Source organism: Arachis ipaensis, chromosome B8, assembly GCF_059453495.1.
Source record: "Arachis ipaensis isolate K30076 ecotype BB chromosome B8, ASM5945349v1, whole genome shotgun sequence".
Classification (NCBI taxonomy): domain Eukaryota; kingdom Viridiplantae; phylum Streptophyta; class Magnoliopsida; order Fabales; family Fabaceae; genus Arachis; species Arachis ipaensis.
The window spans coordinates 104942054-105014142 of NC_142443.1; the positions used below are offsets into that span (position 1 = coordinate 104942054).

The 72089-nt window shown below is 39.1% G+C and overlaps 3 non-coding genes and 1 pseudogene across 3 annotated transcripts; 2 read left to right on the forward strand and 2 right to left on the reverse strand.

Annotated features, from left to right (window-relative positions):
• The first annotated feature begins 5916 nt into the window (after positions 1-5916).
• LOC148549103 (uncharacterized) lies at positions 5917-38749 on the forward strand (annotated as a pseudogene).
• Positions 25607-25710, reverse strand: LOC148549104 (small nucleolar RNA R71). The gene has a single exon (XR_015897626.1). It is a non-coding gene; the product is annotated as a small nucleolar RNA R71 (small nucleolar RNA).
• Positions 38750-52507: 13758 nt separating the features above from the next.
• On the reverse strand, positions 52508-52615 carry LOC148549105 (small nucleolar RNA R71). Its single transcript, XR_015897167.1, has one exon. It is a non-coding gene; the product is annotated as a small nucleolar RNA R71 (small nucleolar RNA).
• A 9471-nt stretch (positions 52616-62086) lies between these two features.
• Positions 62087-62193, forward strand: LOC148549106 (small nucleolar RNA R71). The gene has a single exon (XR_015898113.1). It is a non-coding gene; the product is annotated as a small nucleolar RNA R71 (small nucleolar RNA).
• The last annotated feature ends 9896 nt before the right edge of the window (positions 62194-72089 follow it).

Here is a 72089-nt window from a genome sequence, read left to right on the forward strand (position 1 = left end):
TTGTTTAATTTGGAAAGACTTCTATATGATTCACGGTTGTCCCTTTCTATATGAATAGTGGATGTTTTTTTGTTTTAATTTGTACTATTTCTCAATTTTTTAATTTAGAAACTCCAAAGGTTAAAAAGACTCGTGGAAAAACAAGATGCCTAAAGATTTATGCAAGAAGTTGGAAAGAAAGGGAGGAAGTGAATTTTGATCGTGGAGTAGCCGTGGGGCCAACTCCTCAGAGAGTGAAGGAATTAACCAATTTTATTGGAACAATGGGAAAGAATAGTGATTTTATTACCTTGATGTACACTAATTGGAAAGTTGTGCCTAGGCAAATCAAAAAACGCATATGGAAGTATATTAATGTAAGCTCCATTTATTTTTATGTTTATGCCATATGTTTATGATCTTTTTATTCATATGATATAATGAAATCGATGTTTTTGTAGTCAAAGTTCATTCTTCTAAAATCCTCAAAGCTATGGGTGATGACGGGTGTTCAAGGAGCATGGAAGCGATATAAGACAAGAATAAAGAAGAAACACTTTGAACCATAATTTATTGTAAGTTAGTCTATAATTTTCTTGTTTTAGTTGCTATTTTATGGTTGTTTTGGTTGTTGTTTTATGGCTGTTTTATGGCTGTCATGGTTGCTAGTTTATTTGCTACTTTATGGTTGTATTGTGGCTGTCATAGTTGCTATTTTATGTCTGTTTAATGGCTGCCATGGTGGCTGTCATGGTTGATGTTTTAGTTGCTACTATTGTTGTAACACTTGAATACACATGTTATCTTCCTTGCTTTCTTTGATGTGGGACTAACTTCAACACTCCTCACACTTGAAACACTAACAATTTCCTTTTGGAGCTGAGTTAGTCAGTGTCACAACCAGAACGTGAATTTTTCACTTCCTATACTGCTGGAAATTTTGGCAAGATCAAATTAGGAGATAAAGGAGTGTGTGATATCATTGGTATGGGTGATATGTGGCTTGAAACTAATATGGGATGCAAGTTGTAGTTGAAGAATGTTAGGCATGCGCCAGATATGCGGTTCAATCTCATTTCAGTGAAAGCATTGGATCAAGAAGGGTATTGCACTTCCTTTGGTAGTGGAAAATGCAAGATTACCAAAGGAGTTCTCATTGTTGCTAGAGAAGACAATAGTCTCACTACTCTCTACCGGTTGCAAGCAAAGTTGTGCAAAGAAGATGTGAATGTAGCTGATGATTCCTCTTCTGATTTGTGGCACATACGTCTTGGTCACTTGAGCGAGAAAGGACTAAGCGTCTTGGCCAAGAAGCACTCACTTCCAGTGAAAGGTATAACTTTAAATACTTGCACTCATTGTTTTGTTGGAAAGCATGCTAGAGTATCATTTCATAATTCTGGACCTCATAGGAGATCACATATTCTAGATTTAGTTCACACTGATGTTTGCACTATGGATGCTAAGACACTAGGTGGTGCATCATATTTTGTTACTTTTATTGATGATTATTCTCGAAAAGTGTGGGCTTTTGTTTTGAAATCTAAAAACCAGGTGCTCGGAATCTTCAAACACTTTCATGCAAGTGTTGAAAGAGAAACAGGAAGGAAATTGAAATGTGTTCGAGCAGATAATGGTGGTGAATACAGGGGTCCGTTTGAAGAGTATTGTAAAGGACATGGAATCAAGCTTGAGAAGACGGTTCCTAAGACTCCTCAACATAATGGAGTTGCTGAGAGAATGAATCACACTATCAATGATAGAGTCAGGTGTATGATCTCTCATGCAAAGTTGCCTAAATCCTTTTGGGGTGAAGCGATGAGGACTGCAGTAGACTTGATCAACCTTTCTCCTTCTGTTCCACTTAATGGTGATGTTCCAGAGAAAATTTGGAGAGGGAAAGATGTCTCCTATAGTCACTTGCGAGTGTTTGGCTGCAGGGCTTTTGTTCACATTCCAAGAGATGAAAGGTCTAAACTTGATGGAAAGTCAAAGCAGTGTATCTTCATGGGTTATGGTCACGAAGACTTTGGTTACAGATTATGGGATCCGGTGAGCAAGAAGATAATTAGAAGCCGAGATGTGATTTTTCTTGAAGACCAAACTATTGAAGATCTTGAAAAGACAGATAAGCCAACAGTAACTGTTAGACGCTCTGTTGATGATGAACCTGGTCCTTCCACTAGACCTCCTGTTGATGGGGGAGATGTACAAGTTGATAATGATGGTGATGATTTGCATGATGAACCTACACCTCAACCTGAGGTGCCAGATGTTGAAGTTCCACCTGAACCACCAGTTGAGCCTGAATTGAGAAGATCTACTAGAGAGCGTCATCCTTCTCAAAAATACTCTCCTCATGAGTATGTGATGAACACTGAGACTGGGGAGCCAGAGAGCTACCGGGAAGCTATGTCTGATGAGCATAAGAAAGACTGGTTGAAGGCCATGCAAGAAGAAATGAAATCCTTGCATGAGAATCATACTTTTGAATTGGTGAAGTTGCCGAAGGGTAAGAGAGCATTCAAGAATAAATGGGTGTTCAAGTTAAAAGCAGATGAAAATGTCTCACGGCCAAGGTACAAAGCTCGATTGGTTGTGAAAGGCTTTGAGCAAAAGAAAGGTATTGATTTTGAGGAGATTTTCTCTCCAGTTGTGAAGATGTCCTCTATTCGAGTTGTGCTTGGATTGGCGGCTAGCTTGAATTTAGAGGTTGAGCAGCTTGATGTGAAAACTGTATTCCTTCACGGTGACATAGATAAAGAAATCTATATGAAGCAACTAGAGGGTTTCGAGGTTAAAGGAAAGGAGCATCTTGTATGCAAGTTGAAGAAGAGCTTATATGGGTTGAAGCAAGCGCCAAGGCAGTGGTACACGAAGTTTGATTCCTTCATGGAAGGTCATGGGTATAGTAAGACTTCTTCTGATCATTGTGTCTATGTTAAGAAATTCTCTGATGGTGATTTTATAATTCTCTTGCTTTATGTTGATGACATGTTGATTGTTGGTCATGACACTAAGAAGATTGAAAGTCTTAAGAAAGACTTGAACAGATCCTTTGCTATGAAGGATTTGGGTCCTGCAAAGAAAATCCTTGGCATGAGTATCACTCGTGACAGGAAGAATGGAAAACTGTGGTTGTCGCAGCAGAAGTATATTGAGAAGGTTTTAGAGAGGTTTAGCATGAGTAATTCCAAACCTGTTAGTACTCCACTTGCTAGTCATTTCAAGTTGAGTTCGCAGCAATGTCCTACAAGTGAGAAAGAGAAAGCAGAAATGAAGAAGATTCCATATGCATCTACAGTTGGCAGTTTGATGTATGCTATGGTTTGCACCAGGCCGGATATTACTCATGCCGTTGGAGTTGTTAGTCGGTTTCTCTCTAATCCTGGCAAGGAACACTGGCAAGCAGTGAAGTAGATTCTCAGATACCTTAATGGTACCTCCAGAGTTTGTTTATGCTTTGGAAGTGGCCAACCTGTGTTGGATGGTTACACAGATGTGGATATGGCTGGGGATCTTGATTCGAGGAAGTCTACTTCTGGTTATATGATGACTTTTGTAGGGGGAGCTGTGTCGTGGCAATCTCGACTTCAGAAATGTGTTGCTTTGTCTACTACAGAGGCAGAATACATTGCTGTTGTTGAAGCTTCTAAGGAACTCTTGTGGATGAAGAAATTTCTACAAGAGTTAGGCATCAATCAAGAGAAGTTTGTGTTATTCTGTGACAGTCAGAGTGCTATCTATCTCAGCAAGAATCCGACATTTCATTCCAGATCGAAGCACATAGAGGTGAGGTATCATTGGATACGTCAAGCGCTTGAGATGAAGTCATATGCACTTGAGAAGATCCATACTGATGATAATGGTTCAGATATGATGACTAAGAGTTTACCTGCAGTGAAGTTTGATTCCTGCAAAGAGAAGGCGGGCTTGGTGGAGCAGCCTATTCCCACTTGAGTTGGTGAGGGGGAGATTTGTTGGTGGTTCCCCAACCAAGTGGGGCCCACAGTTTTTAAAAACAAAAAAAAGGAAATAAAAGAAAGAAAGGCTTTAAGCCACGAGGAAGAGAAAGACAAGAAGCACGAAGGCTTCATTCATTTTTGAATGAAAAGAAAAGAAACAGCAAGGGTTTCGGCGTTGGAGAAGAAAAATTTGGGGGAAAATGGCAAGCCAACTTTGATCACATTGACTTGGTAAACTTGCTCCATTTCTTATGAAATTTTAGTATGTTATTCCTGGTGTAGAGATGAACATTAGGATATAACTTGCTAGTTGTGTTGCCTTCTCTTTTGCCTGATTTGAGATACCCACTTAGTGGAGGTTTATGTTGATTCCACCAGTTTTGGTGATGTATTTTGTTGATTGTTGAGATGCCCTAGTGTCACTAGGAAGACTGTTTGTGTACCCATTATTCTGATAGTGGAAGATTTTTCTGGACTAGGTCCCGTGGGTTTTTTGTCCCTCTTTTGGGGGTTTTTCCACGTTAAAATTCTGGTGTCTGATTATTTTATTTCTGCCATTATATTTGCTGCTTGGAGTATCTTTGGTGTTGCCTATTTAATTGCACAGGTTGTGGGAAAATTATTTCTGGTGCTTCCGCTGTTAGACAGGTTCTTGTTTAAATCTGTGTTGAGTTTTTTCCCAACAACTTGTTGGGCCAACCGTGGGGAGCTCTCAACAATCGGAGAGACTTCGGGAAGGAATCAAGCGAGAGAACATAAGATGAGAAGACACCACATCCAACTCAAAAAATGCTCCACGCACCAGAAACTGCAGAAAATGCTCCACGCGCCACGCACCAGAAACTGCAGAAAATGCTCCCAGCAATTTCTGAAACCTTTTTGGCCCAGATCCAAGTACAGAAAGCACAGATGAGAGGTTATAAAGTGGGAGAATGCATCCATTCAAAGGAGGTCTTCAATTATTCACTTTTCATAGTTTAGATGTAGTTTTTAGAGGGAGAGGTTCTCTCCTCTCTCTTAGGTTTTAGGATTAGGATTCCTCTTAAAGGATTTAGGACTTTTATTATTTCAACTTACAATTTCTGCTCGATTACCAGGTTCAATGTTCCTTTTATTTATTTTTCCAATTTAATTTAGGAACTTTTCCATGTTACATTTGATATCTTTATTAGTGAAACTTGAGGTATTTCAGAATTATGATTGCTTTCCTTTATTTATATAAATAATTTAGATTTTTCCCTTTTGGCTTTAATTGATCAATTGGAGACTCTTGAGTTATCAAACTCATCGTGATTGATAATTGTTATTTTTGCTAATTGAATCGAATTCCAATAACTCTAGTCCTTTGTTAGGAATTGGCTAGGACCTGAGGATCAAACTAATTAGTCCACTTGACCTTCCTTTGCTTTAGTAAAGGTTAACTAAGTGGGATTAAAACCCAATTATCATCACCATTGATAAGGATAACTGGGATAGGAATTCCAGTTTTTATACCTTGCCAAGAGTTTATTTTACAGTTATTTATTTATTTTACTTGTCATTTAACTTGTTCCTCACTTTCAAAACCCCCAATTTACAAAACTCATAACCAATAATAAGAACACCTCCCTACAGTTCCTTGAGAAGACGACCCGAGGTTTAAATACTTCGGTTATCAATCTTAAAGGGGTTTGTTACTTGTGACAACCAAAACGTTTGTAAGAAAGGATGGTTGTTTGGTTTAGAAACTATACTTACAACGAGAATTTATTCTGAATTCTAAACCGTCAATCTTCCGTTCTTCAAAATGGTGCTGTTGCCGGGGAACTGCAAACGTGTGCCTTATTATTAGTTATTGTAAATATTTTCCTTTTAATTGTTTATTTATTTTTTGTTTTTCCTTTTATTTCTATTAGCTACTATGAATTCTCATCCCTCTCGCTTTGAGTTTGGTTCTAAATCTGTTGAAAGGAGTGGAAGCTATAATAGGAATATGCATCAAGGTCTAAGCAGTCAAAGATGGATGGAGCCAAGAAGATCTGATCAACCCTTTAGGCAACAACACCCTCCAAAATATCATGGGCAAGGACCATTCTATAATGCATACCAAGCTGATAGATATGGTGGACCTCCTGGTAGATACCAACAAGCCCCACCCTGTGCTTATAGACCATCCTCTCAACATAACTTCGAACCACCACACTCACAAGCTCCTTTTCGCCATTCACCACTATATGATCCTTATTTACCCCAATTCCAATCCAATTACTCCCAAACACCACCACTTCCCTATGTACCATGTCCATACCCATCACCTCAAGAATCACAGGCTCGCCTCACGGAAACAGTAGATCAACTTCATACAATCCTTCATCAGCTGGAGCAGGCAATAAATCAATTATCTTCCAGACGTTTAGACACTCAAGGAACTCCAATAGCTTCATGTGGAGATTCTAATGACAAACGTAGCATGAAGGAGACACTAGAAACCCCAGTAGGCAGTAAAGAGCATGACTTTGTTCTGGAAGAATTGGAGGAAGCTCAAATTATCCAAGAAGAAGAAGTACTGATTGAAGATTTAGGAGATGCTGAACCTCCATGGGAATCCAGAGTTGTGGAAAATTTCGTCAAGGACGTTACAATTGATGCTAAGGAGGATAGTACACGACCCCCAAAGCAGGTATTTTATGAATAACTAGACGGAATAACACAAGATGCAAGTTTCTTTAATGATGATAATCACAAGTCAAGTTCTCTTAGTAGTGAACTTGCATCTGCAAGTGAATTCTTTGAGCTAGAAGAATCTTCCCCAAATGAATACGAAGATGATGTTGAGCTAGATTTCTCTCAACCTCCAACATATGACTTAAGTGACGAGGAAGACATAGAAGACTTTGATCAGGACGCAGTTGCAGTTGAAGAATTTTGTAAGGAAGTGGAGGAATTCACAGAAAAATACAAGGGAGTAGAGCTTACAGAACCACTGGAAACACCTATCCCAAGGCCATTACCGCCCAATACAAGCTTCAAGTGGGTACAATCCTTAACCTTTATCCTTACTTTTCCACTTGAATATGGTTTGCTTGAAACAGATGGCCAGGTTAGAGCTCTCTGCAGCTTTAAGAGTAAGAGGGAAATGGCTCGTACTCAGAGCTGGGGTGCAAGATTCAATAAAGTTTCACGCTTCAATTCGAAGTGCAAGGATTGGTATCAAGTTCAATTGAATGGGTCTTGGAAGATGTTTGGTCATCTTGGTGAGAATACAATTTCTAAACCGCCTGGATCGAAGAATATAGATCAAGACAAAGGCGGATTTAAAAGCAAAGTTTGGGATCCTGGAATCTATTCTGACTTTCGTCACCCCGGGAGCCTGAGAACCTGTTTGAAGCTGCTCAACAGCTTTACATGCCTAGTTTGGGACCCCGGAGGCTGTTGGCATTCCAAACATTGGTGGAGATTTCTGGATGAATTTAAGGATAAGCCACCATAACAGGAAGCTCATCCAATGTCCAACTTAAGGACTTTAACTAAAAGTGCTAGGTGAGAGACAACCCACCATGGTATGGTCATTTCTTTCTCAATTTTATTTCATATTGTTTGTTTTTATATTATATTATTTTCATTGAAGCTGAATATTATTCATTAGCATTGCATACTGCATAACTGCATAATTTCATAATTGCATAAAAAAAAGAGAGGAAGGCGTGCGACGCGACCGCGTTGCTAACGCGTTCGCGTCAGTTGCGAAAAACACCTCCCACGCGTCTGCGTCAATCACGCGAACGCGTGATCTGGAAATCGGCATAAAAATCTAACGCCCAGAAATCTGGGCTGGAATCGTACGGCTGGTGTGCGTTAAGCACAAAACGGCTCATGCGTTCGCGTCCATCACGCGAACGCGTCACTTGCAAAATACCCATTCCACACGAAACCGTGAGCGACGCGTCCGCGTTGCGTGGATTGCATAACACCCTAAATGGAGACAGAGAGTTGCGCTGAAACGACTGATAAACCCATATTTTATGATATATTTTGTGCCTAATTTAAGGGATTTATTCAATCCTTCACTCACTTATTCATGTTAATTACATGGTTTTACTTTTTCTTCCTTATTATGTGATATATGTGAAATACATGTTTCCTATGCTTTAAAAATAATTATTTTAATTACTCTTTATTACCATTCGATGCCGTGATTTATGTGTTAAGTAGTTTCAGATATTCTAAAGGCAGGAATGACTTAAAGGATGGAAAGGAAACATACAAAAATGGAAGGAAAGCACAAAATGGAGTTTTTGAAGAAACTGGCAGCGACGCGAACGCGTGGGCGATGCGGCCGCATGCCTGGCGCGAAGAGAGCGCGACTGGTGCACGAAATTGTGATTCACACTTTTCACAACTCCACACAACTAACCAGCAAGTGCACTGGGTCGACTAAGTAATACCTTACGTGAGTAAGGGTCGATCCCACGGAGATTGTTGGCTTGAAGCAATCTATGGTTACCTTGTAAATCTTAGTCAGGAGATTAATTATGATTATCAGTTTGAATTGTGAAAAATAAAAGAGCATGAAATAAATACTTGTTATGCAGTAATGGAGAATATGTTGGAGTTTTGGAGATGCTTTGTCTTCTGAATCTTTGCTTTCCCCCTGTCTTCTTCTTCACGCACGCAAGGTTCCTCATATGGCAAGCTGTGTGTTGGTGGATCACCATTGTCAATGGGTACCATCCGTCCTCTCAGTGAAAATGGTCCAGGTGCGCTGTCACCGCACGGCTAATCATCTGTCGGTTCTCACTCATGCTGGAATAGGATCCATTGATCCTTTTGCGTCTGTCACTACGTCCAACCCTTGTGAGTTTGAAGCTCGTCACAGTCATTCAATCCCTGAATCCTACTCGGAATACCACAGGCAAGGTTTAGACTTTCCGGATTCTCAAGAATGCTGCCAATGGATTCTAGCTTATACCACGAAGATTCTGATTAAAGAATCCAAGAGATACTCATTCAATCGAAGGTAGAACGGGAGTGGTTGTCAGGCACGCATTCATAGATTGAGAATAGTGATGAGTGTCACAGATCATCACATTCATCATATTGAAGTGCGAATGAACATCTTAGATAGAAACAAGCGTGTTTGAATAGAAAACAGAAATAATTGCATTAATTCATCGAGACACAGCAGAGCTCCTCACCCCCAACAATGGAGTTTAGAGACTCATGCCGTCAAAGAGTACAAAGTTCAGATCTAAAGATGTCATGATGTCCAAAATAATCCTCTAAAAGTTGTTTAAATACTAAACTAGTAACCTAGGTTTACAGAAAAATGAATAAGCTATGATAGATAGTGCAGAAATTCACTTCTGGGGCCCACTTGGTGTGTGCTGGGGCTGAGACTTGAGCTTTACACATGCCTAGGCTGTTTCTGGTGTTAAACGCCAGGTTGTAACCTGTTTTGGGCGTTTAACTCCAACTTGTAACCTGTTTCTGGCGTTTAACGCCAGACTACAGCATGGAACTGGCGTTGAACGCCAGTTTACGTCATCTATCCTTGAGTAAAGTATGGACTATTATATATTGCTTGAAAGCCCTGGATGTCTACTTTCCAACGCAATTAGGAGCGCGCCAATTGGACTTCTGTAGCTCCAGAAAATCCATTCCGAGTGTAGAGAGGTTAGAATCCAACAGCATCATCAGTCCTTTTTCAGCCTGAATCAGATTTTTGCTCAGCTCCCTCAATTTCATCCAGAAAATACCTGAAATTACAGAAAAATACACAAACTCATAGTAAAGTCCAGAAATATGAATTTTTCCTAGAAAATAATGAAAATATACTAAAAACTAACTAAAACATATTAAAAACTACATGAAATTAACCCCCAAAAGCATATAAAATATCCGCTCATCACAACACCAAACTTAAACTGTTGCTTGTCCCCAAGCAACTAGACAAATAAAATAGAATACAATTAAGTCAAGAAGTAATAATATCTCAGAGTTTTTGAGTGAAGCTCAGATTCTAATCAGATGAGCGGGACTAGTAGCTTTTTTGCTTCCGAACAGTTTTGGCATCTCACTTTATCCGTTGAAGCTCAGAATGATTGGCATCTATAGGAACTTAGAATTCAGATAGTGTTATTGATTCTCCTAGTTCAGTATGTTGATTCTTGAACACAGCTACTTTATGAGTCTTGGCCGTGGCCCTAAGCACTCTGTTTTCCAGTATTACCACTGGATACATACATGCCACAGACTCATAACTGGGTGAACCTTTTCAGATTGTGACTCAGCTTTGCTAAAGTCCCCAATTAGAGGTGTCCATGGTTCTTAAGCACACTCTGTTTTTGCTTTGTACCTCGACTTTAACCGCTCAGTCTCAAGTTTTTACTTGACACCTTCACGCCACAAGCACATGGTTAGGGATAGCTTGGTTTAGCCGCTTAGGGCAGGATTTTATTCCTTTAGGCCCTCCTATCCACTGATGCTCAAAGCCTTGAATCCTTTTTATTACTCTTGCCTTTTGGTTTTAAGGGCTATTGGCTTTTTGCTCTTGCCTTTTGGTTTAAAGAGCTTTTGGCTTTTTCTGCTTGCTTTTTCTTTTTTTTTTTTCGCATTTTTTTTGCAAGCTTTGTTCTTCACTGCTTTTTCTTGCTTCAAGAATCATTTTTATGATTTTCAGATTATCAAATAACATTTCTCCTTTTTCATCATTCTTTCAAGAGCCAACATATTTAACATTCATAAACATCAAATTCAGAAGACATATGCATTGTTCAAGCATTCATTCAGAAGACAAAAAGCTTTGCCACCATATGTAAATAATTAGAATTTTTCTTATTAAAAACTCGAAAAGTATTGCCTCCTTATTCTAAAGAAAATCTGCTATTTTATTCATGTTTAATGATGATGAGAAAAATAAATTATAGCTTAATTGGAGATAAAATCAAAATATAGATACTAATTACTACTACTCATATATAACTTCTAAGGTAAAACTCAAATAAGAACAATTATCACAGAGTTAAGGCTAAGATTAGAACTCAACAACCTTGAATTTGGAAGGTGGATGCTTCTTTAGTCTGTGGAGTGCTTGGCCCTTCAAGAGATAGTTTCTGACGCTTTAATTCCTTCAGTTCACGCCCTTGCTCTTCTTGTTCTCTAAGCAATTTGCAGAGCATGCTGTTTTGATTTTGCTGTTCTTCCTTCAGTTGATCCACAGCTTCTTGCAACTTGGTGACAGATGCTTCTAGGCGCTCCCAGTATTCAATTTGAGGGATTTCCGGGAGGGACTCCTCTGCTTTTCTCTTGATGGGGTCGTCCTGCACTTGTTGTCCTTCCATAGAATTTTTGGTGATTGGTTTCTCAACTGAGATATACTTATCTACTCCCATCTTTATCCCAGCATCTTTACATAACAGAGAAACTAAGCTTGGATAGGCCAATTTGGCATCCTTGGAGTTCTTGTTTGCAATTTTGTAAAGCTCACAAGCAATTAGCTAATGAACTTCCACTTATTTTTCCAGCATAATGCAATGAATCATCACTGCTCTTCTGATGGTGACTTCAGAGCGGTTGCTAGTGGGCAGTATAGAGCGCCCAATGAAGTCCAGCCAGCCTCTGGCGACTGGTTTGAGATCTCCTCTCTTGAGTTGGTTCGGGGCATCCTTTGTGTTGGTTGTCCACTTGGCTCCAGAGAGACATATGTCCTCTAGGATTTTATCCAAGCCCAGGTTTGATCTCATCATTCTCCTATTAAAGGAGTCTGGGTCATCTTGCAGTTGAGGCAGCTTGAAGATCTCCCTTATTTTATCAGGGTGGGTGTGAGCAACCTTCCCTCTGACCAAAGTTCTATAGTCATAAAATGCGGTTTCAGCTATCCTCTGCCTGTCCGTCTGCCATAGATTAGCATAGAATTCCTGAACCATGTTTCTTCCCACCTTTGTTTCAGGATTAGCTAGGACTTCCCAGCTCCTGTTTCGAATTTGCTCTTAGATCTCCGGATATTCATCTTCTTTCAGATCGAATTTAACTTCCGGGATCACTGACTTTAGACTCATTATTTTGTAAAAATGGTCTGAATGTTCTTTGGTTATGAACTTCCCTTGATTCCAAAGTGGTTTTGGAATGTTCTCTTTCTTGCCTCCTGAGTCGGTTTGTTTTCCCTTAGGAGCCATGATCTTAGTGGATATTGGTTTAGTGATCATGGATAAACACACCAAACTTAGAGGTTTGCTTGTCCTCAAGTAAAAGAAAGAAAAAGAGAGGGAAAGAGGGAGAGCCAAGCGCAACTTGTGGAGGAGAGGGGGAGAGGCCGAACCAATATTTAAGGGGAAGGGGGTGGGTTTCGAAAATTATTTGAAAAAGATATGATAGAAAAAGTGATTTGGAAAAGATAAGTATGATAGGAAAAGATGTGATTTAAAATTGAAAAGATATGAAAGATATTTGAAAAAGATAAATCTGGATTTTGAAAAAGATAATTTGAAGATTTGAAAAAGATATTGATGAGTTGAAAAGATTTTAGAAGGAAAAGAGATAGATTTGTTTTGAAAAGGATTTGAAAATAATTTGAAGAGGATTAAGAAAAAGGGTTTATGAATTAAGATACATTTGATATCTTTTGAAAAAGGATTTGAAAAATTAGGATTTGTAACATATTTGTGCAAGAGATCATGAATTGAAACATAAAAAATGGAAAAAATTTGTATTGAAAACGAAATTGCCTACTCCCCACAATCCTGGCGTTAAACGCCCAACTGCTGCATGTTTTGGGCGTTTAACGCCCAGTTGCTGCTTGGTTTGGGCGTTTAACGCCCAGCTGTTGCTTCTAGCTGGCGTTAAACGCCAGAAATCCCTTTGTCACTGGGCATTTTTCTGAACGCCTAGGATGCTGTAAATCTGGTGTTAAATGCCCAGAAGTTGCTTCTTTCTAGGGTTTAACGCCCAGATGGCTATCTTTACTGGCGTTAAACGCCCAATAGATGCTCCTTTTGGGCGTTTAACTCCCAATTGTGCCTCTTACTGGCGTTTTCTTGCCAGTGAGCTCCTTTTTCCTGTTTTGTGCTTTGAATTCTTCTGTAACCCTGTGGACTTATGCAATTGATTCTTTACCTTGTTAATATTAAGCTCATATATTTTAAAAATGAATAAAATAAAGAATAAAATAAAATAAAATAATAGAAAAAGTTTTGCTAATGGCTGGGTTGCCTCTCAGCAAGCGCTTCTTTATTGTCTTTAGCTGGACCTTGCTGAGCTTTTAATCTAGCCTCAGCCTTGAGCACTCTTGCTCAACATTGTCTTCAAGATAGTGCTTGATTCTCTGTCCATTAACAATGAACTTTTTATCAGAATCAATGTCTTGAAGCTCCACATATCCATATGGTGATACACTTGTAGTCACATATGGTCCCCTCCACCGGGATTTCAGTTTCCCAGGGAATAGCCTGAGCCTAGAGTTAAACAACAGAACTTTTTGTCCTGGTTCAAAGACTCTAGATGACAGCTTTCTGTCATGCCACCTTTTTTATTTCTCTTTATAAAGCTTGGCATTTTCGAAAGCAGTGAATCTGAATTCCTCTAGCTCATTCAGCTAGAGCAATCTTTTTTCTCCAGCTAATTTGGCATTAATGTTTAGGAATATGGTTGCCCAGTAGGCCTTATGTTCCAGTTCCACGGGCAGATGACAGGCCTTACCATACACAAGTTGGTATGGAGAGGTCCCTATAGGAGTCTTGAATGCTGTTCTGTAAGCCCACAGAGCATCATCCAAGCTTCTTGCCCAATCTTTTCTACGGGTACTTACAGTCCGTTCCAGGATTCTTTTTAGTTCTCTGTTAGAAACTTCAGCTTGTCCATTTGTCTGTGGATGATATGGAGTCGCCACCTTGTGGCGAATCCCGTACCGGACCATGGCAGAGTAAAGCTGTTTGTTGCAGAAGTGAGTGCCCCCATTACTGATTAGTACTCTAGGGACACCAAACCTGCTGAAGATATGTTTTTGGAGGAACTTCAGCACTGTTTTAGTATCATTGGTGGGTGTGGCAACGGCCTCTACCCATTTTGATACATAGTCGACTGCCACCAGAATATAAGGTAGCGTTTGTTTTCGGGGACAGGACACGGAGACATGGACAACACTTGTTTAAAAGGTGTTTGGAAGCATAGACATGGACAGTGGACATATTGTCTCCGAGACAGTTTTTTATAATTTTGTGTCCACTCTTTCACGAAGGACAATGATGGACACGGAATTTGGAAGAGTGGACACAGACAATTTTATAAATTTTGTTTTCCTTTTTTTCCACTATTACCCCTTCTTATTTTTCTTATTGCGTTGTTCAGAGATACTTTTTTCTTCCTGTTCTTCCTCTATCTCTTTCTTTTCTAGGTACTCTCTCCTTTCTATAGAATTTTTTATTGGAGGTAGATAATTCTTTTCTTTTTATCGTTTTACTTCAATACCATTTTAACCTTATATTATATTATTTGATTTGTAATAAAAATAATAACAAAAATAATTAATCTTAAAACTTTTGAAAGATAAATATTAGCAAAAGTAAAATTGACCTTTTAAAATGCTAAAAAATAATTTATAAATTGTAATTGATTTTATATAATTTAAAGAAAAATCAGTTTTTTAAAAAGAAAAATCAGTTTTTAGATAAAAAAAATAGTTTTTTTTAAATAAAAATAGATTTTTATATGCAAAAACTAATTAGTTTTTCATGTAAAAATAGATTTTTTTAAAATTAATTTTTTATTTAAAATTAATTTGGCTTATTAACTTAAACAAAATTTTTTATTAATCAAACTCAAATTTATTTTTTTTGTTAATCTTAACCATATGTATTCCTACATATTAATAATAAATTTTAAAATAAAATAATTATATTTATAAATTTTATTTTAATATAAATACTAATATATTTTTTTATTAAAATTTTTTGCCTCTTCAAATATTTTTTTCAAGTTCCGTTCTGTACTCCTACGTACTCTTATTTTTTATTAAATTAATTTGTATTGATGTAGAAAATTTGGAATCACAGGGCTATTTTAGTCATTTCATATAATATTTTAGTCTTGTCCATGTGTATCCAAACATAATACTAGACATTACATTAGTGTCTTGTCCATCGTATCCAAACACAATACACAAAAAATAATTTTTAGTGTCTCCGTCCTATTGTCTCCGTTTCAGTGTCATGTTCTGTCCTGTCTCTAAAAACAAACGCATCCTAAGTGTTTGAGTATGATGGTGGGAAAGGTCCCATGAAGTCAATCCCCATACATCAAACAACTCAATCTCCAAGATTCCCTGTTGAGGCATGGCGTAACCATGAGGCAGATTACCAGCTCTTTGGTAACTGTCACAGTTACGTACAAACTCTCGAGAATCCCTATAGAGTGTAGGCCAGTAGAAGCCACATTGGAGGACCTTGGTGGCTGTTCGTTCACCTCCGAAATGGCCTCCATATTGTGATCCATGGCAATGCCATAAGATCCTCTGTGCTTCTTCTCTAGGCACACACCTATGGATTATTCCGTCTGCACATCTCTTAAAGAGATAGGGTTCATCCCACAAGTAGTACTTTGCATCAGTAATTAATTTTTTCTTTTGTTGCCTGCTGTACTCCTTGGGTATGAACCTTGCAGCTTTATAGTTTGCAATATCTGCAAACCATGGTGTTTCCTGAATGGCAAACAAATGCTCATCCGGAAAGGTCTCAGAGATCTCAATAGAGAGGGGAAACTCCCCTTCTACTGGTTCTATCCGGGACAGATGATCAGCCACTTGGTTCTTTGTCCCTTTTCTGTCTCTTATTTCTATATCAAACTCTTGCAGAAGCAACACCCATCTTATGAGCCTGGGTTTTGAATCCTGCTTTGTGAGTAGATATTTAAGAGCAGCATGGTCTGTGTACACAATCACTTTTGATCCTACTAAGTATTATCTAAACTTGTCAATGGCATAAACCACTGTAAGCAATTCTTTTTCTGTGGTTGTGTAATTTTTCTGGGCATCATTTAAAACACGGCTAGCATAATAAATGACATGCAGAAGCTTGTCATGCCTCTGCCCCCAGTACTGCACCAATGGCATGGTCACTGGCATCACACATTAGTTCAAATGGTAATGTCCATTCTGGTGCAGAAATAACTGATGCTGTGACCAACTTAGCTTTCAGAGTCTCAAACGCTTACAGACACTCTGTGTCAAACACAAATGGCATGTCAGCAGCTAGCAGATTGCTCAGGGGTTTTGCAATTTTTGAAAAATCCTTTATAAACCTCCTGTAGAATCCTGCATGCCCCAAAAAGCTTCTGATTGCCTTAACATTAGCAGGTGGTGGTAATTTTTCAATTACTTCCACTTTAGCTTAATCCACCTCTATCCCCATGTTTGAAATTTTATGCCCAAGGACAATTCATTCAGTCACCATAAAGTGACATTTTTCCCAGTTTAAAACTAGGTTGGTCTCTTGGCATCTTTTCAGAACAAGTGCTAAATGGTCAAGGCAGGAGCTGAATGAGTCTCCAAATACTGAAAAGTCATCCATGAAGACTTCCAGAAATTTCTCTACCATATCAGAGAAGATAGAGAGCATGCACCTCTGAAAGGTTGCAGGTGCATTACATAGATCAAAAGGCATTCTTCTGTAAGCAAATACTCTAGAAGGACATGTGAATGCTGTTTTCTCTTGGTCCTGAGGATCTACTACAATTTGGTTGTAACCTGAATAGCCATCCAAAAAGCAGTAATATTCATGACATGCTAGTCTCTCTAGCATCTGGTCTATGAATGGTAAAGGAAAATGATCCTTTGGTTGTAGGAACCAGTTCATTTTTTTTCATTATGAACCACTGTCATGCCTCCCTTCTTGGGAACAACTTGAACAGGGCTCACCTAGGGGCTATCAGAAATAGGATAAATAATCCCAGCCTCCAGTAATTTGGTGACCTCTTTCTGCACCACTTCCTTCATGGCTGGATTTAGCCGCCTCTGTGGTTGAACCACTGGCTTAGCATCATCCTCCAATAGGATTTTGTGCATGCATCTAGCTGGGCTTATGCCTTTAAGGTCACTTATGGACCACCCAAGAGTTGTCTTGTGTGTCCTTAGCACTTGAATTAGTGCTTCCTCTTCCAGTGGATTTAAAGCAGAGCTTATGATCACTGGAAAAGTGTCACCTTCTCCTAGAAATGCATATTTCAGGGATGGTGGTAATGGCTTGAGCTCGGGTTTAGGAGGTTTCTTCTCTTCCTGAGGAAGTCTCAGAGGCTCTTTCAATTCCTCTGAACCCTCCAAATCAGGCTGAACATCTTTAAAGATGTCTTCCAGCTCTGATTCGAGACTCTCAGCCATGTTGACCTCCTCTACCAAAGAGTCAATGAGATCAACTTTCATGCAGTCTTTTGGTGTGTCTGGATGCTGCATGTCTTTGACAGCATTCAACTTAAACTCATCCTCATTGACTCTCAGGGTTACTTCCTCCTTTTGGACATCAATGAGAGTTCGTCCAGTTGCTAGGAAAGGTCTTCCTAGAATGAGAGTAGCACTTTTGTGCTCCTCCATTTCCAGCACTACAAAGTCAGTGGGAAAGGCGAATGGCCCAACCTTGACAATCATGTCCTCAATCACGCCTGATGGGTATTTAATGGAGCCATCAGCAAGTTGGAGACATATTCGGGTTGGTTTAACTTCTTCAGTTAAACCAAGCTTTCTGATAGTGGATGCAGGTATTAGGTTGATGCTTGCCCCAAGATCACATAAAGCTGTCTTGGTGAAATTACCCTCTAATATACATGGTATTAGAAAGCTTCCGGGATCTTTAAGCTTTTTTGGAAAGCTTTTCAGAATGACTGCACTGCATTCTTCAATGAGGAGAACTCTTTTAGTTTCTCTCTAATCCTTCTTATGACTCAAGATCTCCTTCATGAACTTGGCATAAGAAGGTATTTGCTCAAGTGCCTCTGCAAACAGAATCTTTATTTCAAGAGTCCTAAGATAATCTGCAAAGCGATCAAATTGCTTATCCTGCTCCTCTTGGCGAAGTTTTTGAGGATAAGGTATCTTAGCTTTATATTCCTCAATCTTAGTTGCTGCAGGTTTATTTCCTACAGAGGTGGTTGGAGAAGCCTTTTTAGAGGGGTTGTTATCAGCACTTGTGTGTGTCTGATCCCTCACTGGCATTTGAATACCAGGGTTAGAAGTTGGAGTGGCGTTGGACGCCAACTCCTTACTTGTTCCTGGCGTTTGAACGCCAGAACTGAGCTTCTATTGGGCGTTTGTCGCCAAATCCTTTCCTGTTTCTGGCGTTTGAATGCCAGAGTTATTCCTCTCTAGGCTCTTACTGTCCTCAGAGGAATTTTGGATAGCAAGTTGTTCATTTCTTGGCTTCCTGCTGCCTTGAAGTGAGGTATTTAATATTTTCCCACTTCTTAATTGAATTGCTTGGCACTCTTCCGTTATTTGTTTTGATAACTGCTGTTCTGTTTGCTTCAACTGTATTTCCATATTCAGATTAGCTATTCTTGTGTCTTGTAGTATCTCCTTGAATTCGGCCAGCTGTTTTGTTAGAAAGTCTAATTTCTGATTGAATTCAGTGATTTGTTCTGCAGGACTGAGTTCAGCAGTTACTGTTTTAGCCTCTTCTTTCATGGAAGATTCACTGCTTAGGTACAGATGCTGATTTCTGGCAACTATATCAATAAGCTCTTGAGCCTCTTCAATTGTCTTTCTCATGTGTATAGATCCACCAGCTGAGTGATCTAGAAAAATTTGAGCTTTCTCTGTAAGCCCATAATAGAAGATGTCTAACTGCACCCATTCTGAAAACATTTCAGAGGGGAATTTTCTTAGCATCTCTCTATATCTCTCCCAGGCATCATAAAGAGATTCATTATCTCCTTGTTTAAAGCCTTGGATGTCCAGCCTTAGCTGTGTCATCCATTTTGGAGGGAAGTATTGATTCAGGAATTTTTCTGACAGCTATTTCCATGTCCTTATGCTAGCCTTACGTTGGTTATTTAACCACCTCTTAGCTTGGTCTTTTACAGCAAATGAAAACAGTAATAATCTGTAGACATCCTGATCTACTTCCTTATCATGTACTGTGTCAGCAATTTGTAAAAACTGTGCCAGAAACTCTGTAGGTTCTTCCTGTGGAAGACCGGAATACTGGAAACTTTGCTGCTCCATGATAATGAGCTGAGGATTCAACTCAAAGCTACTGACTCCAATGGAGGGTATACAGATACTGCTCCCATATGAAGTAGTAGTGGGGTTAGCATATGACCCTAGAGTCCTTCTGGACTGCTCATTTCCACTTAGGTCCATGATGGAGAAAAGAGAATTGATGTGAATTGCAATTAAAATATTTTTTTATTTTTATTTTATAAAAAGAGAATGAATAAAGAAAAATGAAATAAAATAACTAGAAATTAAATATAGATTTCGAAAATTAAGAATAAAAAAATAAAAATTTTAAAATAGAAATTTGAATTTTTAATGATATTTTCAAAAAAAAATGAAGGAAGAGAAAGTGGTTAGGAAGTTTTGAAAAAAATTGATTGAGAAGATATGATTGAAAAACAATTTAAAAAGATTTGATTTTTTTTTAAATTGATGACTAAAATAATGCAAAATTTTCGAAAATTATAAGTGGAATGAGGAAAAGATATTTTTTTTATTTTTGAATCTTAATGAGAAAAGAGAAAAACAATGAAATAGCATAAGATTTAAAATTTTTAGATCTAATGCTCCTTGTTTTCGAAAATTTTGGAGGGAAAACACTAAGGAACACCAAACTTAAAAATTTTAAGATCAAGACACAAGGAAAACTCAAGAACACCTTGAAGACTCACAAGAACAACAAGAACATGAAGAAAGAACACCAAACTTAAAATTTTTAGAAGATCACAATAAAATTTTCGAAAACTAAAGAAAAGCTAACAAGAAAACACCGAACTTAAAACTTGACACAAGATTTGCTCAAAGAAAAATTATTTTTGAAAAAGTTTTAAAAGGAAGATTCCCAATTACCAAGAACATAAACACAGCGCTCTAGCCAATTGAGTTATAAATTTAAAGTGTTTTAATATTGTATTTAATAAATAAAATTTTCTTCGGAAACTGATATCTTGAAAAAGCACAAGAAAAACAAGAAAAGACACAGAACAAGAAAAACTAAAGATCAAACAAGGAAAATAAACAAGAACAACTTGAAGATCAAGAAGGAACAATGAACACTAATTCGAAAATTTTAAAGGAAGATAAAAAAAACATGCAATTGACACCACACTTAAAACATAAAACTAAACTTAAACAGAAAAACTCAATTATTAGTAAAAAAAATAAAATTTCGAAAAAAAATTTTGAAAAAGAAAATAAGGATTCTAAAATTTTAACAAGAACAATAATAAAAGACTCAAAGACAGAACATAGATTAATAAAGAAAAATAAAAAAATTTTGAAAGATTTTTGAAAAGAAAGTAAAAGACTCTGACCCAAAAGACAAAATCTTCCTAATCTAAGCAATAGGATGAACCGTCAGTTGTTCAAACTCGAACAATCCCCGGCAACGGCGCCAAAAACTTGGTGCACGAAATTGTGATTCACACTTTTCACAACTCCGCACAACTAACCAGCAAGTGCACTGGGTTGTCCAAGTAATACCTTACGTGAGTAAGGGTCGATCCCACGGAGATTGTTAGCTTGAAGCAATCTATGGTTACCTTGTAAATCTTAGTCAGGAGATTAATTATGATTATCAGTTTGAATTGCGAAAAATAAAAGAGCATGAAATAAATACTTGTTATGCAGTAATGGAGAATATGTTGGAGTTTTGGAGATGCTTTGTCTTCTGAATCTCTGCTTTTCCCCTGTCTTCTTCTTCATGCACGCAAGGTTCCTCCTATGGCAAGTTGTGTGTTGGTGGATCACCATTGTCAATGGCTACCATCCGTCCTCTCAGTGAAAATGGTCCAGGTGCGCTGTCACCGCACGGCTAATCATCTGTCAGTTCTCACTCATGCTGGAATAGGATCCATTGATCCTTTTGCGTCTGTCACTATGCCCAACCCTTGTGAGTTTGAAGTTCGTCACAGTCATTCAATCCCTGAATCCTACTCGGAATACCACAGACAAGGTTTAGACTTTTTGGATTCTCAAGAATGCTGCCAATGGATTATAGCTTATACCACGAAGATTCTGATTAAAGAATCCAAGAGATACTCATTCAATCGAAGGTAGAACGGGAGTGGTTATCAGGCACGCGTTCATAGATTGAGAATGGTGATGAGTGTCACGGATCATCACATTCATCATATTGAAGTGCGAATGAACATCTTAGATAGAAACAAGCATGTTTGAATAGAAAACAGAAATAATTGCATTAATTCATCGAGACACAGCAGAGCTCCTCACCCCCAACAATGGAGTTTAGAGACTCATGCCGTCAAAGAGTACAAAGTTCAGATCTAAAGATGTCATGAGGTTCAAAATAATCCTCTAAAAGTTGTTTAAATACTAAACTAGTAACCTAGGTTTACAGAAAAATGAATAAGCTATGATAGATAGTGCAGAAATTCACTTCTGGGGCCCACTTAGTGTGTGCTAAGGCTGAGACTTGAGCTTTACACGTGCCTAGGCTGTTTCTGGAGTTAAACGCCAGGTTGTAACCTATTTTGGGCGTTTAACTCCAACTTGAAACCTGTTTCTGGCGTTTAATGCTAGACTGCAGCATGGAACTGGCGTTGAACGCCAGTTTACGTCGTTTATCCTTGAGCAAAGTATGAACTATTATATATTGCTGGAAAGCCCTGGATGTCTACTTTGCAATTCAATTGGGAGCGCGCCAATTGGACTACTGTAGCTCCAGAAAATCCATTCCGAGTGCAAAGAGGTCAGAATCCAACAGCATCAGCAGTCCTTTTTCAGCCTGAATCAGATTTTTGCTCAGTGATGAGCGGATAATTTATACGCTTTTTGGCATTGTTTTTAGTATGTTTTTAGTATATTTTAATTAGTTTTTATTATGTTTTTATTAGTTTTTAAATAAAAATCACTCTTCTGGACTTTACTATGAGTTTGTGTGTTTTTCTGTGATTTCAGGTATTTTCTGGCTGAAATTGAGGGACCTCAGCAAAAATCTGATTCAGAGGCTGAAAAAGGACTGCAGATGCTGTTGGATTCTGATCTCCCTGCACTAAAGGTGGATTTTCTGGAGCTACAGAAGCCCAATTGGCGTGCTCTCAATTGCGTTGGAAAGTAGACATTCTGGTCCAAACAGGCGTTCCAAGTCAGCTCAAGAATTCTGGCGTTTAACTCCAAAACTGGCACAAAAGCTGGAGTTAAACACCCAAACTGGCACAAAAGCTGGCGTTTAACTCCAAGAAAAGTCTCTACACGAAAATGCTTCAATGCTCAGCCCAAGCACACACCAAGTGGTCCCGGAAGAAGATTTCTGCATTAATTACCTATTTCTGTAACCCTAGGCTACTAGTTTTCTATAAATAGGACCTTTTACTATTGTATTTTCATCTCTTTTTACACACTTTTCATATACTTTCATAGATCTTTTCACGTTTGGGGGCTGGCCTCACGGCCATGCCTGAACCTTGTTCTTATGTATTCTCAACGGTGGAGTTTCTACACACCATAGATTAAGGTATGGAGCTCTGCTATTCTTCATGAATTAATGCAATTACTACTATTTTTCTATTCAATTCACGCCTACTTCTTCTCTAAGATATCACTTGTTCTTCAACTTGATGAATGTGATGATCTGTGACACTCATCACTATTATCACCTATGAACGTGTGCCTGATAACCACCTCCGTTCTACCTTCGAGTGAGTGTGTATCTCTTGGGTTTCTAATCTAAGATTGGAACCTTCATGGTATAGGCTAGAATTATTGGCGGCCATTCCTGAGATCCAGAAAGTCTAAACCTTGTCTGTGGTATTCCGAGTAGGATCTGGGAAGGGATGACTGTGACGAGCTTCAAACTCGCGATTGTAGGGCGTGTGACAGACGCAAAAGGATCAATGGATCCTATTCTGACATGATCGAGAACCGACAGCTGATTAGCCGATGTTGTGACAGAGCATCAGGACCATTTTCACTGAGAGGACATGATGTAGCTATTAACAACGGTGATACCCAACATAAAGCTTGCCATGGAAGGGAGTACGAATGATTGGAAGAAGGCAATAGGAAAGCAGAGGTTCAAGGGGAACAAAGCATCTTCATACGCTTATCTGAAATCCACCAATGAATTACATAAGTATCTCTATCTTTATTTTATGTTTTATTCATCTTTTAATTATCAATCCTCCATCACCATTTGAATCTGCCTGACTTAGATTTACAAGATGACCATAGCTTGCTTCAAGCCGACAATCTCTGTGGGATCGACCCTTACTCACGTAAGGTTTATTACTTGGACGACCCAGTGCACTTGCTGGTTAGTTGTGCGGAATTGTGACAAAGTGTGATTCACGTTTGAGAGCACCAAGTCTTTGGCGCCATTATTGATGATCACAATTTCGTGCACCAAGTTTTTGGCGCCGTTGCCAGGAATTGTTCGAGTTTGGACAACTGACGGTTCATTTTGTTGCTTAGATTAGGTACTTTTCAGAATTTTTAAGAATGAATTCTAGAGTTTCAAGGTGATGTTCTTACCATCACAAAAGCTGATTGATCCCCATCAATTTAGCTATTGAATGTAATGTCCTGCTGAAGCTTGGCCAAACATGTCTAATCTTTTTAGACTGAAGCTTTAGACTAACATTGCATGATTCCTGGAATTCTTATTAAAAGTTTTGATTCTCTTTATTTTCTTTTCCATATAAGTTTCGAAAATCACAAAAAAAATTTAAATTATAAAACCAAAAATATTTTATGTTTCTTGTTTGAGTCTAGTATTAATTTTTAAGTTTGGTGTCAATTGCATGTTTCTATTCTTCTTGCATTTTTCGAATTCATGCATGTTCTTCATTGATCTTTAAGTTGTTCTTGATGATTTCAGTGCTCTGATCTTTAAATTCTCTTGTTTTGTGTGTTTTGTTGTTTCTCATATGCATTCTCAATTTGTTAGTGTCTCTTATATGAAAATTTTTAAGTTTGGTGTCCTGCATGCATTGTTTATTTTATCTTAGTTGCATTCTTATTGTTTCTCATCATTAAAAAAATTCAAAAATATTTTCAAAATTGTGTCTTTTCAAGTCAATAATACAGAGAATTGAAGATTTAGAACATTCAGCAGAGGAATCAAACAGAAAAAGCTGGGCGTTCAAAACGCCTAGTGAAGAAGGAAAACTGGCGTTTAAACGCCAGCCAGGGTACCTGGCTGGGCCTTTAACGCCCAAAAAGGTAGAGATTTGGGCGTTAAACGCCAGAATAGGCACCATTCTGGGCGTTTAACGCCAGGGTGACACCAGAGGGAAGATTTTGTTTTTAATTCACATTTTTTTCAAGTTTTCATAATTTTTCAAAATCAAATCTTTTTCAAATCATATCTTTTCAATCATATCTCTTTCAAAATCAATTTCTTTCCATTTTATATTTATTTTTTCTATTTTCAAAAAATCCTTGCTTCAATTAAAGATTTACTTCAAAATTTTCAAGTTGTTACTTGCCTATTAAGAAAGGATCAAACTTTAAATTTTAAAATCATATCTTTTAATTTCTTGATAGTCAAGTAATCAACTTTAATTTTAAAAATTTTCTTTTTCTAAATTGATTTTCAATCATATCTTTTCAAACATATCTTTTCAATCACATCTTTTTTCAAAATTAATTTTTTCAATCAAATCTTTTTCTAATTTCAAAATCTTTTTCAAAAATCACTTTATTTCTTTCCTAATCTTAGTTTTCGAAAATCTCGATCAAATTTTCAAATTTTTTTTAAAATCTTTTAATTAATTTTCGAAAATTCTTCCCCTCTTGTCACATCCTTCTATTTAAAGGACTAAGACTCCTCATCAAGGTGCAATTCGAACTCTGTCCCTCTTGATAAGTTCGAATTCTCTCTTCTCCACCTCCTCCTTCTATTCTTCTTTTCCTCTAACACCTCAAGGAATCTCTATACTGTGACATAGAGGATTTCCTACTTTCTTGTTCTCTTCTCTTTCATATGAGCAGGAACAAAGATAAAGGCATACTTGTTCAAGCTGATCCTGAACCTGAAAGGACCTTGAAGAGAAAGCTAAGAGAAGTTTAAGAACAATTCTCTTTAGAGGGCCTAACAAAACTCTTCAAAGAAGAAGAAACCATGGCAGCCGAAAACAACAACAATGCTAACAATGCAAGGAAGGTACTTGGTGACTTTACTGCACCTACTCCTGATTTCTATGGGAGAAGCATCTCTATCCCTGCCATTGGAGCAAACAACTTTGAGCTTAAGCCTCAATTAGTTTCTCTAATGCAACAGAATTGCAAGTTTCATGGACTTCCATTGGAAGATCCTCATCAGTTCTTAGCTGAATTCTTGCAAATCTGTGACACTGTCAAGACCAATGGGGTTGACCCTGAAGTCTACAGACTTATTATGCTTTTTCCTTTTGCTGTAAGAGACAGAGTTAGAACATGGTTGGATTCACAACCTAAGGAAAGCCTGAACTCTTGGGAAAAGCTAGTCAATGCCTTCTTGGCAAAGTTCTTTCCACCTCAAAAATTGAGCAAGCTTAGAGTGGAAGTCCAAACCTTTAGACAGAAGGATGGTGAGTCCCTCTATGAAGCTTGGAAGAGATACAAGCAATTGATCAGAAGGTGCCCTTCTGACATACTTTCAGAATGGAGCATCATATGAATCTTCTATGATGGTCTGTCTGAACTATCCAAGATGTCATTGGATAGCTCTGCTGGAGGATCTCTTCATCTGAAGAAGACGCCTACAGAAGCTCAAGAACTCATTGAAATGGTTGCAAATAACCAATTCATGTACACCTCTGAAAGGAATTCTGTGAATAATAGGACAACTCAGAAGAAAATGAGTTCTTGAGATTGATACTCTGAATGCCATACTAGCTCAGAATAAAATATTGACCCAACAAGTCAATATGATTTCTCAGAGTCTGTCTGGAATGCAAGCAGCAACAGGCAGTACTAAGGAAGCTTCCTCTGAAGAAGAAGCTTATGATCCTGAGAACCCAGCAATGGAAGAGGTGAATTACATGGGAGAACCCTATGGAAACACCTATAATCCTTCATGGAGAAATCACCCAAATCTCTCATGGAAGGATCAACAGAGACCTCAACAAGGTTTCAACAACAACAATGGTGGAAGAAACAGGTTTAGCAATAGCAAGTCTTTTCCATCATCTTCTCAGCAACAGACAGAGAATGCTAAGCAAAGCCACTCTGACTTAGCAACCATTGTCTCTGATCTAATCAAAACCACTCAAAGTTTCATGACTAAAATAAGGTCCTCCATTAGAAATTTGGAGGCACAATTGAGTCAGCTGAGTAAGAAAATTACTAAACTCCCTCCTAGCACTCTCCCAAGCAATACAGAAGAGAATCCAAAAAGAGAGTCCAAGGCCATAACCACATCTCACATGGCCGAACATGGAGAGGACGAAGAGGCAATGATTCCCACTGCGGAAGACCTCAATGGACGCCCACTGACCTCCATGGAATTCCCTAATGAGGAACCATGGGAATCTGAGGCTCATACTGAGACCATAGAGATTCCATTAAATCTACTTCTGCCATTCATGAGCTCTGATGAATATTCTTCCTCTGAAGAGGATGAAGATGTTACTGAAGAGCAAGTTGCTAAGTACCTTGGAGCAATCATGAAGCTAAATGCCAAGTTATTTGGTAATGAGAATTGGGAGAATGAACCTCCATTGCTCATCAAAGAACTGGATGACTTGACTAAGCAGAGATTACCTCAAAAGAGACAGGACCCTGGAAAGTTCTCAATCCCTTGTACCATAGGCACCATGACCTTTGAGAAGGCTCTATGTGACCTAGGGTCAAGTATAAACCTCATGCCTCTCTCTGTAATGGAAAAGCTAGGGATCATTGAGGTACAAGCTGCAAGAATCTCACTAGAAATGGCAGACAATTCAAAGAAACAGGCTTATGGACTTGTAGAGGATGTCTTGGTAAAGGTTGAAGACCATTACATCCCTGCTGATTTCATAGTCCTAGAGACTGGGAAGTGTATGGATGAATCCATCATCCTTGGCAGACCCTTCCTAGCCACAGCAAAAGCTGTGATTGATGTTGACAGAGGAGAATTGATCATTCAAGTGAATGGAGACTCCCTTGTGTTTAAAGCTCAAGGATATCCCTCTGTCACCATGGAGAGGAAGCACGAAGAGCTTCTCTCAATACAGAGTCAAATAGAGCCCCCACAACCAAACTCTAAGTTTGGTGTTGAACCCCCACATTCAAACTCTAAGTTTGGTGTTGGGAGGTTCCAACATTGCTCTGAACATCTGTGAGGCTCCATGAGAGCCACTATCAAGTTACTGACATTAAAGAAGCGCTTGTTGGGAGGTAACCCAATTTTTACTTTAAATTTCTATTTTCTATTGTTATTTTATGTTTTTTGTAGGTTGATAATCATGTGAAGTCACAAAAACAATTGAAAAAGCAAAAAATAAAGTGAAAAATAGAATGAAAAACAGAACACCCTGGAGGAGACAGTTACTGGCGTTTAAACGCCAGTAAAGGTAGCAGAATGGGCGTTAAATGCCCAGTCTAGCACCATTCTGGGCGTTTAACGCCAGAAAAGGGCACCAGACTGGCGTTTAACACCAGGAATGGGCAAGAAGCTAGCGTTAAACGCAAGAAATGGGCAGCAGCCTGGCGTTTAACGCCAGGATTGGCAGAAAAGGGCGTTTTGCACGCCACTTGGTGCAGGGATGAGATATCCTTGACACCTCAGGATCTGTGGACCCCACAGGATCCCCACCTACCCCACCACTCTCTCTCTTCTTCACCCATTCACCAATCACCTCAATACCTCTTCCCCAAAAACCCCTCACCTATCAAATCCCACCATTCTCTTCACCACTCACATCCATCCTTCATAAAACCCTACCTACCTCACCATTCAAATTCAAATCACTTTCCCTCCCGAACCCACCCTCTATGGCCAAACCATACACACCCTTCTCACCCCTATATAAACCCATCTTCACTCCTTCATTTTCACACAACTTAAACACCACTTCTCCCCCTTGGCCGAAACACAAAGCCCACTCCATCTCCTCTATTTCTTCTTCTTCTTCTACTATCTTCTTTCTTCTTTTGCTCGAGGACGAGCAACCTTCTAAGTTTGGTGTGGTAAAAGCTAAAGCTTTTTGTTTTTCCATAACCATTTATGGCACCAAAGGCCGGAGAAACCTCTAGAAAGAGGAAAGGGAAGGCAAAAGCTTCCACCTCCTAGTCATGGGAGATGGAGAGATTCCTCTCAAGGGTGCATCAAAACCACTTCTATGAAGTTGTGGCCAAGAAGAAAGTGATCCCCGAGGTCCCTTTCAAGCTCAAAAAGAATGAATATCCGGAGATCCGACATGAGATCCGAAGAAGAGGTTGGGAAGTTCTCACCAACCCCATTCAACAAGTCGGAATCTTAATGGTTCAAGAGTTCTATGCCAATGCATGGATCACCAAGAACCATGATCAAAGTGTGAACCCGAACCCTAAGAATTGGCTTACAATGGTCCGAGGGAAATACTTAGATTTTAGTCCGGAAAATGTAAGGTTGGCATTCAACTTGCCCATGATGCAAGGAGATGCACACCCCTACACTAGAAGGGTCAACTTTGATCAAAGGTTGGACCAAGTCCTCATGGACATATGTGAAGAGGGCGCTCAATGGAAGAGAGATTCAAGAGGGAAGCCGGTTCAACTAAGAAGGCATGACCTCAAGCCCGTGGCTAGGGGATGGTTGGAGTTCATCCAACGCTCAATCATTTCCACTAGCAACCGGTCCGAAGCTACTATAGACCGGGCTATCATGATACATAGCATCATGATTGGAGAAGAAGTGGAAGTTCATGAGGTTATATCCCAAGAACTCTACAAGGTGGCGGACAAGTCCTCCACTATGGCAAGGTTAGCCTTCCCTCATCTCATTTGTCACCTCTGCAATTCGGCTGGAATTGACATAGAGGAAGACATCCTCATTGATGAGGACAAGCCCATCACTAAGAAAAGGATGGAGCAAACAAGAGATCCCACTCATGGACAAGAGCATGAGGAATTTCCTCATCATGAAATCCCTGAGATGCCTCAAGGGATGCATTTTCCTCCACAAAACTATTGGGAGCAAATCAACACCTCCCTAGGAGAATTAAGTTCCAACATGGGACAACTAAGGGTGGAGCACCAAGAGCATTCCATCCTCCTCCATGAAATTAGAGAAGATCAAAGAACCATGAGAGAGGAGCAACAAAGGCAAGGAAGAGACATTGAGGAGCTCAATCACTCCATAAGATCTTCAAGAGGAAGAACAAGCTGCCATCACTAAGGTGGACCCGTTCTTTAATTTCCTTGGTCTTTATTTTCTGTTTTTCGAAAATTGTGCTCTATGTTTATTTATGTTTGTGTCTTTATTACATGATCATTAGTGTCTAAGTGTCTATGCCTTAAAGCTATGAAAATAAATCCATCACCTTTCTTAAATGAAAAATGTTTTTAATTGAAAAAGAAAAAGAAGTACATGAATTTTGAATTTTAAAACAGTTTAATTATTTTGATGTGGTGGCAATGCTATTGTTTTTCTGAATGAATGCTTGAACATTGCATATTTTTTTGAATTTGATTGTTTATGAATGTTAAAATTGTTGGCTCTTGAAAGAATGAAAGGAAAAGGAAAAATGTTATCTGATGATCTGAAAAATCATAAAATTGATTCTTGAAGCAAGAAAAAGCAGTGAAAAGCTTGCAAAAAAAAAGGGGGAAAGCAAGCAGAAAAAGCCAATACCCCTTTAAAACAAAAGGCAAGGGTGATAAAAAGGATCCAAGGCTTTGAGCATCAGTGGAAAAGAGGGCCCACAGGAACAAAATCTTGGCCTAAGCGGCTAAACCAAGCTGTCCCTAACCATGTGCTTGTGGCGTGAAGGTGTCAAGTGAAAACTTGAGACTGAGCAGTTAAAGTCGAGGTCCAAAGTAAAAAAAGAAGAGTGTGCTTAAGAACCCTGGACACCTCTAATTGGGAACTCTAGCAAAGCTGAGTCACAATCTGAAATGGTTCACCCAGTTATGTGTCTGTGGCATTTATGTATCCGGTAGTAATACTGGAAAACAAAGTGCTTAGGGCCACGGCCAAGACTCATAAAGTAGCTGTGTTCAAGAATCAACATACTTAACTAGGAGAGTCAGTAACACTATCTGGATTCTGAGTTCCTATAGATGCCAATCATTCTGAACTTCAAGGGATAAAGTGAGATGCCAAAACTGTTCAGAACAAAAAGCTAAAAGCCCCGCTCATCTAATTAATACTGATCTTCATAGATGCTTTTGGAATTCATTGTATATTCTCTTCTTTTTTATCCTATTTGATTTTCAGTTGCTTGGGGACAAGCAACAATTTAAGTTTGGTGTTGTGATGAGCGGATAATTTATACGCTTTTTGGCATTGTTTTTAGTATGTTTTTAGTATATTTTAATTAGTTTTTATTATGTTTTTATTAGTTTTTAAATAAAAATCACTCTTCTGGACTTTACTATGAGTTTGTGTGTTTTTCTGGGATTTCAGGTATTTTCTGGCTGAAATTGAGGGACCTGAACAAAAATCTGATTCAGAGGCTGAAAAAGGACTGCAGATGCTGTTGGATTCTGACCTCCCTGCACTCAAAGTGGATTTTCTAGAGCTACAGAGACCCAATTGGCGCGCTCTCAATTGCGTTGGAAAGTAGACATTCTAGGCTTTTCAGAAATATATAATAGTCCATACTTTGCCTGAGATTTGATGGCCCAAACAGGCGTTCCAAGTCAGCTCAAGAATTCTGGCGTTTAACTCCAAAACTGGCACAAGAGGTTGAGTTAAACGCCCAAACTGGCACAAAAGCTGGCGTTTAACTCCAAGAAAAGTCTCTACATGAAAATGCTTCAATGCTCAGTCCAAGCACACATCAAGTGGGCCCGAAAGAAGATTTCTGCATTAATTACCTATTTCTGTAACCCTAGGCTACTAGTTTTCTATAAATAAGACATTTTGCTATTGTATTTTCATCTCTTTTTACACACTTTTCATATACTTTCATAGATCTTTTCACGTTTGGGGGCTGGCCTCATGGCCATGCCTAAACCTTGTTCTTATGTATTCTCAACGGTGGAGTTTCTACACACCATAGATTAAGGTGTGGAGCTCTGCTGTTCTTCATGAATTAATGCAATTACTACTGTTTTTCTATTCAATTCACGCCTACTTCTTCTCTAAGATATCACTTATTCTTCAACTTGATGAATGTGATGATCCGTGACACTCATCATCATTCTCACCTATGAACGTGTGCCTGACAACCACCTCCGTTCTACCTTCGATTGAGTGTGTATCTCTTGGGTTTCTAATCTAAGATTGGAACCTTCGTGGTATAGGCTAGAATTATTGGCGGCCATTCCTGAGATCCGGAAAGTCTAAACCTTGTCTGTGGTATTCCGAGTAGGATCTGGGAAGGGATGACTGTGACGAGCTTCAAACTCGCGATTGTGGGGCGTGTGACAGATGCAAAAGGATCAATGGATCCTATTCCGACATGATCGAGAACCGACAACTGATTAGCCGATGTTGTGACAGAGCATCAGGACCATTTTTACTGAGAGGACGGGATGTAGCCATTGACAATGGTGATGCCCAACATAAAGCTTGCCATGGAAGGGAGTACGAATGATTGGAAGAAGGCAATAGGAAAGCAGAGGTTCAAGGGGAACAAAGCATCTTCATACGCTTATCTGAAATCCACCAATGAATTACATAAGTACCTCTATCTTTATTTTATGTTTTATTCATCTTTTAATTATCAATCCTCCATCACCATTTGAATCTGCCTGAATGAGATTTACAAGATGACCATAGCTTGCTTCAAGCCGACAATCTCCGTGGGATAGACCCTTACTCACGTAAGGTTTATTACTGGGACGACCCAGTGCACTTGCTGGTTAGTTGTGCGGAATTGTGACAAAGTGTGATTCACGTTTGAGAGCACCAAGTCTTTGGCGCCATTTTTGATGATCACAATTTCGTGCACCACTCAGCTCCCTCAATTTCAACCAGAAAATACCTGAAATTACAGAAGAACACACAAACTCATAGTAAAGTCCAGAAATATGAATTTTGCCTAGACAATAATGAAAATATACAAAAAGATAACTAAAACATTCTAAAAACTACATGAAATTAACCCCAAAAAGCGTATAAAATATCCGCTCATCAGCAACGCGAATGCGTGAATGACGCGAACACGCGCCTTGAGCAGAACGCAGATGACGCAGACGCATGACCGAAGCGAACGCGTGATAAGGAAAACTCCAGATGACGCGACCACGTGACCTAGGCGGACGCGTGACAGTGGCCACGCACCAGAAATTACAGAAAACGCTCCCAGCAATTTCTGAAGCCCTTTTTGGCCTAGATCCAAGTACAGAAAGCACAGATTAGAGGTTATAAAGTGGAGAAATGCATCCAGTTAGGAGGGAGTCTCCAATTATTCACTTTTCATGATTTAGATGTAGCTTTTAGAGAGAGGTTCTCTCCTCTCTCTCTTAGGATTAGGATTTAGGATTTTTCTCGCTTTCATGATTGCCCCTTTCTATCAGGTTCAATATTCCTTTTAATTAATTATTTTCTCAATTTAATTTGTGAATTTTTCTATGTTACAGATTATTCTTTAATTAATGTTATTTGAGGTAATTCAGTTTATTATTGCTCTCTTTTATTTATATTACTGTTACCTCCAATCTGAAGATATTTTTATTCGAGTAGATTTACTTTTCCCCTTTTGGTCTTGGTTAAGAAATCAGTAACTCAGGAGTTATCAAACTCAACATGATCGATAATTGTTATCTTTGCTAATTGAATTGAACTTCGATAATTCCAGTCCTTTCTTAGGAATTGACTAGAACCTGAAGATCAGACTAATCAATCCACTTGACCTTCCCTTGCTTTAGTAAGGGCTAACTAAGTGGGATTAAGACTCAATTCTCATCACCATTGATAAGGATAATTAGGACAGGACTTCTAATTTCTCATACCTTACCAAAAGTTTATTTTACAGTCATTTACTTATTTTAATTGCAATTTAAATTACTTGCTCCCTACTTTCAAAACCCCAATTTACAATCTTCATAACCAATAATAAGAACATACTTCCCTGCAGTTCCTTGAGAAGACGACCCGAGGTTTAAATACTTCGGTTATCAATTTATTTAGGGGTTTGTTACTTGTGACAACCAAAACGTTTGTAAGAAAGGATGGTTGATTGGTTTAGAAACTATACCTACAACGGGAATTTATTCTGAATTCTAAACCGTCAATCTTCAGTTCTTTAAAATGGCGCCGTTGCCGGGAAATTGCAAACGTGTGCCTTATTATTGGTTATTGTAAATATTTGCTTTTTGTTTGTTTATTTATTTTCTCCTTTTATTTTTATTAACTACTATGAATTATCACCCCTCTCGCTTTGATTTTGGTTCTAATATTGTTGAAAAGAGTGAGAGCTATAATAGGAATATGCATCAAGGTCTACGCAATCAACGATGGATGGAGCCAAGAGGATCTGATCACCCCTTTAGGCAACAATCCCTTCCAAGATATCATGGACAAAGACCATTCTACAATGCATGGCAAGCTGATAGATATGGTGGACCACATTGTAACTACCAACAAGCCCCACCCTGTGCTTATAGACCATCCTCTCAACGTAGATTTGCACCACCATACTCACAAGTTCCTTTTTACCATTCACTATCGTATGACCCTTATCCACCACAATCCCAATCCAATTACTCCCGAGAACCACCACATTCTTGTTCTGAACCCCCCATCCCAACCAATGACCCCTCACACCCACCCCAACCTCCTATGGACAACTGATGAGCGGATAATTTATACGCTTTTTGACATTGTTTTTAGTATGTTTTTAGTAGGATCTAGTTACTTTTAGGGATGTTTTTAATAGATTTTGTGTTAAATTCACATTTCTGGACTTTACTATGAGTTTGTGTGTTTTTCTATGATTTCAGGTATTTTCTGGCTGAAATTGAGGGACTTGAGCAGAAATCAGATTCAGAGGTTGACAAGGGACTGCTGATGCTGTTGGATTCTGACCTCCCTGCACTCAAAGTGGATTTTCTGGAGCTACAGAACTCGGAATGGCGCGCTTCCAATTGCGTTCGAAAGTAGACATCCAGGGCTTTCCAGAAATATATAATAGTCCATACTTTGGCCAAGAATTGACGACGTAAACTGGCGTTCAACGCCAGCTTTCTACACAAATCTGGCGTCCAGCGCCAGAAAAGGATCCAAAACCAGAGTTGAACGCCCAAACAGGCACAAAAACTGGCGTTCAACTCCACAAATGGCCTCTGCACGTGCAACACTTAAGCTCAGCCCAAACACACACCAAGTGGGCCCCGGAAGTGGATTTATACATCAAATACTTACTCATGTAAACCCTAGTAGCTAGTTTATTATAAATAGGACCTCTTACTATTGTATTAGGCATCTTTGGATTACCTTATGATCCTTTGATCACGTTTTGGGGGCTGGCCATCTCGGCCATGCCTGGACCTTCACTTATGTATTTTCAACGGTAGAGTTTCTACACTCCATAGATTAAGGTGTGGAGCTCTACTGTTCCTCAAAGATTAATGCAAGTACTACTGTTTTCTATTCAATTCATCTTATTTCGCTTCTAAGATATCCATTCGCACCCAAGAACGTGATGAAGGTGATGATTATGTGTGACGCTCATCATCCTTCTCCCTTATGAACGCGTGCCTGACAAACACTTCTGTTCTACATGAATTAAGCTAGAATGAATATCTCTTAGATCTCCTAACCAGAATCTTCGTGGCGTAAGCTAGAATGATGGCGGCATTCAAGAGATTCCGGAAAGTCTAAACCTTGTCTGTGGTATTCCGAGTAGGATTCAATGATTGAATGACTGTGACGAGCTTCAAACTCGCGATTGTTGGGCGTTAGTGACAGACGCAAAAGGAGGGTGAATCCTATTCCAGCATGATCGAGAACCGACAGATGAATAGCCGTGCCGTGACAGGGTGCGTGAGCATATTATTCACTGAGAGGAGGGGATGTAGCCACTGACAACGGTGATGCCCTTGCATAAAGCCAGCCATGGAAAGGAGTAAGACTGATTGGATGAAGATAGCAGGAAAGCAGAGGTTCAGAGGAACGAAAAGCATCTCCATTCGCTTATATGAAATTCCTACCAATGAATTACATAAGTATCTCTATCCCTATTTTATTATATAATATTCGAAAACACCATTATCACTTTATATCTGCCTGACTGAGATTTACAAGGTGACCATAGCTTGCTTCATACCAACAATCTCCGTGGGATTCGACCCTTACTCACGTAAGGTATTACTTGGACGACCCAGTGCACTTGCTGGTTAGTTGTATCGAAGTTGTGACAATCATGAATTAAGATCAGAGCACCAAGCTTTGGAGCCATTACCAGGATTTGTTCGAGCCTGGAGATCACAATTTCGTGCACCAAGTTTTTGGCGCCGTTGCCGGGGATTGTTTGAGTTTGGACAACTGACGGTTCATCTTGTTGCTCAGATTAGGTAATTTTCTTTTTGTTTTCTTTTCAAAAATTTTTCAAAAATATTTCAAAATTTTCTCACTTGTTTTCGAAAAAAAAAAATGTTTTCAAAAATATTATTTTTCTTCAGAATTTTTAAGAATGAATTCTAGTGTTTCATGAAGCATGTTGAAGCCTATCTGGCTGTAAAGCCATACCCAAACTACTTTGGGATTGGCATTCAGCTAATCACTCCAGTCCATGTAATTATATGCTAAAGCTTGGCTGGCTATTAAGCCATGCCTAACCCTTTGATTGGAGCTTTAAGACTAACATGGCAAGATTCCTGGAATTCATATTAAAAATTTTGAAATCCTTATTTTTATTTTTCACAATAAATTTTGAAAAAAAAATAATAAATAAAAATACAAAAAAATTAGAAAATCATAAAAATCAAAAATATTTTTGTGTTTCTTGTTTGAGTCTTGAGTCATGTTATAAGTTTGGTGTCAATTGCATATGCATCTTGCATTTTTTCGAAAATATCATGCATTAATAGTGTTCTTCATGATCTTCAAGTTGTTCTTGGTAAGTCTTCTTGTTTGATCTTGATGATTTTTTGTTTTGTGTCTTTTGGTGTTTTTCATATGCATTCTTGAATTCTTAGTGTCTAAGCATTAAAGAATTCTAAGTTTGGTGTCTTGCATGTTTTCTTTGCATTAAAAATTTTTCAAAAATATGTTCTTGATGTTCATCATGACATTCAAAGTGTTCTTGGTGTTCATCTTGACATTCATAGCATTCTTGCATGCATTCATTGTTTTGATCTAAAAATTTCAGGCACTGCATAATTTTCATGTTTTTCATAAAAAAATTCAAAAATCAGAAAAATATCTTTCCCTTTTTCTCTCATCAAATTCGAAAATTGAGTTGACTTTTTCAAAAAATTTTTAAAAATCAAATTGTTTCTCATGAGTCAAATCAAATTTTCAATTTGAAAATCTTATCTTTTTCAAAATCTTTTTCAAAAATCAAATCTTTTTCAAAATTCTTGGTTATTTTCGAAAATTCCAAAAATAATTTTCAAAAATCTTTTTCTCATTTTTATATCAAATTTTCGAAAATACCATAATCAATTAATGTTTTGATTCAAAAATTTTAAGTTTGTTACTTGCTTGTTAAGAAAGATTCAAACTTTAAGTCCTAGAATCATATCTTGTGATTTCTTGTGAATCAAGTCATTAATTGTGATTTTAAAAATCAAATCTTTTTCAAAACTAATTTCTATCATATCTTTTCAAAAATATCTTCTCATCTTATCTTTTTCAAAATATCTTTTCTAACTTCCTAACTTCTTATCTTTTCAAAATTTGTTTCAACTAACTAACTAACTTTTTGTTTGTTTCTTAACTTTTTCAAAACTACCTAACTAACTCTCTCTCTCTAATTTTCGAAAATATCTTCCCTCCTTTTCAAAAAAATTTCTTTTTAACTAATTATTTTTATTTTTATTTTTTTATTTTAAAATTTTTTCAAAAAATTACTAACCTTTTTCAAAAACTATTTTCAAAAATCACTAACTCTTTTTCAAAAAAATTATTTTCGAAATTTCCCCTCTCTCACCTTATTCTATTTGTTTATTCATCCACTAACATCTCTCCCTCACTCAAAAAAAAAAAAAGAGAGGATCTCTATTATTATTATTTTTCTGCGCCCTCTTCTTTGTCATATGAGTAGGAGCAAGGACAAGAACATTCTTGTTGAAGCAGATCCAGAACCTGAAAGGACTCTAAAGAGGAAACTAAGAGAAGCTGAATTACAACAAACCAGCAAGCACCTGTCAGAAATTATCAAACAAGAAAAGAAAATGGCAGCTGAAAATAATAATAATGCAAGGAGAATGCTTGGTGACTTTACTGCACCTAATTCCAATTTACATGGAAGAAGCATCTCTATTTCTGCCATTGGAGCAAACAACTTTGAGCTAAAAGTGCAAGGTGGGAGACAACCCACCATGGTATGGTCGTTTCTTTTTCAATTTTATTTCGTGTTATTTATTTTTATTCTTTTTCAATTGAACCTGAATATTATTCATTAGCATTGCATACTGCATAATTGCATAATTGCATGATTACACACACACACATATATATATATATATAAAGGGGCTTGCGACGCGACCGTATTGCTCATGCGATCGCGTCAGCTGCGAAAACCACCTCCCATGCATTCGCGTCATTCACGCGGCCGCGTGATCTGGAGATCGGCGTAAAGATCCAACGCCCAGAAAGTTGGGCAGGAATCGTGCGGCTGTTGTGCGTTTCGCACAAAACGACCCACGCGGTGGCGTCCCTGATGCGATCGCGTCACTTGCACAACACCCATGCCACGCGATAGCGTGAGCGACGCGTTCGCGTTGCGCGGATATCATGACACCCCAGTGGAGACAGAGAGTTGCGCTAAAATGACACTGGAATTGTGCGTTTAGCACAATTTCCAGCGACGCGATCGCATGCCTCACGCGATCGCGTCATTCATCCTTTTACCCATTCCATGCGATCGTGCCACCCACGCGATCGCGTCAACCCCCATTCCACCCCAGCCACGCGACCGCGTGCCCCACGCAATCGCATTGATTCAAATTCATTAACCCCTCAGTGACGCGAAACCCTACCCTGTCGCGCCCCCCAACCCATTTCTTCTTCCTCTTCTCTGCAACCCCCCCTCTTTGCCCCTCGCCACCCCAACCACCTCCACCGACCGCACCACTGGGACCACCCCCAGCCATTCACCGTGACGCCACCACCCCCTTCTTCCTTCCCTCTCTTTCTTCTCTTTCTCTTCTCTTCTTCCCTCCACTACCGCTGCCACCACCGCGCCCAGCCACAGCCACCAAGCCACCATCACCGCCGCTCCACCCACCACCAACACCCTCACCCCTTCCCTTCCTTCCCCCTTAACACCTACCCCTCCTATTACCCCAAACAGCAACCCCTGCCGCCGGACATTCGTTCACCGCCGCACCTACCGCCATCACCGCTGCGTCAGCCACCACCGCAACCATCCCCAGCCATCTCTCAGTCCCTTAGCTTAGTTCATACGCTTACCAAGATGTCTGACACTCAAAGAAAAGGAAAAGGAAAGGCAACAACTAGCAAACGTAAAAGAGGAGAATCCTCTATGTCCACTCTGGACATCATGCATGATGACTCCTGGCGAGAGAAATACTTTACCCCGTAGGAGAAGGCTGACCAGCTACTCCCTGCCACTGATCCCACTAAGTTTGCAAATAGATACTGCGAGTTGAAGTATCCGGTGTTTGCAACCTCCAGGAACCTGTACCTGGAGTGGACTCTGAAAATTCCGGAAGAACTCCAGCAATACACCTCCGATCAGATCAAACAAAGAGGCTGGTTCTTCTTGGAGAGAAACGTGACAGAGGTTAATACTTCTTGGGTAAGAGAGTTTTACTGCAATTACTTCAAAACTTTCCTAGATGCAGTGAACCTAAGAGGTAAGCAGATACTGGTCACTGAAGAGGCCATTGAGGATATTCTGAAGCTTCAGCCTAAATCCGATCAGCTCGATGGTTACCAAAAGGCTGAGGAGGACATGCGCTTCATGAGGTTTGACTGGGATGCGGTCAAGGCAAGGATAGCCCTTGACCCGACTGTCCCATGGGTCATGGGTCAGAACACCACCATGCCTAAGGGAATCAAGCGGATATACTTAAATGATGAGGCTCGGCTCTGGCACCAGATCCTGAGCAACTTTGTTATGCCGAGTACTCAGGAGACGGAGCTACCTGCCGCTATGATCACCCTCCTCTGGTGTGTGATGGAGGGTAAGGACCTGTACCTACCATGATTCATCCAGTATTACATGGCCAGGGTCCACGTCAGAGGCACTCTCCCCTTTCCATATCTGATTACCCAGCTCGGCCGTCGAGCTGACGTGCCTTGGGAGGATGCTGATGAGAAGCCACCTGCTGCAGAATGCAAGAAGATTATCGCTCACAGCAGGAACTTTCTGGCTTTGGGCTACAGACCTCCATTCCTCACTGCCCCTGATGAGACAGCCACACCTTCAGCTGGCCCCTCTTCATCTACTGCTACCCTAGCTACCACCACTGCACCTCCACCTGCCTCAGAGCCAGTTTATCACCTCGTGCACCACCTATTTCAGCAGCTAGACCAGATGGAGCTCCGCAACTGGCGCCGATATGAGATCTGAGTGTCGTAGCAAGTGACGCTATGAGCAACTAAAGCTGATGATACGATCTGGCGGCGACATCTCCTCCGAGCCTGACACACCATCAGAGCCATCTGAGGAGGAGGCAGATGATCATGAGGCAGAGACCCATCCATAGAGAGAGGTTGAGCAGGCAGGCCCAGAGGAGGTTACGCTACAGCAGGAGGTCCCGCATCAGATTCAGGCTGCAGACCCAGAGGTTCCTATACAGTCAGCACCTTCTCTGCAGCAGGCAGACCCTCAGGCCACCACCACAGAGACTCCAGCCACACATCATTCCAATGATGACACTCCTTCACACCCTGCTTGAGTGAGCATCGAGGACGATGCTTTATATTAAGTGTGTGGAGGTCGCCATCTCTGGCGTATTTTTCTTGGTGAACCACTACAGACTCTTTTTATTTTATTTTGTTATTTTTCTGTATTTTTATCTTTATTTTTATTTCTCAGTACTTATACATTGCTCTTTTCATGTATTTTTACTCTATTTCTGAATTTTGCACTTTAGTTTATATTTTAACCAGTTAGTTTAGTTGCAATTCTAACTTATTAGTTATAGAATATGTGGATTAATTAGTATAGTTTACCCTTTTAGTATATGATAGTTTGGTTTAAATTGAAAATAAAAAGGAAGTAAACTAGAGGCTTTAATATAAAAAAACAATCCACACCTTGTATATATAGCATTACATGTTAGTTAGTTAACAACATTTCATCAAGGAGAAACACTAAAACTTTAAAGCCACCCTAAGGTTTACATTGAGAATAATGGGAACTCTTAATTTTTCACTTGCATGACATATATAACTGAGATATGATTTTTGAGCTAGAGAACACACAACCTGTGAGTTTTGAGCTTAATTGTATGGTTACATTCAAACTAGAATATTTTATTTTTGTGTGTTTCGCTCTTCTTTTTTTTATTCTGATATTCTTTACTTTGTTTCAATCTATATGTCCAATTATAGAATATAGATACATACCAAAAAAGTGATTGAGGCCATTGTTTGATTCTAGCTCACTTATCCCAAAATGAGCCTACCTTTTACATCACCCTTGTTAGCCCACTTGAGCTTTTAATCCCCTCTTGTTCTATAAACCACAATACTAGCCTTAAGCAGAAAAACAAAATAAAAATCCCAAGTTGAATCCTTGGTTAGCTTAAGATAGAAATTGTGTATTGTTTAAGTGTGGGGAACCTTATGGGAACATGGATTATAGAAACAAAGGTAGAAAGTTAAAAAGAATAAAGACATTTCAAAATAAAAGTTTTGGGAAGCATGCTCATGTGAAATCAAAACAATTAAATTACCATGTGCATTAAAAAAATTATATTTTTATAAAGGGGATACAAAAAATTTCCCAATTGCAAAATAAAGGAATCAATGCACATGGGACAAAAGTTAAAGTTAATATATGAGCTTACAATACAAAGTGAGAAAATTTGTGTAAATAAGTAAAGAAACCTTTGAATTACAAAATATGTATGTTAGGTGAGATCTTAGACTAATCAAGGATTCACTTATTAGCTCACTTAGCCTTATACATATACCCTTACCTTTACCTTGGCCCATTACAACCTTAAATAAAGACCTCATAATTTTTGTATGTCTGTATTCTGTAATTGTTGATTGGTTAGATGAAGAACAAAGTTATAGAAAGTAAGGATAAAAAGAAGAATAGAGTGATTAACCCAATAAACACTAAGTGACTAGAGAGTAAACACAAAATCCAGTGAGGGTTCAATAGCTCATCAACATATATCTCTGCTTAAATTGTTAATTGTCTTGCAAGTTTGTACAATATTTTTCTTTCCCATCTCAATTGTAAAAGTGCTTTAACATTATCTAAGGTTTGGCTATGCATATATGATTCTTTGAGAATGTGAATTAATTCAACTACATGTAAGTTTTATATACAAGTGAATGACAATTAGAATTGCATGGATCATTTAAGTAGTTGCATTTAGAATAGATTGCATTGCATGAGAATCCACCACTTTAACTTTAACCTTACTCTTTATCTTGGATTTAGCATGAGGACATGCTATTGTTTAAGTGTGGGGAGGTTGATAAACCCATATTTTATGATATATTTTGTGCCTAATTTAAGTGATTTATTCAATCCTTCACTCACTTATTCATGTTAATTGCATGGTTTTACTTTCCCTTCCTTATTATGTGATATATGTGAAATACATGTTTCCTATGCTTTAAAAATAATTATTTTAATTACTCTTTATTACCATTCGATGGCGTGATTTGTGTGTTAAGTAGTTTCAGATATTCTAAACGCAGGAATGACTTAAAGGATGGAAAGGAAACATACAAAAATGGAAGGAAATCGCAAAATGGAGTTTTTGAAGAAACTGGCAGCGACGCGAACGCGTGGGCGACGCGGCCGCATGCCTGGCGCGAAGAGAGCGCGATGCGAACGCGTGAATGACGCGAATGTGCACCTTGAGCTAAACGCAGATGACGTGGACGCATGACCGAAGCAAATGCGTGATAAGGAAAACTCCAGATGGCGCGACCGCGTGACCCACGCGGACGCGTGATGCACGGAAAACTTGTCTCGTAACAAATTTCCCTTCGGCAAGTGTACCGAATTTGTCGTCAAGTAAAAACTCACAATAGAGTGAGGTCGAATCTCACAGGGATTGATTGATCAAGCAACTTTAATTAGAGGAATGTTCTAGTTGAGCGAATCCAGAATTTGAGTTGAGAATTGCAGAAAATAAAATGGCGGGAAAGTAAATAACAGAAAAGTAAATGCTAGAAATCAAGAGCTGAATGTAGATGACGGAAAGTAAATTGCAGAATCTTAAATGGGAATGGGGAATTGCTCATAAAAGTAAATGACAGAAATTAAAGAGAATGGGTAAGATCAGAAATGGGGAGTTCATTGGGCTTAGGAGATGTTGCATTCTCCGAATCAATTTCATTTTCATCTCTTCCTTAATCAATGCACTCATTGATCTCCTTGGCAATCTTAAGTGATCGAATTATAATTTCTTGTAATTCAATCTCTCAAATCTTGATCAATAGCCAATTCCTTGGTCAATTGCTCATGAGAAGAGATGAAGTACGGTCACTGATTATACCACATACATTTCCCAAATCAAGTGTTGAGAGGATTATAGTCACATATCCATCCAAACCCAATTTGGTCCAGCATGAGAAAGCATTTCTAGCATGATCTCTTCATTCCTCTTTCAAGGTTCAGAAGAGATCCAAGTATGAATAGCTTCTTTTACAAGATAACTACCCAATTGGATGAAGATCGAAAGCTTTCAAGTAAAATCAAGAGAAAAGATAGAAGAAGAATAATGAAAATTAGTATTGATCCATCAAATTACAACAGAGCTCCCTAACCCAATGAAAGGGGTTTAGTTGTTCATAACTCTGGAAAATAAAAACAAAGATGGAGAATACATGATGAAACTAGAAGTGCAGAGAAAGTAAAATACAGAGAGTAATTCTATGCCCAGAGGCTCCCTATAATTTCCAACTCCGAATTTAATTCAAAGCTACTCCTATATATACTATTCTTCTGTTCTTCTAGTTGGCTCTTCAAGTCTTGGGTATGGGCCTTTGGATCTTGAGTTTGAAGCAGTTCTCTTCTTCATTGGGCTTGGCTTTACTTGCAGAGAGAAAGTGTGAAGTGGGCAGAGACTTTAGCTCAGGACGTTAGTGGTGTTAACATTCAGTGAAAATATGGGTTCGAGAACGTTAGTGACAATCACCTTTTTCACTAACGTTCCTCACCCAAGTAAGAGCCACGTTATCTTCAACGTTAGTGGGACAAACGTTGCCACTAACGTTGCCCCTTTGTCCTTCGCACACGTTATTGGGACTTGCCTTTCCCAATAATGTTGAGAAGTCTCCCCCTTCCCTACGTTAGAGTCTACGTTAACTTAGTTAACGTGGCTCTTTTAACATAGGCTTGCCAACCTTTGAGAACGTTAGTGACACTTACCATTGTCACTAACGTTCCAATGTGCCCCTATTTCTCACGTTAGAGTCCACGTTAACTAGGTTAACGTGACTTCTAACGTGGCCATGCTAGCCATCTCCAACGTTAGTGACAAAGTTGAGTGTCACTAACGTTGGCTCATCATTCCCTTATCCACGTTAACTAAGTTAACGTGGGAGTTAATGTGGCTCATAGTGGCTTATGTGGGCTAATTCCAATGTTAGTGACAATGTTGGGTGTCACTAACGTTGGCGATCACCTCCCTTCTTCACGTTAACTTCCACGTTAACTAAGTTAACGTGGGAGTTAACATGGCTTATTGGGGCTTGTGTGGTTTCCTTCCAACGTTAGTGACAATGTTTGGTGTCACTAACATTGTCGACCACTTTGTCTCCTCACGTTAGCTTCCACGTTAACTAGGTTAACGTGGAAGTTAACGTGGCTTATTGTGACTTGGCCAACGTTAGTGACAAAGTTGAATGTCATTAACGTTGGCTTCCCCTTTACTTCTTAACGTTAGAGGCCACGTTAACTAAGTTAACGTGGCAACTAACGTGGCCACTTATGAGCTTGGTCCAACGTTAGTGATAATATTAAGTGTCACTAACGTTGGCTCCATTTCCTTTCTTCCACGTTAGAGTTCACGTTAACTTAGTTAACGTGACTCTTAACGTGGGTAATGATGGCTTCGAGAATGTTATTGGCAATTACTTTTCTCATTAACTTTGCAAGTTACTCCCATTCCACGTTAGTGTTAACGTTAGTGTAACTAACGTAGCCACTAAAGTGGTTCTTCTTTGCTTCATTTGTCCTGAAATCAAGCAATAAAGTGCATCAAAGTTCTAGTCCAAGTCATGGGGAATGCAACATCCAATTTGTCCTTAAATTCATGTAAAATCCTCATGAAATCATGTAAAGTGCACAATGTATGCTTGAATCAAGATGTAAGTGAATATCTACCCAAAACTAGCATATTTCCTAAGGAAATGCATGAAACTACCTAAAAATAGTAAAGAAAAGGTCAGTGAAACTGGCCAAAATGCCCTGGCATCACAACACCAAACTTAAAGCTTGCTTGTCCCTAAGCAAGTACTGGAACAAGAGAATGATGAATGGAATGCCAAGAGAAATGAGTCATTCTTGTGGTAGCCATGTTCCTGGTTTTATGGTGGTTTCATGCATAGCAACTTAGGTTCATTCCTGGCTTTCAGACCTTTATCATGTCCTAGAATACTCACTGTTATTGCATCCCATGAGACTTTTATTCATTGATCCTTTTGTTGTTATTTCAGGGCTTATTTTTGTTCTTAAGTTAAGTGCTCTGTAAGGGGGCAACTCTTTAAAATAAGCTTTCAGCCAACACTCCCGAACCAGTTGGTTCAAGGTGCTAGGTGTTGAAGCACCCCTAAGGACTTACTTGCTCAAGTCTCTCCCCCATACATACACACCACAGGCACATAGTTTATTTATTTTCTTTTCTTGAGACCTTGGTGTCCAGCACCTCTTTGGGTTACTAAATGCTCTGTATTGAGGGTTACTCTTGATAGTGGACTTTCAGCTGATAATCCCGAGTTAGTTAACCCAAGTTACCAAGTGATAAGACACCCCTAAGAGCTTATTCATCTAAGTAGATCCCTCACACAGGAGCACCACAGACACATGCCTCAAGATTAAAACCATTGGTGCCTAGCTTTATTGCTTACTCTTTTTCTTTTATTTTTCAATTTTTATTGTTCTTTCCCTTTTTCTTATTAGGATCTTCTTATTTAGCTAGTCTCATGGGGTGTGTCTCAAGCATAGTATTCATGACAGATAGTTGTCTTCTCACCTTGTGGTTGAACCAACTTAGCTAACTTATGATCACACCATAAACTCATGAACTTACTCCATAGTATGAACTCTTCTCTGGTCTTTAAAAACACTCATTCTCTTTTCATTTGATTTAAAAAAAAAGGGACAAACATACAAGTAAGCAAGTAAGGATGCAGTGACATAAGACTAGTAAACATAGACCTCTTCAACATAAAAACTTAAAAGACAGAATTTTAAAAAAAGTTCAAACTATTATGGAAGCAAGTTCTATTTCATACAAGATCTTCCTTATTCAAAGTATAGAAAAAGATGGACCAAAGAAGGAACTCCATCACCTTTTACTCATGTGGTTGCCCATACTCTCCTCCTTGCTTGTCCTCCTTGTGTCCCTCTTGATTGCTCGTACTCCCACTCCCTTTGCTTTTTCCAATCAGCTTCTTCCAGAAACTACCATCTTCCATCTTCTTCTTGAGTGTTTCCTTCTGCTGTTTCACCTTCCTCTCTTCTTGTTCTACAAAATCTTTTTGGACCTCATCATATGTAGGGATGACATAGTGTGTAGATGATGCATATTACTAGATATGTAGTTCAACTTGGCTTGAGTGTTTACGTTGAACTCCTCCCTATGTAGTTGCCGTCCTTCATTAAGTACAGTGAACTCATTGAATGCTTTCATCTGAGCTATTTGTCACTGATTGAGTTCCTGCAAATGCTTATCTTGACGTTCTTGCCTCTCAGTAACTTAGTGGATGGCTTGAGTGAGCTGGGAGTATTGTTCCTGTTGCTGCTTCATTTGTTGTTTCTGCCACTCTTCTTGTTGGCTCATCCAGTTGGATTGAAGGTTTAGTATTTGCTCTTATCCCTCCATATGTCTCATCCTCAAATCTTCAATGGCTTTTAGAAGGTGATTCATATTCAAGTCGGCTGGGTAAGGATGCTCTTCTTGTTGACATTCTTTCTGATGAGATTCCTCTTGGTGAGCTCCTTCTTTTGCTTTTAGTTTCTCTATTTGTGGCCTTCTTTGTTGCTGAGCAGGTGTAGTATAGACCATACGCTGGATTGTCATTAGCCTCCCAGGGTTCACCCAGTCTGGATTGCTATCCTCAAAGACCACCTTGGTCTCTTTGCATAATCTGAAAATGGTGCTGGGGTATCAATGTCTGGCACCTGATTCAAGCTTCTCAGCTGAATCTTGAATTTCTTCAGCTATAAGTTCATGCACATTGATTTCTCCACCTTGTAATAGGCAATGTATCATAGTTGCTCAATTAATATTGACCTCTGAATTATTTGCAGCCGGGAGGATAGACCTCCTCACGAGTTCAAACCACCCCTTGGCTTCCGGGCTAAGGTCTCCCCTTTTGATGAACCGGGGTCTCCCATCTCCATACCTCTCCCAGTCAGCTGCTATAACACAGATGTCAGTCACGATCTCAGTGAGCTCATCATTGTCTTGGCTTTTACTTATCCTTGCATGATAACTGGGCTCATCAAAATGTGGTGATTTCAGGTGAAGAGCTCTTGTTATAGCATTTGGGCTTAAGTCCACCTCCTTTCCTCTTACATAACTTTTGAAGGTTGGGGCCCTGGTTTTGTCTTCTCTCACCACATTTGTATAGAACTCTTTGATGAGGTTTTCATTGATCTTCCCCTCTGGATTAGTGAGCCTTTGCCACCCTCTTTTTTCAATTTTCTCCCAAATCTGTGGGCATTTGTCTTCGTTGAATTGGAAGGTTAACTCGGGCAATATCTTTTTGAGCTTGATCCGCTCAAATTCTCATTCATGGAAGACAGTTTTGAATCTCTTTTCATCGAAAGGAATGTTCTCCATTGGTTCCTTCCTCTTTTGCCTCTTGGAACTTGATGATGCCATGAATTTGAGTTGCTGTTTGAGGGGATTGGAATGTAAGGATAGATGAGAAATTTGGTTGGATAAGACGAGGTGTGATGAAGGGGTTTTGGATGTCGAAAGTGTGAAGTGTTGAGAGTGGGAATTTGAATGTGAGGGGTAAGTATGCACTAGGACTCATTTATATAGGGAGATTATGAGTGAGTGGAGGGTGTGGATTGATGGAATGGTTGCTTGATGGACGGTTGGGGTTGTGCATGGAGAAAGGACAAGGATCATCACTTTATGAGGGTTATTGGTTCGGTCTTCAAGAGTCTCCTTTCTTCAATGTTGCATGGCAACATTTTCCAATGCATTCCTTCTTGAGACAAGTGTGTAGTTGCTCTTCATGAAGTGGCCGAACCTTTCTCATTTAATTGTCCAATCAATCTCCTTCAATGCTCCTCTCCTTTTTCCTATAAAGATCAAATAATATCATAAAAAAAAGTTACAATTTACGGCTAGAATAATAAAAAGAAGAAAAGATTTTTGTTTATTCATGAACTCCAACTAACTAACTAATTGTGTATCCTTATATGCACATTGGTGGCACCATGGGGTGACACCAAACTTAGTTTGGAGCACTGTGATGAAAAGTTCTGTTCAAAGCTCCAAGACTAGCATGCTCTCAGTTGCATTCATGCTTTCTTGGCACGCTTTGAACACCAAACTTGTTCTTCACTATATATTGCAATATAAGGATTTCACCAAGTGTTTGTCAAGTTTGGGTTGGAATTCATGAATATTGACTTATTCACTAGTAAAAGCTCATAAAACATGGGTTGCCTCCTGATGAGCGGATAATTTATACGCTTTTTGGCATTGTTTTTAGTATGTTTTTAGTAGGATCTAGCTATTTTAGGGATGTTTTCATTAGTTTTTATGTTAAATTCACATTTCTGGACTTTACTATAAGTTTGTGTGTTTTTCTGTGATTTCAGGTATTTTCTGGCTGAAATTGAGGGACTTGAGCAGAAATCAGATTCAGAGGTTGAAAAAGGACTGCTGATGCTGTTGGATTCTGACCTCCCTGCACTCAAAGTGGATTTTCTGGAGCTACAGAACTCGAAATGGCGCGCTTCCAATTGCGTTGGAAAGTAGATATCCAGAGATTTCCAGAAATATATAATAGTCCATACTTTGCCCAAGAATAGACGACGTGAACTGGTGTTCAACGCCAGCTCTCTGCCCAAATCTGGCGTCCAGCGCCAGAAAAGGAGCCAAAACCAGAGTTGAACGCCCAAACTGGCACAAAAGCTGGCGTTCAACTCCACAAATGGCCTCTGCACGTGCAACACTCAAGCTCAGCCCAAACACACACCAAGTGGGCCCAGGAAGTGGATTTATGCATCAATTACTTACTCATGTAAACCCTAGTGACTAGTTTATTATAAATAGGACCTTTTACTAGTCTTTTTGACCATCTTTGGTCTCAATCTTAATCCATTGTTCATCTTAGGAGACTATTGATAACGTTTTAGGGGGCTGGCTATCTCGGCCATGCCTGGACCTTCACTTATGTATTTTTAACGGTAGAGTTTCTACACTCCATAGATTAAGGTGTGGAGCTCTGCTGTTCCTCAAAGATTAATGCAAAGTACTACTATTTTCTATTCAATTCATCTTATTTCGCTTCTAAGATATCCATTCGCACCCAAGAACGTGATGAAGGTGATGATTATGTGTGACGCTCATCACCATTCTCCCCTATGAACACGTGCCTGACGAACACTTTCGTTCTACATGAAATAAGCTAGAATGAATATCTCTTAGATCTCCTAACCAGAATCTTCGTGGCGTAAGCTAGAATGATGGCAGCATTCAAGAGAATCCGGAAAGTATAAACCTTGTCTGTGGTATTCCGAGTAGGATTCAATGATTGAATGACTGTGACGAGCTTCAAACTCGCGAGTGCTGGGCGTTAGTAACAGATGCAAAAGGAGGGTGAATCCTATTCCAGCATGATCGAGAACCGACAGATGAATAGCCGTGCCGTGACAGGGTGCGTGAGCATATTATTCACTGAGAGGAGGGGCCACTGACAACGGTGATACCCTTGCATAAAGCCAGCCATGGAAAGGAGTAAGACTGATTGGATGAAGATAGCAGGAAAGCAGAGGTTCAAAGGAACGAAAGCATCTCCATTCGCTTATCTGAAATTCTCACCAATGAATTACATAAGTATTTCTGTCCCTATTTTATTATATTAAATTCGAAAACACCATTATCAATTTATATCTGCCTAACTGAGATTTGCAAGGTGATCATAGCTTGCTTCATACCAACAATCTCCGTGGGATTCGACCCTTACTCACGTAAGGTATTACTTGGACGACCCAGTGCACTTGCTGGTTAGTTGTATCGAAGTTGTGAACCATGGTATTGGCACCATGTTCTTGGCGCCATTGCCAGGGAAAGAAAGAGCCATGAATTTTACATCATCAAAGCGTAATCACGATTACGCGTACCAAGTTATTGCTCATGTTGCCAGGGATTGTTTGAGCCTGGACATCACAATTTCGTGCACCAAGTTTTTGGCGCCGTTGCCGGGGATTGTTCGAGTTTGGACAACTGACGGTTCATCCTGTTGCTCAGATTAGGTAATTTTCTTTTTGTTTTCTTTTCAAAAAAATTTTTCAAAAATATTTCTAAAATTTTCTCATCTGTTTTTGAAAAAAATAAAAATGTTTTCAAAAAAAAAAATTTTTTTTTATTCATAATTTTTAAGAATGAATTCCAGTGTTTCATGAAGCATGTGAAGCATGGCTGGCTGTAAAGCCATGTCTAATTCTTTTGGATAGAGCATGTTAGGCTTGTCATGTCTGAATTACACTCATATTTTGATTAAAGCTTGGCTGGCTATTAAGCCATGCCTGACCCTTTGATTGGAGCTTTAAAACTAACATGGCAAGATTCCTGGAATTCATATTAAAAATTTTGGAATCCTTATTTTCTTTTTCAAAAGAATTTTTTGAAAAAAATAAAAAATAAAAATCCAAAAAAAAAAATTTAGAAAATCATAAAAATCAAAAATATTTTTGTGTTTCTTGTTTGAGTCTTGAGTCATATCATAAGTTTGGTATCACTTGCATATGCATCTTGCATTTTTCGAAAATTTCATGCATTCATAGTGTTCTTCATGATCTTCAAGTTGATCTTGGTAAGTCTTCTTGTTTGATCTTGATGATTTTTTGTTTTGTGTCTTTTCATGTTTATCATATGCATTCTTGAATTCTTAATGCCTAAGCATTAAAGAATTCTAAGTTTGGTGTCTTGCATGTTTTCTTTGCATTAAAAATTTTTCAAAAATATGTTCTTGATGTTCATCGTGACATTCAAAGTGTTCTTGGTGTTCATCTTGACATTCATAAGCATTCTTGCATGCATCATATGTTTTGATCTAAAATTCTCATGCATTGCATCATTTTTCTTGTTTTTCTCTCTTTTCATTAAAAATTCAAAAATCAAAAAAATATCTTTCCCTTTTTCTCTCATCAAATTCGAAAATTTGAGTTGACTTTTTCAAAAAATTTTAAAATCAAGTTGTTTCTTATGAGTCAAATCAAATTTTCAATTTGAAAATCTTATCTTTTTCAAAATCTTTTTCAAAAATCAAATCTTTTTCAAAATTCTTAGTTATTTTCGAAAATTTCAAAAATATTTTTCAAAAATCTTTTTCTTATTTTTATATCAAATTTTCGAAAATATCATAATCAATTAATGTTTTGATTCAAAAATTTGAAGTTTGTTACTTGCTTGTTAAGAAAGATTCAAACTTTAAATTCTAGAATCATATCTTGTGATTTATTATGAATCAAGTCATTAATTGAGATTTTAAAAATCAAATCTTTTTAAAAATTAGTTTCTAAAATATCTTCTTATCTTTTTCAAAAATATCTTTTCAAAATATCTTTTCTAACTTCCTAACTTCTTATCTTTTCAAAATTTGTTTCAACTAACTAACTAATTTTTTGTTTGTTTCTTAACTTTTTCAAAATTACCTAACTAACTCTCTCTTTCTAATTTTCGAAAATATCTTCCCTCTTTTTTACAAATTTCTTTTTAATTAACTAATTATTCTTATTTTTATTTTTAATTTTAAAAAATTTTTCGAAAAAATACTAACAATTTTCAAAAACCATTTTCAAAAATCACTAACTCTTTTTCAAAATAATTTTCGAAAATTATCCCTCCCCCATCTTATTCTATTTATTCATTCATATCCTAACATCTCATCTCACATCTCTGCCATCCTCACAGTTGTGTTTCTTCCATTATATTACATTCTTTGTCTCTCCCTCTTCTTCTACTCACACAGGGATCCCTATACTGTGGTATAAAGGATCTCTATTATTATTATTATTTTTTTGTGCCCTCTTCTTTGTCATATGAGCAGGAGCAAGGATAAGAACATTCTTGTGGAAGCAGATCCAGAACCTGAAAGGACTCTAAAAAGGAAACTAAGAGAAGCTAAAATACAACAATCCAGAGATAACCTTTCAGAAATTTTCGAACAGAAGAGGAGATGGCAGCCGAAAATAATAATAATATAAGGAAGATGCTTGGTGACTTCACTGTACCTAATTCCAATTTACATGGAAGAAGCATCTCCATTCCTGCCATTGGAGCAAACAACTTTGAGCTGAAACCTCAATTAGTTTCTCTGATGCAGCAGAACTGCAAGTTTCATGGACTTCCATCTGAGGATCATTTTCAGTTCTTAACTGAATTCTTGCAGATATGTGATACTGTTAAGACTAATGGAGTAGATCCTGAAGTCTACAGGCTCATGCTTTTCCCTTTTGCTGTAAGAGACAGAGCTAGATTATGGTTGGATTCTCAACCCAAGGACAGCCTGAACTCTTGGGATAAGCTGGTCACGGCTTTCTTAGCCAAGTACTTTCCTCCTCAAAAGCTGAGCAAGCTTAGAGCTGATGTTCAAACCTTCAAACAGAAAGAAGGTGAATCCCTCTATGAAGCTTGGGAAAGATACAAACAGTTGACCAAAAAGTGTCCTTCTGACATGCTTTCAGAATGGACCATCCTGGATATATTCTATGATGGTTTATCTGAGCTATCAAAGATGTCACTGGACACTTCTGCAGGTAGATCCATTCACCTAAAGAAAACGCCTGTAGAAGCTCAAGAACTCATTGACATGGTTGCTAATAACCAGTTCATGTACACTTCTGAAAGGAATCCTGTGAGTAATGGGACGCCTATGAAGAAGGGAGTTCTTGAAGTTGATACTCTGAATGCCATATTGGCTCAGAATAAAATATTGACTCAGCAAGTCAATATGATCTCTCAGAGTCTGCATGGAATGCAAGCTGCATCCAACAGTACTCAAGAGGCTTCTTATGAAGAAGAAGCTTATGATCCTGAGAACCCTGCAATAGTAGAGGTGAATTACTTAGGTGAACCTTATGGAAACACCTATAACTCATCATGGAGAAATCATCCAAATTTCTCATGGAAGGATCAAAAGCCTCAACAAGGCTTTAATAATGGTGGAAGAAACAGGTTTAACAATAGTAAACCTTTTCCATCATCCACTCAGCAATAGACAGAGAACTCTGAACAAAATGCTTCTAATTTAGCAAATCTAGTCTCTGATCTATCTAAGGCCACTGTGAGTTTCATGAATAAAACCAGGTCTTCCATTAGAAATTTGGAAGCACAAGTGGGCCAGCTGAGTAAAAGGATCACTGAAATCCCTCCCAGTACTCTCCCAAGCAATACAGAAGAGAATCCAAAAGGAGAGTGCAAGGCCATTGACATAAGCACCATGGCCGAACCTGTGAGGAGAGGAGAGGACGTGAATCCCAAGGAGGAAGACCTCCTGGGATGTCCAGTGATCAATAAGGAGCTTCCCTCTGAGAAACCAAAGGACTCTGAGGCTCATCTAGAGACCATAGAGACTCCATTGAACCTCCTTATGCCCTTCATGAGCTCTGATGAGTATACCTCTTCTGAAGAGAATGAGGATGTTACTGAAGAGCAAACTGCCAAATTTCTTGGTGCAATCATGAAGCTGAATGCCAAATTATTTGGCATTGATACTTGGGAAGTTGAACCTCCCTTGTTCATCAATGAACTAAGTGATCTGGATCAACTGACATTGCCTCAGAAGAGACAGGATCCTGGAAAGTTCATAATACCCTGTACCATAGGCACCATGATCTTTAAGGCCCTGTGTGACCTTGGTTCAGGGATAAACCTCATGCCCCTCTCTGTAATAGAGAAAATGGGAATCTATGGGGTGCAAGCTGCTAAAATCTCATTAGAGATGGCAGATAATTCAAGAAAACAGGCATATGGACAAGTAGAGGACGTATTAGTAAAGGTTGAAGGCCTTTACATCCCTGCTGATTTCATAGTCCTGGATACTGGAAAGGAAGATGATGAATCCATCATCCTAGGAAGACCTTTCCTGGCCACAGCAAGAGCTGTGATTGATGTTGACAGAGGTGAACTAGTCCTTCAATGGAATGAGGACTCCCTTGTATTCAAAACTCAAGGATCTCCCTCTGCAACCATGGAGAGGGAGCATGAAAAGCTTCTCTCAAAGCAGAGTCAACCAGAGCCCCCACAGTCAAACTCTAAGTTTGGTGTTGAACTCCCATATCCAAACTCTAAGTTTGGTGTTGGAGAGTTTCAACAAAGCTCTGCACATCTGTAAGGCTCCATGAGAGTCCATTGTCAAGCTATTGACATTAAAGAAGCGCTTGTTGGGAGGCAACCCAATTTTTATTTATCTAACTATATTTCTCTTAGTTATATGTCTTTATAGGTTCATAATCATGTGGAGTCACAAAACAAACAAAAAAATCAAAAACGGAATCAAAAACAGCAGAAGAAAAATCACACCCTGGAGGAGCATCTGTCTGGCGTTCAAACGCCAGAACAGAGCATGGTTCTGGCGCTGAACGCCCAGAACAAGCATGGTTCTGGCGTTCAACGCCAGAAATGGCATCAAATGGGCGTTGAACGCCCAAAATGGGAACCAACCTGGCGCTGAACGCCCAGAGTTGTGTACAAGGGCATTTTACATGCCTAAATTGGTGCAGGGATGTAAATGCCTTGACACCTCAGGATCTGTGGACCTTATAGGATCACCTCAGGATCTGTGGACCCCACAGGATCCCCACCTACCTCATCATCTCTCTTCCCATTCATAATCATCCCTTCTGTTTTCCATTTACCACTCACATCCATACACCCACTACCTTCAAAATTCAACATCTCTCTCCCACCCAATCCCACCCATATGGCCGAATACACACATCCAGCCATCTCCTCCATATCTTCTTCTTCTTCTTCTATTCTTTCTTCTTTTGCTTGAGGGCGAGCAACATTCTAAGTTTGGTGTGGTAAAAGCATAGCTTTTTTGTTTTTTCCATAACCATTCATGGCACCTAAGGCCAGAGAAACCTCTAGAAAGAGGAAAGGGAAGACAAAAGCTTCCATCAAGGGTCTATAGCTCAGTGGTAGAACATTTGACTGCAAATCAAGAGATCCCTGAGATACCTCAGGGGATACATTTTCTTCCACACAATTATTGGAAGCAACTAAGGGTGGAACATCAAGAGCACTCCATCATGCTCCATGAAATAAGAGAAGATCAAAAAGCATTGAAGGAGGAGCAACAAAGACAAGGAAGAGACATAGAAGAGCTCAAGGACATCATTGGTTCCTCAAGAAGGAAACGCCACCATCACTAAGGTGGATTCATTCCTTGTTCTTATTTCTTCTGTTTTTCGTTTTCTATGTTATGTGCTCATCTATGTTTGTGTCTTCATTACATGATCATTAGTAGTTAGTAACTCTGTCTTAAAGTTATGAATGTCCTATGAATCCATCACCTCTCTTAAATGAAAAATGTTTTAATTCAAAAGAACAAGAAGTACATGAGTTTCGAATTTATCCTTGAACTTAGCTTAATTATATTGATGTGGTGACAATGCTTCTTGTTTTCTGAATGTATGCTTGAACAGTGCATATGTCTTTTGAAGTTGTTGTTTAAGAATGTTAAATATGTTGGCTCTTGAAAGAATGATGACTAGGAGACATGTTATTTGATAATCTGAAAAATCATAAAAATGATTCTTGAAGCAAGAAAAAGCAGCAAAGAACAAAGCTTGCAGAAAAAAAATTAGGCGAAAAAAAAAATTATAGAAAGAAAAAGAAAAAGCAAGCAGAAAAAGCCAAAAGCTCTTAAAACCAAGAGGCAAGAGCAAAAAGCCAATAACCCTTAAAACCAAAAGGCAAGGGCAAATAAAAAGGATCCCAAGGCTTTGAGCATCAGTGGATAGGAGGGCCTAAAGGAATAAAATCCTGGTCTAAGCGGCTAAACCAAGCTGTCCCTGACCATGTGCTTGTGGCGTGTAGGTGTCAAGTGAAAACTTGAGACTGAGCGGTTAAAGTCAAGGTCCAAAGCAAAAAAAAAAAAGAAGTGTGCTTAAGAACCCTGGATACCTCTAATTGGGGACTTTAGCAAAGCTGAGTCACAATCTGAAAAGGTTCACCCAATTATGTGTCTGTGGCATTTATGTATCCGGTGGTAATACTGGAAAACAAAGTGCTTAGGGCCACGGCCAAGACTCGTAAAGAAGCTGTGTTCAAGAATTATCATACTGAAATAGGAGAGTCAATAACACTATTCGAAATCTGAAGTTCCTATAGATGCCAATCATTCTGAACTTCAATGCATAAAGTGAGATGCCAAAACTATTCAAGAGGCAAAAAGCTATAAGTCCCGCTCATATGATTGATGCTCTGTTTCATTGATAGTTTGGAATTTATAGTATATTCTCTTCTTTTTATCCTATTTGATTTTCAGTAGCTTGGGGACAAGCAACAATTTAAGTTTGGTGTTGTGATGAGCGGATAATTTATACGCTTTTTGGCATTGTTTTTAGTATATTTTTAGTAGGATCTAGCTACTTTTAGGGATGTTTTCATTAGTTTTTATGTTAAATTCACATTTCTGGACTTTACTATGAGTTTGTGTGTTTTTCTGTGATTTCAGGTATTTTCTGGCTGAAATTGAGGGACTTGAGCAGAAATCAGATTCAGAGGTTGAAAAAGGACTGCTGATGCTGTTGGATTCTGACCTCCCTGCACTCAAAGTGGATTTTCGGGAGCTACAGAACTCGAAATGGCGCGCTTCCAATTGGGTTGGAAACTAGACATCCAGGGCTTTCCCGCAATATATAATAGTCTATACTTTGGCCAAGAATAAATAACGTAAACTGGCGTTCAACGCCAGCTCTCTGCCCAAATCTGGCGTCCAGCGCCAGAAAAGGAGCCAAAATCAGAGTTGAACGCCCAAACTGGCACAAAAGCTGGCGTTCAACTCCACAAATGGCCTCTGCACGTGCAACACTCAAGCTCAGCCCAAACACACACCAAGTGGGCCCAGGAAGTGGATTTATGCATCAATTACTTACTCATGTAAACCCTAGTGACTAGTTTATTATAAATAGGACCTTTTACTAGTCTTTTTGACCATCTTTGGTATCAGTCTTATTCCATTGTTCATCTTAGGAGACTATTGATCACGTTTTAGGGGGCTGGCCATCTCGGCCATGCCTGGACCTTCACTTATGTATTTTTAACGGTAGAGTTTCTACACTCCATAGATTAAGGTGTGGAGCTCTGTTGTTCCTCAAAGATTAATGCAAAGTACTACTATTTTCTATTCAATTCATCTTATTTCGCTTCTAAGATATCCATTCACACCCAAGAACGTGATGAAGGTGATGATTATGTGTGACGCTCATCACCATTCTCCCCTATGAACACGTGCCTGACAAACACTTCCGTTCTACATGAAATAAGCTAGAATGAATATCTCTTAGATCTCCTAACCAGAATCTTCGTGGCGTAAGCTAGAATGATGGCGGCATTCAAGAGAATCCGGAAAGTATAAACCTTGTCTGTGGTATTCCGAGTAGGATTCAATAATTGAATGACTGTGACGAGCTTCAAACTCGCGAGTGCTGGGCGTTAGTGACAGACGCAAAAGGAGGGTGAATCCTATTCCAGCATGATCGAGAACCGACAGATGAATAGCCGTGCCGTGACAGGGTGCGTGAGCATATTATTCACTGAGAGGAGGGGATGTAGCCACTGACAACGGTGATGCCCTTGCATAAAGCCAGCCATGGAAAGGAGTAAGACTGATTGGATGAAGATAGCAGGAAAGCAGAGGTTCAGAGGAACGAAAGCATCTCCATTCGCTTATCTGAAATTCTCACCAATGAATTACATAAGTATTTCTATCCCTATTTTATTATATTAAATTCGAAAACACCATTATCAATTTATATCTGCCTAACTGAGATTTGCAATGTGATCATAGCTTGCTTCATACCAACAATCTCTGTGGGATTCGACCCTTACTCACGTAAGGTATTACTTGGACGACCCAGTGCACTTGCTGGTTAGTTGTATCGAAGTTGTGAACTATGGTATTGGCACCATGTTCTTGGCGCCATTGCCAGGGAAAGAAAGAGCCATGAATTTTACATCATCAAAGCGTAATCACGATTACGCATACCAAGTTATTGCTCACGTTGCCAGGGATTGTTTGAGCCTGGACATCACAATTTTGTGCACCACCTCCCATGAAGCGCTTCTTTAGCGTCACTAGCTTGACGTTTCTCCTTCATCAGGGAGGTTGATAATGCTTCAAGTCCTCCCCTCTTGCCTTGGACTTATATCCATTGGTTGTATCAATGATCTCTACATGTTCCAAGGAGAGAACTCTGTTGATAGTGAAGACCTTAGGTAACTGAGATGGTACAGTGGAGAGATTAGGGGGGATATCTGGGAAGTAAGCTGAGATCACTTTATCCCCTGGAGAGAAGTCTTCCGTAGGGATCTTCTTGTTCCTCCACCCCCTTGGTACCTTCTTCTTTGTCCCTTTTGATGTTGCCTTGTTCTTTGTGGCTTCTTCTTCTAAGGGAATTTTGTTGTTGTCTTCACATGTCTCTGGTGGTTTAGGTTCCTCCAGCTTTTCCTTGAGTTGTGACAACTGCTTATTTCCTTGTTCATCAACCAAGGGCATTCCCAGATGGGCTGGTTGTGCTTCAGTGCTTGCTTCCTCTGTCAGCATCTCATTATGATCTTTGTTTGGTTCTTTGTTTTCTTGGTCTGCTTCTTGTGAGAGTTTGAAGACATTAAAGCTGAGTCGTTCATCATGGATCCTCAATATTAGCTCCCCTCACTCCACATCTATGAGTGCTCTGGCTGTAGCTAGGAATGGTCTTCCCAATATGATTGGGTGAGTGTGACTCTCTTCCATGTCCAAGATGACAAAGTCTGTGGGAAGAAAGTATTTCCCAACCTTTAACAACACATTTTTCACCACCCCTATTGCTTATTTTTGAGTTTTGTCAGTCAGCCTGATGACTACATCTGTGGGAAATATCTCATTGATCTACAGCCTCTTCACCAGGGATAAGGGCATTAAGTTGATGCTTGCTCCCAAATCGCAGAGTGCTCTATCAAACATTGTTTCTTCTATGGCACAGGGGACATAAAAACTCCCTGGATCTTTTCTTTTTGTAGGCAACTGCGGTTGAATGAGGGCACTGCACTCCTTGTTCATCACTATAGTTTGGCCTCCCTTGAGTGAGCTTTTCCTGGGAAGCAGCTCCTTCATATACTTGATGTATGCGGGCATTTGTTGAATAGTCTTGATGAATGGTATGTTGACATGCAGAGATGCAAACAAATCTAGAAACCTTGAGTATATTCTCTTTTCCATAGTGGTGGACGAAATTGTGTTCCATGTTCTTTGTACTTGTGTGAGAGTAACAATATATAATTGTATGGAATCATTATTATGGCTCTTTACTATGTGTGGACACAACTCCGTTCAACTAACCAGCAAGTGTACTGGGTCGTCCAAGTAATAAACCTTACGTGAGTAAGGGTCGATCCCACAGAGATTGTTGGCTTGAAGCAAGCTATGGTCACCTTGCAAATCTCAGTCAGGCGAATTTAAACATGATATTTTATTAGATTAAAATAAACAATAAAAGGGATAGAGATACTTATGTAGATTCATTGGTAGGGATTTCAGATAAGCGAATGGAGATGCTCTTCGTTCCTCTGAACCTCTGCTTTCCTGCTATCTTCATCCAATCAGTCTTACTCCTTTCCATGGCTGGCTGTATGCAAGGGCATCACCATTGTCAGTGGCTACATCCCCTCCTCTCAGTGAATCATATGCTCACGCACCCTGTCACGGCACGGCTATTCATCTGTCGGTTCCCGATCATGCTGGAATAGGATTTACTATCCTTTTGCGTCTGTCACTAACGCCCAGCACTCGCGAGTTTGAAGCTCGTCACAGTCATTCAATCATTGAATCCTACTCAGAATACCACAGACAAGGTTTAGACCTTCCGGATTCTCTTGAATGCCGCCATCATTCTAGCGTACGCCACGAAGATTCTGGTTAGGAGATCTAAGAGATACTCATTCTAGCTTAATTCATGTAGAACAGAAGTGTTTGTCAGGCACGCGTTCAAAAGGGGGAAGGATGATGAGCGTCACACATAATCATCACCTTCATCACGTTCTTGGGTGCGAATGGATATCTTAGAAGCGAAATAAGAAGAATTGAATAGAAAACAGTAGTACTTTGCATTAATCTTTGAGGAACAGCAGAGCTCCACACCTTAATCTATGGAGTGTAGAAACTCTACCGTATGAAAATACATAAGTGAAGGTCCAGGCATGGCCGAGATGGCCAGCCCCCTAAACGAGATCAATAGTCTCCTAAGATGAATAATGAAATAAAACTGAGACCAAAGATACCTAATACAATAGTAAGAGGTCCTATTTATAATAAACTAGTCACTAGGGTTTACATGAGTAAGTAATTGATGCATAAATCCACTTCTGGGGCCCACTTGGTGTGTGTTTGGGCTGAGCTTAAGTGTAGCACGTGCAGAGGCCATTTGTGGAGTTGAACGTCAGTTTCTGTGCCAGTTTGGGCGTTCAACTCTGGTTTTGGATCCTTTTCTGGCGCTGGACGCCAGATTTGGGCAGAAGGCTGGCGTTGAACGCCAGTTTACGTCGTCAATTCTTGGCCAAAGTATGGACTATTATATATTGCTGGAAAGCCCTGGATGTCTACTTTCCAACGCAATTAGAAGCGCGCCATTTCAAGTTCTGTAGCTCCAGAAAATCCACTTTGAGTGCAGGGAGGTCAGAATCCAACAGCATCAGCAGTCCTTCTTCAACCTCTGAATCTGATTTCTGCTCAAGTCCCTCAATTTCAGCCAGAAAATACCTGAAATCACAGAAAAATACACAAACTCATAGTAAAGTCCAGAAATGTGAATTTAACATAAAAACTAATGAAAACATCCCTAAAAGTAACTAGATCCTACTAAAAACATACTAAAAACAATGCCAAAAAGCGTATAAATTATCCGCTCATCACACAGCACCATTGAGCAGTTGGGAAAAAGGTGCATAGAGTCTCAGCAGCTCCTGTTGTGAGATTTCTGGTTCTTGATGATCTTTTTCCTTCTTCTCTACTGAGGTATCTTTAGGTTGTTCTGACAGCTTGCTTGGCTTGTCCTCAGTCTCCTTATCACTTATAGTGACCATCTTGCAATCTTTCCATCTTTCTTTCTTTGTTTCACCTCTCGGATTCTTCTCTGTGTCACTTGGGAATCCATCTGTAGGTTTGGGAATTTGCTCCGAGAGATATCCCACTTGAGATTCTAACCTCTTGATTGTGTCTCCCTAGTTCTTGAAACTGGCTCGCACTTCCTCTTTGAACACCTTGTTGTCTTGAATCTCCTTGCCTATGCCTTCAAGTAGATTCTCAATCCTTGAGAGCCTGTCATCAAATGATTGTAGATCGGGATTAGAGGTGGAAGGATGAGGTAAGTTATTTTGGTTTTGATGTGGATGTGGAGAGGTGTTGTTATAGGGGTGTTGATATGGTCTAGACGTGAAATGTTGGTGGCTTGCATTATTGGGATTTAGGCGTCTTTGATCAAGGCTTGGGTCTTGTGCGTTTCCCCACCCAAAGTTTGGGTGATTCCTCCATCTAGGGTTGTAGGTCTTGGAGTATGGATCATGGTTTTGCCTAGGTGAATTCCCAATGTAGTTGGCTTGCTCCTGACTACCCTCTGCTTCTTCATTCACTCCTTCTTGGGTTGTTGATGAAGTGGCGATTGCTGCTACTTGGTTCCTCTCCATCTTCTTGGTGAGGTCAGCCAGCTGTTGGGTAATGAGCTTATTTTGGGCCAGCAGAGCATCTACATTGTTTAGCTCCATTACTCCTCTTGTGTTCCCTCTTTCGGAAGCATAGAAGTAGTCATTCTCTGCTACAGTTTCAATGACATCTATGGCCTCCTCAATGGTCTTCTTCTTGTTCAAAGATCCTCCGGATGAATGGTCTATGGCCTTCTTTGACTCATAAGAGAGCCCTTCATAGAAAATGTGCAGCTGCACCCATTCATTGAACATATCTGGTGGGCACCTCCTTGTTAGGTCTTTAAACCTCTCCCATGCTTCATATAGAGTCTCACCATCTTGTTGCCTGAAAGTTTGGACCTCAGCTCTCAGCCTATTGATTCGTTGAGGGGGGTAAAATCTTGCTAAGAATTTGTTCACCACATCTTCCCAAGTTGTCAAGCTCTCCTTTGGGAAAGACTCCAGCCACTTGGCTGCCTTATCCTTGAGTAAGAATGGAAATAAGAGCAGTCTATAGGCATCAGGATGAACACCATTAGACTTCACTGTGTCACATATTCTCAGGAAGGTGGTTAGATGTTGATTGGGGTCTTCTTGGACACTTCCTCCGAACGAACAGTTGTTCTGCACAAGGGTGATGAGCTGTGGTTTTAGTTCAAAATTGTTGGCGTGGATGGTTGGCTTTTGAATGCTACTTCCACAGTTTCCTGGGTTTGGATTGATGTAAGAGCCTAAAACTCTTCTATCCTCCCCAGCATGATTTGCTCGTCCTCTTCCGCCATGGTTGTGAGCTTCTTCTTCACGATGGTTTTCCATGTTTTCTTCCATATTTGGTTCAAAGTATTCCTCCTCTTCCTCAGCACCAACTACACGTTTTTCTCTTGCTTCCCTCCTTAATCTAAGGAAGGTCCTCTCAGGTTCAGAATCAAAGGAAGTTGAAGCCCCGCTTCTTCTCCCTGTCATACAACCAAAAAGTACAAGCTAAGAGAATAAGTGCAGAAAGTATATCTGTCAGAATTACTGTTAGTGTGAGTGATGCAATATATCAAATAGTTAGTGGGTTAGTGAAATGAATGGTAAACAACAAAGAAAAAATAGGGGGAAGGGAAGAAATTAACTAAAACAGAAAGTAAATGACTCAAACAGAAAATTAAAAATAAAATGCTCAATCTAGTTATCCTCCAATTTAATCATTGTTGATGCACAATCAATCCCCGGCAATGGCGCCATAAACTTGATGCACGAAAAACTTGTCTCGTAACAAATTTCCCTTTGGCAAGTGTACCGAATTTGTCGTCAAGTAAAAAATCACAATAGAGTGAGGTCGAATCCCACAGGGATTGATTGATCAAGCAACTTTAATTAGAGGAATGTTCTAGTTGAGCGAATCCAGAATTTGAGTTGAGAATTACAGAAGTAAAAATGGCGGGAAAGTAAATAACAGAAAAGTAAATGCTAGAAATAAAGAGCTGAATGTAGATGATGGAAAGTAAATTGCAGAATCTTAAATGGGAATGGGGAATTGCTCATAAAAGTAAATGACAAAAATTAAAGAGAATGGGTAAGATCAGAAATGGGGAGTTCATTGGGCTTAGGAGATGTTGCATTCTCCGGATCAATTTCATTTTCATCTCTTCCTCAATCAATGCACTCATTGATTTCCTTGTCAATCTTAAGTGATCGAATTACAATTTCTTGTAATTCAATCTCTCAAATCTTGATCAATAGCCAATTCCTTGGTCAATTGCTCATGAGAAGAGATGAAGTACGGTCACTGATTATACCACATACATTTCCCAAATCAAGTGTTGAGAGGATTATAGTCACATATCCATCCAAACCCAATTTGGTCCAGCAAGAGAAAGCATTTCTAGCATGATCTCTTCATTCCTCTTTCAAGGTTCAGAAGAGATCCAAGTATGAATAGCTTCTTTTACAAGATAACTACCCAATTGGATGAAGATCGAAAGCTTTCAAGTAAAATCAAGAGAAAAGATAGAAGAAGAATAATAAAAATTAGTATTGATCCATCAAATTACAACAGAGCTCCCTAACCCAATGAAAGGGGTTTAGTTGTTCATAGCTCTGGAAAATGAAAACAAAGATGGAGAATACATGATGAAACTAGAAGTGCAGAGAAAGTAAAATACAGAGAGTAATTCTATGCCCAGAGGCTCCCTATAATTTCTAACTCCCAATTTAATTCAAAGCTACTCCTATGTATACTATTCTTCTGTTCTTCTAGTTGGCTCTTCAAGTCTTTGGTATGGGCCTTTGGATCTTGAGTTTGAAGCAGTTCTCTTCTTCATTGGGCTTGGCTTTACTTGCAGAGAGAAAGTGTGAAGTGGGCAGAGACTTTAGCTCATGACGTTAGTGGTGTTAACGTTCAGTGAAAATATGGGTTCAAGAACGTTAGTGACAATCACCTTTTTCACTAACGTTCCTCACCCAAGTAAGAGCCACGTTATCTTCAACGTTAGTGGCACAAACGTTGCCACTAACATTGCCCCTTTGTCCTTCACACACGTTATTGGGACTTGCCTTTCCCAATAACGTTGAGAAGTCTCCCCCTTCTCTACATTAGAGTCCACGTTAACTTAGTTAACGTGGCTCTTTTAACGTAGGCTTGCCAACCTTCGAGAACGTTAGTGACACTTACCATTGTCACTAACGTTCCAATGTGCCCCTATTTCTCACGTTAGAGTCCACGTTAACTAGGTTAACGTGACTTCTAACGTGGCCATGCTAGCCATCTCCAACGTTAGTGACAAAGTTGAGTGTCACTAACGTTGGCTCATCATTCCCTTATCCACGTTAACTAAGTTAACGTGGGAGTTAATGTGGCTCATAGTGGCTTATGTGGGCTAATTCCAATGTTAGTGACAATGTTGGGTGTCACTAACGTTGGCGATCACCTCCCTTCTTCACGTTAACTTCCACGTTAACTAAGTTAACGTGGGAGTTAACATGGCTTATTGGGGCTTGTGTGGTTTCCTTCCAACGTTAGTGACAATATTTGGTGTCACTAACATTGTCGACCACTTTGTCTCCTCACGTTAGCTTCCACGTTAACTAGGTTAACGTGGAAGTTAATGTGGCTTATTGTGACTTGGCCAACGTTAGTGACAAAGTTGAATGTCACTAACGTTGGCTTCCCCTTTACTTCTTAACGTTAGAGGCCACGTTAACTAAGTTAACGTGACAACTGATGACATGTCACCATGTCATGTTTTTCTATGCTTTTTCATTTGTTTTCAATAGGTTTTGTGCACTTTCTTGAGCCATAAGCAAGCCAATTGGATAGATTTTCATGTTTCCTTTGATTTAATCAACCATGTATGAATTCATGCTATTTCATGAGGTTTTATGCTAAAATTGTCACATATTATGAAAGAATGAATATCTCATGATTTTGAGCATAGCTTTGATGTGTTTGGTTGATTAATGATAGGTGAAGAAGGCTTGGAGAAAGGGTGAAGCAAGAAGGAATGGCTAGGAGTAAAGAGAGGACAATGGAATAAGTTGAACCAGGAAGCAAAAACTTTTGGGTGAAAAGTTAGCCTCAAAGTTAGACCCCTAACTTGGAGGCTAACGTTGGCACATGAAATTCACCCCTGGGCACCAAAAGTTTGCGCCAACGTTAGCCCCCTAACTTTGAGGCTAACGTTGGCATGAAGAGAACCTCCCTGGGCACCAAAAGTTTGCGCCAACGTTAGCCCCCTAACTTGGTGGCTAACGTTGGCACATGAAATTCACAAGGGGAGGAGCAAAAGTTTGCGCCAACGTTAGCCCCCTAACTTTGAGGCTAACGTTGGCGCCACACACCACAACAGCTTGAAGGGGTATACTTCCAACAAGAATAACTTGAGCTACAGAGCTCCAAATGAGGTGATTCAAGAAGCATTGGAAAGTAGGAATCAAGAGCTTTCCAAGCATATATGGCACTGCATGGTGGACACTAAGATTGAGGGAGAAAACTGCCCCGCAATATACATAAACGAACATGGTGGCAACCTGCAGTGAGGCCAACGGACCTCTGCATCTTCAAAGAAGTATAACTCGAGCTGTAGAGCTCCAAATAATGTGCTCCCAACGGCATTGGAAAGTAGACATCCAGGGCTTTCCAACAATGGATAATAGTATGGGGTGGACAATACATTTGAGCCTCCAGAACTGGCGTTTTCGCCAATGTTTGAGGCTAACGTTACCTCAAATGCTGCACACCAAAGCCAGCGACCATGCCCTCTTCAAATGATCATAACTTGAGTTGTAGATGTCCAATTGAAGTGATTCCAAGTGGGTTAGAAAGATGACATTTAGAGCTTTCCAACCATATATGATAGTCTATATTGGGCATAAAATGGGCAACATGACAAGAGGACAAAGTTGGCGCCATAAATGTGCATAAGGGAGGCCAACGTTGGAGCAAAAGTTAGACCCCTAACTTTTGCCCCAACGTGGATAGCAGCAAATTTTGTGGGCTGATATGAAAAGTTAGACCAAAAGTTAGACCCCTAACTTTTGCTCTAACTTTTGCACCAACTTTTGCAAACTCAACCCGGTTCAATTCGGTTCCTCTTCAAACTCCAAGAGCAATCAACCAAGGCCTTTATCAACCCAATTCCATCAAGAGCAAGGGCCCAAATGATCATCACTCAAAGGCACAAGAAATAGATAAAATAGGAATTTCATTTAATTGTAATTTGTTTTTAACTTCATTTTCATTTCCATTTTGTAAAGCCTATATAAGGCATCATTTTCATATTTGTGAGGAGGCTGGCTCCACTAGGGAGCATTAGGATTTGAGAGCTCTCTCTTAGTTTTCAATTTCGTTTTGAATCTTGGGTTGAGATCACCTTGAGAATTTTCTTGTTTACTTTCTCTGCACAATTGAATTTCCATTCCTGTTTACTACTTCACCTTCTCTTGGCTTCTGCAATTTACTTTTCTTTAATTTCTCTTGCAATTGTTCTTGTTGGATCTAGGAAGGCATTGAGATCTAGACTTGGTTATCTAGTCTCTTGGGTCCTGAGATCTTAATTCCAATTTTACATTCTCTGTTTATTGCTTTTCATGTTTATTTACATTTCTGTTTTGGTTCCGAATCAATCAAATCCATCTTTTACTTCTCTGCTTGTTGCAATTTAACTTTTCCTTGTTTAATTTCTGCAAATCCAATTCCCAATTCCCTTTACATTTGATGCAATTTATATTTCTTGTCATTTAAGATTCTTGCAATTTACATTTCTTGCTCTTTAAATTACTTGCCAATTTACATTCTGCAACTTTAAATTCATTGTCATTTACTTTCTGTTGGTTACAATTTCACACAATTCACATCAATGTTAGCTTGACTAAACTAATCACCCACTAAAGTTGCTTGATCCATCAATCCCTGTGGGATCGACCTCACTCCCGTGAGTTATTATTACTTGATGCGACCCGGTGCACTTGCCGGTTAGATTTGTGTGTTTTGGGAGAAATTTATTTTTCACCAAAATACTCATCAAGTTTTTGGCGCCGTTGCCGGGGATTGATTTAGATCAACAATGATTATGTGGGTGAGAAGTCTAGATCAAGCATTTTCTTTATTTTTGTTTTCTGTTTCAGAGTGAAACCAAGGTGTTTGAGTTTTTGCCTCACTAAGAAATTCTCATCTCTGATATGAGTAATTTCAATTTTCCTTGGTTGTGTGTTTTACAAAATTCAAATGGAGTTCAACTCATCTTATGATCAAACAAATTCTATGGGATATCACCCACCATCACCAATCTCTAATGATGGCTGGGGATATCACCAAGAAACTTCAAATTCTGGGCACTCCAATTCATGGAGCTATGCTTCAGAACCACAAGATGAGAAAGAAAATCATATGGGATATTTCTCTCCACCACAAAATAATGCAAGTCATGATTCTAATGGTGGCTGAGAAGGGAATTCTAGTGCTCCATATGATATTCATCCAAAGATATCATCACTTGACCATACTTCAACCGAAAGCCCCTTTCAAAACTCACCACCCACACAAACTTCCATGAACCACTCATGGCTTTCAGAATTTGAGTCTAGGTTCAACAGAATGGCAGAGGAATATCAACAATCACGGAGGGAACTAGAAATCCTTTCTCAGGAGACAGATAAGCAATTGGAGGACACAGATAAACGCTTAGAACTACTAAGCAAGGAAAATGAAGACCAATTGATGGATGTGAAGGATAAAGTGGAAGAGCAAGATAAGGAGGCCACTGCATCAAGTGAACTTTCAATGAAGAATGAGGTGGTTGAACCTGAAACTACACTTGAGATGACAAGAGAACATGAAGACTCACAACTCTCACAAACCTCCCTGGACCAAAACGCCTCAACACTTGAATCCATGACTGAAAGGTATGACAAAGAGATGAAGGAATGTTGGGAAGATAAACAAACCTCCCCCATGATAGAGCTATTAAAACAAATGTTCGGTGTAAAAGAGGAAGTGGAGGAGCAAGAAAGTGAAGAAGTCATTCCAAACTCAAGTGAGGCAGAGAAGTACATAAAGGAGGAGTTCATAGAACCACAAATACAAAAGGCTCTGGATGAATGCAAAACTCCAATAATCACACAGCAACCAAGACTTGGATTCAAAGAAGTGAAGGCAACTAACAAAAGCACCAATCCTGTCCCTAATCCAGTAAGCAAGATCAATCAAGCCATTTGCAAAAGGAAGCTTGCTGAGGAAAAGCCAAGGCAAGGGACAGTAGCTGAAACTTCTCCTCCTTTGAAGTCATTTCTCTTAACAAATTGGAAGAAGAGGAAGAAAGTAAAGAACAGGTAGACAGTAGGTACATTTCTTTTCCTTGCTTGGTTTAAATTTCAATAAATTGACATATGGTTGCATTCTAAGTTTGGTGTTGCTATGCAACAAAATTTGGTTCCAATTCTTATAAGATACTTGCATTAATTCCAAAGTGAAAGTGTCACACTAAGTTTGGTGTGCCACTTATTCTTTATGCAAAGTATTATGCTCACCTTCTTAAGCTTGCAATCACAATGTCTCTGTCTCTTGTGCCTTGATTATTATCTTTAATTTTGCTTACTTGAAACACATGTACTACTAACATTTCTTGTATAAGACACTCATGATCCATCTTAGCCCCATAGCCATTGTTCTAATTGTTGCTTGAGGATGAGCAAGCATTCTAAGTTTGGCAAGGGAAGGAGGAGAATGGGAGGAAAATGACAACAATAGAGAAGATGAACTACAAGGTTGTAAAGTCCCTTTTCCTCTCATTTGTTTCAAGCACTATAACCTGCATGATTGTCTTTATCTTTTCTGTTTACATGTGTGTATGAATAAAGCATAGCTTGAATATTGATTTATAACATGTTGCCATGCCATTATGACTACCAACTTGAGTTTTGTGAATTCAAAAGCAACAAAGTATCATGATCATAAACAAACAGGGAATTAAAGAAGAGTTTAGCATGTGCACACAAGTATTGGAAAGCTAGTATAATTAATTGTTGCTCAATTGCATTGGATTTTATTTAATTGAAGTCTTCATCTAGTACGTTTTGTGAAATCTTTTGAAAATCATGAAAATCTTGAAGAAGCAAATGCAAAAATAAAGCAGGAAAAGAAAAAGGGAAAGAGTGAGAAAGCTGAAGGCTCTGAGTACCAATGGCAATTTATTTGTTAAGTGCTTGTGGTGTTTATGTATCAAGCCAAATGCTTGGAAACAAAACACTTAGAAGTCAAGGCTAGGCTCAAAGTGCAAAAGCACTCCCTCAAAGCTCAAGGCTCTGAGCATCAATGATTAGAGAGTTAAGAAAAGAAAAGAAAAATGAGCTTAATGAAGTCCTCTAATCAAATGCTTGTGGTGCTTATGTATCAAGTGGTAATACTTGAAAACAAAGCATTTAGAAGTCGTAGCTTTGTTATCAACTCATGGGGCAAAGCACCCAAAAGGAGAAGCTAAATAAGAAAATCAAAAGCTTGTTTCAAGGAAGAAATATAAAAGAAAGATTTCATAAATTGAGCTAGATGGAAGCATCAATCATTTACATTTCTTTTGTGATTGTAGCATGCTTAGAAAACTAGCTTACCATGAACATTGAGTTGCTATTCTTCTTGCCTTGGATTGTCAATCTTTATTGCATGATTCTTTTCTTGCTTGGGGACAAGCAAGGTTTAAGTTTGGTGTTGTGATGACATGTCACCATGTCATGTTTTTCTATGCTTTTTCATTTGTTTTCAATAGGTTTTGTGCACTTTCTTGAGCCATAAGCAAGCCAATTGGGTAGATTTTCATGTTTCCTTTGATTTAATCAACCATGTATGAATTCATGCTATTTCATGAGGTTTTATGCTAAAATTGTCACATATTATGAAAGAATGAATATCTCATGATTTTGAGCATAGCTTTGATGTGTTTGGTTGATTAATGATAGGTGAAGAAGGCTTGGAAAAAGGGTGAAGCAAGAAGGAATGGCTAGGAGTAAAGAGAGGACAATGGAATAAGTTGAACCAGGAAGCAAAAACTTTTGGGTGAAAATTTAGCCTCAAAGTTAGACCCCTAACTTGGAGGCTAACGTTGGCACATGAAATTCACCCTTGGGCACCAAAAGTTTGCGCCAACGTTAGCCCCCTAACTTTGAGGCTAACGTTGGCATGAAGAGAACCTCCCTGGGCACCAAAAGTTTGCGCCAACGTTAGCCCCCTAACTTGGTGGCTAACGTTGGCACATGAAATTCACAAGGGGAGGAGCAAAAGTTTGCGCCAACGTTAGCCCCCTAACTTTGAGGCTAACGTTGGCGCCACACACCACAACAGCTTGAAGGGGTATACTTCCAACAAGAATAACTTGAGCTACAGAGCTCCAAATGAGGTGATTCAAGAAGCATTGGAAAGTAGGAATCAAGAGCTTTCCAAGCATATATGGCACTGCATGGTGGACACTAAAATTGAGGGAGAAAACTGCCCCGCAATGTGCATAAACGAACATGGTGGCAACCTGCAGTGAGGCCAACTGACCTCTGCATCTTCAAAGGAGTATAACTCGAGCTGTAGAGCTCCAAATAATGTGCTCCCAACGGCATTGGAAAGTAGACATCCAGGGCTTTCCAACAATGGATAATAGTATGGGGTGGACAATACATTTGAGCCTCCAGAACTGGCGTTTTCGCCAACGTTTGAGGCTAACGTTACCTCAAACGCTGCACACCAAAGCCAGCGACCATGCCCTCTTCAAATGATCATAACTTGAGTTGTAGATGTCCAATTGAAGTGATTCCAAGTGGGTTAGAAAGCTGACATTCAGAGCTTTCCAACCATATATGATAGTCTATATTGGGCATAAAATTGGCAACATGACAAGAGGACAAAGTTGGCGCCATAAATGTGCATAAGGGAGGCCAACGTTGGAGCAAAAGTTAGACCCCTAACTTTTGCCCCAACGTGGATAGCAGCAAATTTTGTGGGCTGATATGAAAAGTTAGACCAAAAGTTAGACCCCTAACTTTTGCTCTAACTTTTGCACCAACTTTTGCAAACTCAACCCGGTTCAATTCGGTTCCTCTTCAAACTCCAAGAGCAATCAACCAAGGCCTTTATCAACCCAATTCCATCAAGAGCAAGGGCCCAAATGATCATCACTCAAAGGCACAAGAAATAGATAAAATAGGAATTTCATTTAATTGTAATTTGTTTTTAACTTCATTTTCATTTCCATTTTGTAAAGCCTATATAAGGCATCATTTTCATATTTGTGAGGAGGCTGGCTCCACTAGGGAGCATTAGGATTTGAGAGCTCTCTCTTAGTTTTCAATTTCGTTTTGAATCTTGGGTTGAGAATTGAAGAAATTCTGTTTCAATCTCACCTTGAGAATTTTCTTGTTTACTTTCTCTGCACAATTGAATTTCCATTCCTGTTTACTACTTCACCTTCTCTTGGCTTCTGCAATTTACTTTTCTTTAATTTCTCTTGCAATTGTTCTTGTTGGATCTAGGAAGGCATTGAGATCTAGACTTAGTTATCTAGTCTCTTGGGTCCTGAGATCTTAATTACAATTTTACATTCTCTGTTTATTGCTTTTCATGTTTATTTACATTTCTGTTTTGGTTCCGAATCAATCAAATCCATCTTTTACTTCTCTGCTTGTCGCAATTTAACTTTTCCTTGTTTAATTTCTGCAAATCCAATTCCCAATTCCCTTTACATTTGATGCAATTTATATTTCTTGTCATTTAAGATTCTTGCAATTTACATTTCTTGCTCTTTAAGTTACTT